The 72,089-nt window shown below is 39.0% G+C and overlaps 2 protein-coding genes across 4 annotated transcripts in view; both read left to right on the top strand.

The window, feature by feature from the left end:
• LOC126583025 (uncharacterized) overlaps positions 1 to 1,383 on the top strand; it is a 1,927-nt gene extending 544 nt beyond the window's left edge. The window contains exon 1 of the mRNA XM_050247357.1: positions 1 to 1,383. This exon is cut by the window's left edge and continues 544 nt beyond it. Coding sequence (XP_050103314.1) covers positions 1 to 1,054 — 1,054 coding nt within the window. The 3' untranslated portion in view covers positions 1,055 to 1,383.
• A 34,232-nt stretch (positions 1,384 to 35,615) lies between these two features.
• LOC126583120 (uncharacterized) lies at positions 35,616 to 55,435 on the top strand. Of its 3 annotated transcripts, none has more exons than XM_050247528.1 (4): positions 35,616 to 35,808; positions 50,638 to 51,664; positions 52,147 to 53,032; positions 53,958 to 54,126. In XM_050247528.1, exons 2-4 carry the CDS (start codon positions 50,696 to 50,698, stop codon positions 53,999 to 54,001), a joined length of 1,899 nt encoding a protein of 632 aa, XP_050103485.1. In that variant the 5' UTR covers positions 35,616 to 35,808; positions 50,638 to 50,695; the 3' UTR covers positions 54,002 to 54,126. The 3 variants fall into 3 exon arrangements, with proteins under 3 accessions (XP_050103485.1, XP_050103552.1, XP_050103408.1); XM_050247595.1 differs by lacking the exon at positions 53,958 to 54,126 and adding an exon at positions 55,006 to 55,435 and having other exon boundaries at positions 35,617 to 35,808; XM_050247451.1 differs by lacking the exon at positions 53,958 to 54,126 and adding an exon at positions 54,980 to 55,435 and having other exon boundaries at positions 35,618 to 35,808.
• Positions 55,436 to 72,089: the final 16,654 nt, after the last annotated feature.

A 72,089-nucleotide genomic window follows, 5' to 3' on the forward strand; every position in this document is an offset into this window, starting at 1 on the left:
TCTATCCTCCTCCAAGAACCAAACCAGACTCCTCGAACCCAATCTATCCTCCCCCAAGAACCAAACCAAGATTTTGAAATCCACCAAGTCCAACTCCACCAAGAATGGCGAGTTGAAGAAGCTCAATCCCACATCAAAACCCTCAAATTCCACCACACCCACATCAAATTCCTCGAAGAAAACCTCAGATCTAACTAAAATAAGCTTACCCAAGAACCAAACCACCAAACCCACCACCCCGAAACAATCCCAAAACCTGGTCGACAAGAAAAAAACCACCGACGCTAAAAAACCCGCCCAACAAAAACCCAAAAAACCAGTCGAACCCAGCTGGATCGACCAAGAAGACGACACCGATTTCGTCTCCGACTTCACCGACTTACCCGGCAAATTCCAGCAAACCCTAATCCCAGATTTGGAGAGAATTCGGACCACCTCGAAGATTTACCTCACCAAAGCCAACAAACAAATGACGAACCAGTTCAAGCCCATTGTCGGTAAGAAGTACGCCGCCACCATCGCCTCCACGGTGTCGTGCGTCTTCCTGATTATCCCTCTGCTGTTAGTATCTCTCCTCTTCAACCGCATCAAAGCCTACTTCTCTCTCCAAAAGCTCTTGATCTTCATTCAAGTCTACCTCTCCATCTACTTCTCCATCCTCTGCCTCTCAGCTCTTGTCACCGGCCTCGAACCTCTCAAGTTTTTCTACGCCACTTCGGACTCCACCTACGTCTGCCTGCAGGTGCTGCAGACGCTCGGCTACGTGCTGTACCTCCTGCTGCTGCTCATGTACTTGATTCTGGTTTTCTCGACCGATTCTGGGTTGGGCTCGAAGGTGTTGGGCTTGGCCCAGACCTTCGTGGGCTTCTCCGTGGGGCTCCATTACTACATGTCGGTGTTTCACAGAGCGGTGCTGAGGCAGCCACCCAAGACCAACTGGAAGGTGCATGGACTTTACGCCACGTGTTTCCTTGTGATTTGTCTGTTTGCCACCGCCGAGAGGAGGAAGAAGGCTTACTTGGAAGAGGGCGGTGAAGAGGGCAAGGAGAGTTAATATTTTTGGTGCTGATTTCTGTGGGGTCCAAAATGGTTAAAACAACCAATCAAATTCTTCGTAAACAAAATCAAAATAATAAACCAATTAAATTGGTTCAAGATATTGTAGTTTGTAACTTTTGTAATTTTATTTTATTTTGTTTTTAGATTTGCTTGTGGTTAGGGAGAATTTATTATTTATTCAAACATAATCTCAAATGGCATGAAATGATAGAATATGCAAGTGGGATAAATTGTTATATATTTGTTATATTGCTGTCTTTTAATCTGTATCTAATTCATGCATGTATTAAAATTATTCTAAAGGTCACTTACTACTCTGATTAAGCAGTGTTTTCTTTCGCATGTAATTAAGAGGTTTTACATGGAATTAAATTGTTGTAACTGAGTTATTGTGACTTGGTTTTAATTTTACTTGTTAATCTTTCTAAATCTGTCACTTGGTATAAATAATAATAGCATATGCCTACACATTTTATGTGTATGAACATTTTTTATTTATGTTTTTCAATTGGGAAGAGAGGTGAAGAGAGAGAACGTGGGAGTGGGAGTGAGGAGAGAGACTTTTATTTTTATTTATAGAATAGATATATGTTAAAGTTGCCTACAAGTGAAGCTTAAATAAAAAACAAAAGAATTTAGTTTCGTGAAATTTTATTACTGTCCATAATTTTGTTGTTTTTCTTTATGCAAAGAAAAAATTCATTCATTAAAGCAAGAAATTCCTTGGAGTCCATAATTCATTCATTAAAGCAAGAAATTCCTTGGAATCCATAATTTTCTTCTTCGAGCTTCTTGAAGATGTCCTAAAGCTTCCTGGCAGCTTAAAATCTCCTAAAAACTTCACTTTTACGATTGCATGAACAGTAACCCAAAACTGGGTTCTTGGGTTCTCGGGAAAATAAGGTCTTCATGTCCAACCAAGGGTATAGGTGAGCTCCTGAGCTCACAAGGATCACAAAGACTACCTTCACAACCTTGATCCGTGACTGGAAGGGAGGGTTTGAAGTTTGTCTGTATGCTTGTACGGAGAATGGAAGAAATCTGAGAGAGAGGGAGGAGAGAGAGTCAACGGGATGGGTTGGTGTGTGTGTGTGGTCCAGTTTGCAGCCAATCACAACAAATAACAACTACAAATTTTCAGTTCCAAAAACTTAGGAACTAATTAGATTAGTCTAAAACCCAAACTCAAACCATAACATCACTCAATGTACTCAACATCCAAGGGTATTCTAGACAAATCACACTATCGAAAAAATTTATTTCGGGACGGGCTGTGACATACATTCTCAAATCAAAGAAAAAAGAATGTACCCATATAAGTTTAAAAATGGATTAGAAAAAAATTGAATAGATTTTATATAAAAAAAGGGTACATTTTACATATAACAAATTTGTATATTTAAGAATGAGTACATTTTAAGATTAAAAATTTGAAAAAATTACATGAATGGGTACATATATTAGCATGGGTACATTTAGCAAAATTAAAAATGGGTACAAATACAAATAAAACTTTCAAAAATATGGGCACAAAAAGAAATTAATATATGGGTACAAATTAAAACTGAAAAGAAAATTGGTACAAATTAAAAAAAGGTTGCAAATTACAAATGGGTACAAACTAAAAAGAAAAAATATATGATAAAAAATTTAACCATAAATATAAATATACTAGTTGTAACATTTTTAACATTAAATGAATATATTTAGAAATAAAAAAATATTTTATTATTGAAATAATTAATGATGTTATTAATACCAAGGACCTTGATTAAAAATTGAAAAGGAATCAGATTTTAATCAATGAAATAACAAAAGGAAGGATACAAACCTAATTTATCAAAAGATTAAATACTAATGTCACCGTCTTTTAATTGATAAAGAGAATTTTGTTAATAAATAACTAGCATTTGCCTACACATTTTGTGTATATGAACACATTTTTTTAGAAAATGAGAAGGAGAGAGGGAGAGAGAAAGAGAGAGAGAACGTAGGGGAAGTGAGAGGTTTTTTTTTAAATATTGAAGGTATTTTAACATCATCTGTAGATGAGGTTTCAATAAAAAATAGTAAAATTTGGACCTATGAAATTACATTATTGCTCATCATTTTTTGTGTGTGATAGAATACTAAGTAGTCTTTTCACCATCTTTTGTTGATAAAGAATGTTTCATTAGTTAATAGAGTTTTAAATTATTATATACAAACAATAAAAATTACAAAGTAAACTAGATGCATGTCCACATGAACGACCCTATAAAATAATTACTAACCAAATATTTTATTTAGTCAACTTTCTGAATCAATGTGAGGCAATAAAATAAAATAAGGAGTGTAAACGGCAGGAGCAGAGGTGGATGTTACGGCACGGACCGGTTTAAGGAGGGTGTGTCGGTGGCTGCATGGCCTAATAATCTACAACCGACATTCTTGCTGCATTCATCTCTTATATAGTTGAGTCTCCGTTTTATCCCTTTACGAGGGACAAGACTAGTTGGGACTATACTTCCGTGGAGCGACAAAGTATTAACTTAAATGAGAATCGTCTTGATTGGCAATCCTTCCGCACCTCACTAAAGGGTGTTATCTAATCTCAAGTAGAGCCTTGGTATTAAGCGGTACTAACAAGAAACAGTCTTCAATACGTCTTCTCCACTTTCTCCCACTTTCTACGCGGTTTAAGCATCAGAGTTGCTACTCTCTGCTCAAATTACTAATTTATTTGCATCATCGGCAATTCCGACTGACTTATTCCGGAAATCAACCTTCTCAATAACTTCAACGGCCTTGCTTGTGTCGTCTACAGAGTTTGGTGGCATCTTTTTTCCGCTCTTCCTCGCATATCATATGCGAAGCTTTTTAATTTCTGGGTCAGTTCAATTTGCACAGCTTTTCAATTTGAGAGTTGTTGATTCAACTTGAATTCTTGAGCCCACATGTAGAAATATTGGCATGTTAGTGGAGGTCTTGGTGAAGCTACCATCGCTGGAGTCACCTCCGAGAAGTGAATCGAGAGGTTGGCTTTTTGAAAATCAGAGAAGTTCTCAGGAGGCTTAGGTCTTGGAATTGAGAGGGTTGAGATTTTTTTTTTATTTGATTTGGGGATTTTGTAAATTAGAGGGCTTAGACCTCCAAACCAAGAACTGACCCCATCTCCTGGTGCTTAATCAAAGAAGAAAATTAAGAGATTGATGCAAGATTTGAGGCTAGAAATTTCAATTCAACAAAGAGAAAATCATGGACAAGAGAAAAAGGTAGAGTAAAAAAGGAAAAGGAAAAGAAAATGTGGTTCAAATCCAGTCAACTCTAGACTTGGATGGTATTGCCCCTTTTATTATTAATTTTTATTTAATTTTAAGGCAAAAGTGAACTAAAAATGGCAAAATATATATATATATATATATATATATATATATATATATATATATAGTCCGTAATTTAGTCCGACATTGTACCAAATAATTCACTAAGTCAGTCCAGCTTAGTCTAGTCGAAGCCAATCCAACTTAGTCCTTGAAACTAATCCATTCCAAAATAGTCCAATACAACAAATGCACCCTTCAAGGTTTGAGTTGATCGAAGATTTGATAGACTTTGGAGTAATAACACATTGTCGGTGACTGCCAAGTTGCCAACTACTATGGTCTATGCCCCACCAAATAATAACATGAACTTGTTTGCTATCTCTGTTGATGGCGTTGCAAAAATGGCTACCTTTGATTGTAGGTGTTTACGCATGAAACTTAAATCGTGTGGTGTCGTGATATATTTTTTTGGGATGTTGTTTCAAGTTATAGGTGTTGACTTTAAGAAAAATTACACAAGCTAGGTGGTACACAAGCCAAGTAACTTCATGAGTTAACTACATTATTTGGTGGTTTATTGCTGATGCAAGCATGCTAATTTGTTACCGAGCTCGGAAAGGCGAATACATCTGGGAGTAATGGTGTGATGAAATGCTCTTTGGACTTTTGAATCATGCGACCTCGCCCAAGGAAGGAACACTCTCGGCTTGGGTTCTAAAACTTGAAGACAACTTATATAGATCACTGTGAAGTTCTGGATCATCTACACTAGATTCAACAGCCTCACTTGTATTGGTGAAAATATAATTGCGCCAACTCGGTTTCAGACTATATGGACACATATACTAAAAGAGATGAGTGTATTTATGGTGAAAGTGATTTGGCCATATAAATGTTGAACTATGAATGTCACTTCGGAATATCTATCATAGAACACTTCACTTTGCCAAGACAATTAATGAATTGACCTCGTTCGGCAAACGAATTGAGGATTCTTCGCCGATAGAGACTTAAAATAGATAATCAATCAATTAAGAGAACTAATTGTTTAACCAAATTGTCAAGACTCCTAAACCAAGCTAATTATACAACTCTGGTGTTGTTTAACCAAATTATCACCTTTGCTGGTTGCTTATGGAAAACTTTGTTTAACCAAACTGTAATAGTGCCTCGGCTATCAACCCAAATTTGTTTAACCAAATTCAATTTGCGTTGACAATTAGTAGAGCAATTAATATTTTACTCAAAGGTGTGAGAGGGTTTCGCGTAAAGTGTTGATTTGTGTGTTGAGTTGAAGATCATCTCTACGTTGCAAATCCTCTTATATTTATAGGGATGAAATACTTAACACCCAAGTCTGCCGAGTGATAAAATCCTACCAGGATTGCAATTCTTCAGCATGCATCCATTTCCTTTGAAGTTATCCTGATAACTCCCTCTTCAACCGAAACCTCATTGCCATCAAGTCTCAGCCTCTTCGACTTGAACTAAGACTCTGAATCTAGTCCCTTTGTGTGATCAATTCATTCTTTATCAAATCGGCCACTAGTTTTTATCCTTAGAATAATTTGATTCGAACTTTATCAAAACCCATCATAATCCTCCAATAGTTTTATCTCATCAGGACTTGACCAACTAGTAACTTAATCATGATCTTCATACAATGTTATTTCTTGTGACAAAATTAAAAAAAAATATATAACTAAGAGTATATATACTAGCCACATAGTACAAGGGTCTAATAGTATTCCTCTTCAGTTGTAAGTGAAAGGTCTTAGGTTCGATTCTTGCCAAAGGTGAATTTGAACCACATTAGTGCTAGCCCATTATGAGCCTAAGCCCACCCCTCCCCCTTAGCGTAAATGATATCATTTATTAAAAAAAAAACAATATATATAATAGAATAATGAAGACATTGTTGTAGTCCTAATTTACTGAATTGTATTAAGGTCAGGGAGATAGTGGGCCAGTGGCATAGAGAAAGAAGAGAGAGAAGAGAGAGATATGTATTTGTGAGGTGTGTATTATATCACCTCATTGTGCCTTTATTTATAGTAGTATGGAAGGTGAATTCCTTATCCTAATAGGATAATATCTAACCCTAGAGAATCTTCTAGGATATCCCAAATACTTTAGGATTTACACAATCACATTCCTAATCTAATAGGACTGCAACATTCCCCCTTAAGTGTGTAAATGCTCAAACAAAACATCGCATTAGGTCTTCAACAAATGAAATTGATCAGTTGATGAAGTCGTCGTCACAACAGGTGAATGGGAGTCTCAAATTAAAGAAAGCATGCATTGGAAGTAAAACTCACAAAACATCACTATGGTTAAACCTAAGATAGGTACAAACCCCACAGACTAAAGAAAAAAGTAAGAAGTATGCATAATGTCTAAAACAAACATCATACGAGCGAAAGTAGTGAACTTAACGGAGTATGATCATCCCAAGATGGGTGCCTCATTAAAATCTCGCTGGTAGCAAAAACCTAGTGGGAAAAATTATCTTAATCATAGGAAAAAAAGTACATTAAGATCAAGTGAGTATGCTTCGAGATACTGCCTCTGAGTTAGACATAACTTCCAAATAAAAAAACTAACAACAATTCAACTCAAATAATTTATGTATACCGATTCCTTGGACGAGCTTCTGAAAAATAGACTTGGGCAATGACTTGGTGAAGAGATCGGCTAGGTTTTCCTGGGAATGGATTTGTTAGACTTCAATGTTCTGATGCTGTTGTTGTTGGTGAGAGTAAAAGAACTTCGGCACAATGTGCTTGGTGTTGTCTCTCTTGATGTATCCATTCTTCAGCTGCTTGATAGATGCTGCATTGTCTTCAAGATCGTCGTAGGAAGGTCAATGACGGTAGTAAGACTGATAGGAGCATATTTATGCGCCTTAGTTAGTTAGTTCTTATGCATTTATGTTGTGTTTTCTTAGTTAAGTTAGTCTTTTAAGCTATTTTCATGTGTTTTCAGGTTTTAGAGACAAAGTGAGCAAAAGGAAGCAATTTGGAGCAAAATTGGGCTAGAATGGAGTTCATGCATATGTAGCACAAGGGATGGACGAATTTGAAGGATTGATGAAGCTAGGAATGTGTTTTGAAGTTGAAGAATTGAAGATACAAAGTTTCCTAGTTGAAGTAGGAAAGGGCTTAAATGAAGGATTCCTAAATAAAGAAGGATTCCTAATCAATGTAGGAGTCCTAATTGAAGATGGATTCCTAGACACATGAAGTTTCCTACTCAAGCAAGGTTTCCTATGTGAAGAAGAAGAGTTAAAGTCAAAGAATCAGCTCAAGAGAAGGAATCTTATCCAAAACCTCATCCATAACCTTATCTTAGCTTATCTTATCCAAACAAACCTTATCCTATCCTATCTTATCCTAATCCTAAACTATCCACATTTCAGCCACTTAGGAGGGTTTCTAACTAGATTAGGACACATTAAAATTGGTTTTTAGAAGCCCTTATCCACTCCTACAAAGGTGCCATACCTTATCCCTTGTTTTTCTAGAAATCAGCCACAAAACAACCTTTCTAGAAGACCTTATCCCTTGTCCTACAAAAGTGACGCCCCAAACCTTTCTAGAACTTCTAGAAACCTGATTATTCCTTTCCCCCTTGGTCTCTAAAAGCCTTAGCCTTTTCCTTCAAGGATTGTGTGTTATTATCCTATACAAATTAGGCCTTTAAATCATTTTCCTTTGCTACATAGGGGCTGCGAATTTCAGCCTATAAATACCATCTTTTGCTGCACCATTTAGTCACCATCCTCTACCATATTTTCACTACACCATTCACCCAAATATACCTCTTGTGCCGTGAGTTTGCAAAGGAGAAGAAGGAAGAACTCTTGGAGCCGTGCATGCCATTCAAGGAGCTTGGATTGTGGAGCGTTTCTAGGTGTTTTCTATCTTTGTTTTAATGTTTAAATTTATTTATCTTTGTTTATTTGCGAGTATGAGGAACTAAACCCCCTTGGCTAGGGGGGGATTCGAAACCATGTTTATGCTTGCTATATGATTTGATTACTTCTAATTGCGTTTCATAAGTTGTGAGTTCAATTTGCTTATCTATGTGAATTAAAACTTATTCTTGTATGTTGATTGAGGGTCGACACTTAGTTTGCATGCATGCATGAATTTGATGCTAGGATATAAGGGAATTTCACCTAATCGTTATGAACTTATATTCACAAGTAGTAAAGGTTGTTGATCACAATCGTGTTAAGTAAATTCTTGGCATAAGTTTCATGCAATCATAGTAACAAGTGCTTCGTCAATGCTTATGGTTTTCATAGAACTTAATGATTCTTGCTTGTATCTCTATTATGCAATCATGTAAGGGACTTGTGGGGAATGCTTTGGGTTGTCGTATGCAATTCATCCAATTCAATAACTTAAGGAAAATCTGAGGGTTAATTTAAGCGGACCTAATTAACTTGGGGCGTTGAGAATTCATGGTTTATTGAAAAGCAATTGGAAATCGTTTTATATGCAAGTGTGACATGTATGGAGATGAACCCCTTAGCTAGCCTTCCATCCATTCAAATCATCCAAATTCGTTTTAAAATCTGTTTTAGTTTACAAAGTTTTGTTTTGTTTTTAAATTCGTCCAAAATCAATCCCCCTTTTCTTTGTTGAGTCATACTAGTTAGAAATCAATTTAGTTTGTGTTTTTAAGTGTCTTGAGTCAAGTTATAATCAATTTTCGTCCAAATTCTTCCTGAGTGTCAGAAACTGCCCAGAAAGTGTTTTAAGGCAGTTTTGAGTGTTTGTTTGCTGTTTTGAGTCTTTTTGTTTGTTTTGGTGTTTTAAAGTTTAGTTTTGCATTCTTTGAGTCTAGTTTAGTGTTTTAAACTTGTTTTTACGTATTTGAGTCAGTTTTCAAGTGATTTAGCAATCCCTCCTAATCCCCGGCCTAGAACGATCCCTACTTACATACTTACTACAATCGATAAAAAGAGGGTTAATTTGTGTGTCAACATAATTTTCACATCAAAGACCACTAGTGCTTCGAATGTGTTTCATGGCTGCTCTCAACCAAAAGTATTCACGCGAGGCTTCATGTAATGTGAGAATCTCAACATGGTTCGAAGAAGTCACAACTAGCATTTGCTTGGTAGACCCTCAGATATTGCAGTGTCTCCAACGGTAAAGACATGTCCTATCTGAGAACGTATCCTATGTGGGTTAGACAGATGCCCAACATTTGTGTAACCAACGAGGAGAGAATTAACCCAATGACCGAGGGGGCGGTGGCTCCTCTCGAGGATTCGTAGGTGTAGAACTAGCCCAAATATGTCTTACCTTTAATAGCGGAAAATGTCTTTAACGCCATTCCAGTGTCTACGTGTAGGTGCATTGTTGTATCTAGCCAAAATATTAACAGTGAAGGAGATGTCGGGTCTAGTGCATTAAGCCAAGTATAATAAAGCACCAATTGTACTTAGGTATGGAACTTCCTTATCCTCCTTGGGACGGAGGGGATCTCGTTTAGCATCTAGAGTCCGAACAACCATATGAGTACTCAAAGGCTTCGCTTTATCCTCATTAAAATGTTGCAGCACCTTTTGCGTGTAGTTCGATTAATGTACTAGTATTCCATCTGAATAATGCTCGATCTCAAGGCCAAGACAATATCGAGTTTTCCCAAGAACCTTTATCTCAAATTTCTATTTCAAGTGAATGATAATTTTCTTAAGCTCTGCGAGAGTTCCGATGAGGTTCATGTTGTCGACATAAATTGCAAAAATCGCAAATCCAGAATGTGACTTCTTGATGAACCTGCATGGGCATAGTTAGTCGTTCACATAACCCTGACTTGTCAAATATTCACTCAGACGGTTATACCACATCCACTCTGATTGTTTCAATCAGTAGAGTGATTTCCTCAATCTAATTGAGAGAGTATTTCATGGTCTAGAACTATTTGAACCAGTTAATGGAAGTCCTTCTGGAACTTTCATGTAGATTTTTGTATATAGATTCCTATAGATATGCGGTTACCATGTCCATAAGCTGCATATTTAGTTTTTCGAAAAATACTAAATTGATAAGGTAACAGAACGTTATGATGTCCATTACAAGGGAACATGTCTCCTTGTAATCAATCCCAGGGCGTTGAGAGAAGCCTTGCACTATGATGTGTGCTTTGCATCACACTATTTCATTCTTTTCATTAGGCTTCCTCAGAAAATTCACTTGTAGCCCATTGGCTTTACATGTGGTATAGTAGGAGCTACGAGCCCAAACACCTTACATTTTGCAAGCGAATTGAGTTTGACTTGGATTGCTTGTTTTCAGTTTAACCAATCGGTTCTACGTCGACATTCCTCAACGGAACATGGTTCAATGTTATCGCTAAGCATGATGTCAGTAGCTACTGTATATGCAAATGCATCGTCGACGATTATTTAATTCTGATTCCAAACATAATCCAATGCTACGTAATGGACCAAAATCTCACGATTCTAGGGAGGCTGATTTGTCTCGTCTAAGATATCACCGTAATCTAGAATAACCTCATGCGTTGGAACAAATGAGTAAGTGATGCGAAAATTAACTTAACACATAAATTTAACCCTCTTTTGACAACTGTAGTATAAGTATAAGTAGGGATCGTTCTGGACCGGGGATTAGGAGGGCTTGCTAATAGCCTCTAAACTGACTCAAAAACCTAAAACTAAACTTAAAAATACTTAACAAGACTCACATGACTCAAAGCAAACTTAAAATACTCAAAACAGCTTAAAACAACAAAATAAACTTAAACTAGACACTATGAATGACTTTGGATGAAAATTGACTTTTACTTGAATCAAAACATTTAAAAACACAAATTAAAACAGATTCTAACTAATTAGACACACTAAAGTAAAGGGGGATTGAGTTTTGGACGAAGTTGAAACAAACAAACAAGTATGAAAAGCTAGATAGATTGTAAAACAAATTTGAGAAATAAGATGATGGATGAGATAGTTAGAGGCTTTTTCTCCACACATGATATGTATGCAAACAACTTGATTTCCAGTTACTACTTCATTGAATTATGAACGACAATGCTCCAAATTAACCGTGACATCACTAGTTAACTCTCAGATTTTCCTTGTTTGATTGGATTGGATGACATCATTCGACAACCCAAAACATTCTTTAAAAACCCTACATGACATCATAATAGAGATACAATCAAAGATCATTACGTTTAATGAAAATCATAAGCATTGACAAAGCAGTTGCAACTATGACATCATGTCACTCATGCTAAGAATTGAACTTAACGCGATCGTTTATAAGCGACATTTACTACATGTGAATATAAGTTTGTAACGATTATGTGAAACTTCCTTATATTCTAGCAACGGATTTATGCATGCCAATTAAGTGTCGACCCTTAATTAACAAATACAAATAAGTTATCAATCAAATAGTTAAGCCAATTGCATTCACGATTCAAGAGTTCATAACTTAAATTTATCAAATTATATTGCACACATAATCATGGATTTGAAATCACCCATAGCCAAGAGGGGTTTAGCCACTCATATTTACAACAAAATGAAAGGAAATGAATTGAAACATTAGAAAAGAAAGAAAACACCTAAACGCTCCAACGATCCAAGTTGGACAACAAGCACGTCCAAGCATTTTCCTTCCCTTCCTTTGCTACGACACAAGGTGTTGGTGAGTGTTTGAAGGTTTGTTTGTATGGAGGAATGGATGTCTTTGGATGAAGGTTGTATTGAAATGGGGATGAATGATTCAACCAAGTATGAACTCAATTTATGTTACACACACTTCCTTTTATAGAGGAAGTGCATGGCAATGGAGGGGAACATAGAGTGGTGTAGCAATTGAGTGCAATGATGTATGAAATTTGAAATGATGGAGGGAACAAGGAATGGTGTAGCAATTGAGTGCAATGATTCAATGTAATGATGCATGAATCTGAAATGATGGAGGGAACAAGAAATCTGAAATGATGGAGGGAACAAGGAATGGTGTAGCAATTGAGTGCAATGATTCAATGTAATGATGCATGAATCTAAAATGATGGAGGGGAGGGAACAAGGAATGGTGTAGCAATTGAGTGCAATGATTCAATGTAATGATGCATGAAATCTGAAATAATGAAGGGGACAAGGGTGATGATGCACGGCATGGGTGGAAATTGGAGTGATTTATGGCAGAAAATAGGAAAGGGATGGCTTCCTTGCACGGCAAGGAAGAGAAATGGTGAAGGATGATATGGCTTGGACTTTTAAGGCATGTTTAAGACTTGTAGAATATGTAATGAAATGTCCCAAAGTATTTAGAAACCCTTCGTGTGACTGAATCTTTGGTAATTTAGATTAGAAAAGGTAAAGACAAGATAAGGCAAGTTTGACTAGTCTTTCCTCTTTCTTAATGGTTTCCTTGTCTTCCTTGGTCCTCTATTTATTTTCTTCCTCTCCCTGGCACATTCCTAGCTTCTTTAGATCTTTAATTTCGTCCAACCACTTTGCTCCATGCATGTACTATCCATTCCAAGCCCAAAACTGCTCCAAAATGCACCAAAATGCACCTTATTGCATACTTTGTCCTTAAAACCTGAAATTGCACGAAAATGACTTTAAACACTAAAACAACTAAGGAATAACAACATAAATGCATGAGAACAAGTTAACTCAGTCGCATTAATATGCTCCTATCAAATTCCCCCACACTTAGCTTTTGCTAGTCCTCGAGCAAAACAAAAGAAACAAAACGAAACAAAACAAACAAAACCAACAAAACACAACCTAGACCTTCCAACATTTGCCTCAGGGATTTTTAATGAAATATGACATGTTAAAAATCATCATTCCCACAGATTTTGGTCATCTTTACACTTGAGCACATACTTAATCACAGTCACCACTTACTAGTTCACAATTAACCAATTAAAACAATGTTTTGAATGTAGTAACATTCCTTAGAGAATTTGCTCAATTTCTTACAAGATACTCTCTATTTTCACACACATTTTCTGACTACACACCCTACACTAGTATATGTGAGAAGATTAATGTAAACACGAAAGACTAGGACTCACATATGTTATAACAAAGAAAGCAATTTTCTGGAGTTATTAAGCATGTTTAGATATGATCTCATGAATGGAATGCTACTACTTAGATGCAAGAACCAGTGACACCATATGCTCATACCAATTTCGAACTCCACAAATTGAAACACACAACACTCAAGATTGAAGTTAGGGGTTGTAACAGGGCTTGGGGGTAATGGCTAATAAAGAAAGGATAAGAATAATAAACGTTCTTAAAGCAATAGCAAGCAAAGCAATGAAATAGACACTTGGAATTCACTTTAGAATGCAGAATCAACTTTTAAATACAAAGGGAAGGTTCATGCAACACTTAGGGCCGAATTCAATGTTTTGGACCCTTTTTTAACAAACAACACTTTAGAGGTCTTTTTCATACTCTTTTCAATTCTTTTTTCTTTTCACTTTTTTTTTTCTACCCGTGCCTTATTAAGGACTTTGGCACACACACACACACAAGAATCACTTCCCCCACACTTGCTTTCTGTAATACATTGATAAAAAAGGAGTTCATTTTAAGTCATGCTTTACTATGCTTCAAGAACAAGGGTATGGATGGTCCTAAAACTAGGCTAGGTAAGGATAGTGTGGATTAACAAAGAACATAGGCTTAACAAGGCTCAACGGGGTTAAACTTAAACACATAATGAAATAGGGGTACGACAATTTGGCTTTGGTGGTCACTACACAACTTCATCTTGAATATGTGTTATGCAAATCAATAGCATGCTTTGAATGAAATAGGCATGAGTTCTAGCATTTGGAGTTAAATGATGAAACGCCTTCTAAGTAGCAACCAAGCAAAAAATAATGAGATCATGCAACGACTTTAGAAAACAATGATGTACAAATTATTAACTCTCCAAATAAACGTTTAGGCTCAAGTCTCACAAGGTTGTAGCGTTCATTTGAATTCCTTCCTTCAAACATGTTACAAAAACTAATTTTCCCTTTATGATTGCATGTGAATTCATAAATTATAACCACAACCAAGCATACACCAAAGAGTAAATCAAATTTTCATCCATGTTTATAACTCTCTTTAACAGTCATGTAATTAAAAACCAAATCCTCATTATTGTGTTGGAAGGTACCCTAAGACACAAATAAACACACAAAACAACTCTTTTTGGGTTTTTCAAAACAATTTTTCAAATTTTTATGAGATTTTCGGATTTTTATGTCAAAACACACTAAAACACTCCAAAACAGCTTAAAAACACTTAAAAACAGCAAGAAACAACACTAGAAGTAATGGGCGATAAACTCTTACGAATTTCATGCAAAACAACTTGGTTACCCCCCCCACACTTAAATCAAACATTGTCCTTAATGTTTCAAGCATAAACTCACACAAAAACAAGCAAACAAACAAACAACGAATAAACATGACAAGTATGGCAAAGTAAAAACCAGACAGAGTAGAGTTTAAGAACGCAAATCTGGTTTTGGAGATAGATGATCTTGTTGACTTTCCACAGCATTGATCTCGAACTGGTTTGGAATTCTGAGCGAGGAATATCAGAGTTCCTTGGTTTCAAATCAGACTCCTTCTGCTGGGTTGATTTGATTATGCAGTCTGCATTCTTCTCTGCTTGTTTCTTCTGCACGGCAGGCAAGCATGAGGTAAAGGTGATGGTCTGTTTCTTTCTTCAATCTTTCCAAGTGCCCACCATTTGCTTTCTTTCTCCTTGTCCCTAGCTGAAGATGAGGTATCATTTTCACTTCCCTTATCTGTTCCCTAGGTAGATGTGGTAGACGAAGAGGAAGCATAAGATGTTGAAGATGAGTACTCGAAAGCAAGGCTAGGTAAGCAATCAGGAAGGGGTTCCAGGTAGTCGGTTCCAGATCGGAAGATTGATACCAAGTGTTGGCTGATTGCTCTCTTTCTTTTTGTCCCACAGATGAAAACAACGACAAGGAGAAGGACAGGGAGAAAGCATGATATGAGATACTCTTGCTTTCAACCTTCATGATATGAAATACTTTTGCTTTGGATGAATTGTTTACAGAGGTACCCCAAGGAATAAGGAACACTGAGTGACTCGAGAGGCTTCGTTGGGAAAGCATTCTCGGAGATGAAGAAAGGTTATGTATGTCTGCCTTGCAATGGAGGGTGAAGGTTGACATTTATAGGAATTAATAACTGGTACTATTCTTTCATTCCTATCGGCAACCGTTGGATAATTTAACAGTAAACTTCACGTGCCTTCTACTTCACAAGAAATCTTCGACAGATTGCCCGTAATTTCCGCAAGGCTGAGTGTGCATGTGACAGGCACTGACACGTCTGGAAAAGCAAGTGCCTCTTCGATATCTGGAATCGGCACTTCGATAAACTGCCCGTGATTTCCGCAAAGCTGAGTATGCATGTGACAGATGCTGACATGTCTGGAAAAGCAGATGCGTCTCCGATTTCTGAGCTTGCCTCTTTGAGTTTTGAGCTCACCTCTTCGAGTTCTGAGCTCCGTCGAGTGCAGAGGTTGCATGTGACAAGTGCAGACAAATTTGGAAAAGAAGATTGGCTCGTGGTTTCTGAGCAAGCCTATCTTTTGAGAAAGCTAGCGCATTTTCAATTTTTGAATTGGCCTTTTCGAATTCTGAGCTCGCCTCTTCGATTTCTGAGCTTGCCTTTTCGATTTATGAAATCCCGTCAAGTGCTGATTTTTATAGAGGTGCGTAGTTCGTTTCAAAGCACACTTAAATTTCCGCCTGTAGAAACTCCCTTCATTGCACTTCTAAGATCTCGATTTGTCTGACCTCTTCTTTCTTCAACACCTTTTAAAATGTCTGGCCCCTCCGACCGTCGTTTTGACTTGAACCTTGGTGAAGAGGCATCCATGCCTTCTCCAGACAACATATGGCTCCCATCCTTCATATCCCCTACTGGTCCTCTTACCGTTAGGGATTCAATGATAAAAAATGATATGATCGCTGCGGTGGTGGCCCGGAACCTTGTCACTCCCAAAGATAACAGACTACTTTCCAAACGATCTAATGAGTTGGCTGTTAAGGATTCTCTGGCTCTCAGTGTGCAGTGTGCAGGTTCTGTGTCCAATATGGCCCAACATCTATTTGCTCGAACCCGTCAAGTTGAATCATTGGCGGCTGAAGTGATAAGTCTCAAACAGGAGATTAGAGGGCTCAAGCATGAGAATAAACAGTTGCACGAGCTTGCACACAACTATGCTACAAACATGAAGAGGAAGATTGACCAGATGCAGGAATCTGATGGTCAGATTTTACTTGATCATCAGAGGTTTGTGGGTTTGTTCCAACAACATTTTCCTTCGTCTTCTGGGGTTATACCGCGTAGTGAAGCTCCAAATGATCAACCTTCGATACCTCCTCATTCTGTGGCTCCGCCGACTACTGAGACTTCTCCTAAGCAGCCTTTGTGAAGGCTCTCTCTTGTATTTTTCTGCCTCCTATTCATTTTCCATGAATTTTAATGTAAAAGTACATTGCATATCTGTCAATGTTTCAAAAATAAACCCACACCAAAAACAATTAAACAAGCAACAAATAAAAATGACAATCATGGCAAAATAAAAATGCAGAAAAGGAAGGTTTTTAGGAACACAAAACTAATCATGGAGCAATTCAAAGATCTTCCTTATTTGAATACATGGGTTACCTTCAAAGAAGCGATTGCTTTAACGTCTTGCAGCCAGACGAAACTTCCTTCTAAGCTTGGATAGGGCCCATAGCAGAGAATTGATCCTTGAATGGAAGGTGATACTTGACGTGATCCGACAATGGTTTAAATTCTAGTGTAGGTGCTTGAATCATCAAAATCAACAAGTTAGTATAAAATAAAATCGAAGTTGGAAAAGATGGCTTACTTGCTTGCTCCGACACAAACTCAATTATGAACACCACATCTTTGAAGGTTGTAGGGATATGGGACTTGGCCAAATTTGGTGTTTTGAGAGTTATGACTTGTCTTGTGTCATAAAATCCAACTTCTTTGGGAATTTTCATCTCAAGTGTATCTTCTTTGATGAATTCTAGACATTCCCCATCCACTTCTTGCTCTTGATTCTTTGGAAAGGTTTCGAAGATGCCTTTCTCACCCTCTTCTTCCTTGGATTGCATGATCCTACAAGGAATAAGGACATTTAGTGAAACTGGGTCAGGACGAATTGAATTTAGGCTTACCTTGGTTGTAGTGGACGACATAGAGGGCATATGGGGTTGCGACAAGGGTGGTTCTTCCCTTGTTGTGGCCTTATTATTCTCTTCTTCTTTGAGCAGCAGCTGTTCCTCCATGTTTTGGCTTGGTTTGGACGTCTTGGGTTCACCTCCAACCTCCATAGCACTTCCCAAAGTGATAGCATCATGGATTTCAAAATCTTCCTTCAAATTTTCAATAGTTGAGTTGGAGAGTTCACTTTGCTCTTGAATTTGTGCCGTGAACTCCATAATCTTTCCAAGTTGATTTTTCAATTCGCTCATCTCCTTAGCTTGATTGAGAATTGTTTCATTTTGATTTTGCTGCCCTGTACCAAAGAGGTTAGTAATTGAAAAATTTGATCACTATCCGTGGGCATACTTGAATTTGATTGGAATTGTTGTAGGGGAAGCTGTGGTGGCTGCATAGGTGTTAAATAAAACTCTTTAGATTGTTGCCAATATCCATCTTGTTGAGCCTCCTTGGCTTGATTTTGTGAGCCCTGCACCAAAGAATTTATTTCATCAAAAATTCGATCATAATCTATTGACAAACCTGAGTTTGATTGAGCATATTGTATATGAGGTTGTGATGGTTGCATAGGTCTTGAATGAAACTTCTCTTCTTGCTGCCAATATCCATCTTGTTGGAATTGTTGAGGTTCTATATAATCTGAATAATCTCTCCAATCCGAATTGTAAGCGTTGGAAAACATGTTGTCCCATGATTGGCTATGGCCTTGATAACCCCAAGCATCTTCATTCGCAGCGAATTGAGAATATTGCTGAGTTGGATATCCTTGCCCATATGACACACCACATGTAGGGACACTTTGCATTGTGGTCCTTTCGGCATATTGTGACAATTGAGAAGTAAGTTCCGCCAATTGAACTTGAATGGTAGCAAAATCCATGTCTTACTTCTCTAGTACCTGAAATCAAGGAAACAAAACTAAATCAAATATCACAAGTAAAACAAAAAAAAACACAAACAGAAACAAAGTCAGTAGCTAAAAAAAAAAAGACACGAAAATAAACAAAAAGAAATAACAAGGGATTAGCAAAGTTGCTAATCCCCGGCAACAGCGCCAAAAACTTGATGCGAAAATTAACTTAACACACAAATTTAACCCCCTTTTGACAACTGTAGTATAAGTATAAGTAGGGATCGTTCTGGACCGAGGATTAGGAGGGCTTGCTAATAACCTCTAAACTGACTCAAAAACATAAAACGAAACTTAAAAATACTTAACAAGACTCACATGACTCAAATCAAACTTAAAATACTCAAACAACATAAAACAACTAAATAAACTTAAAATAGACACTAGGAATGACTTTGGACGAAAATTGACTTTTACTTGAATCAAAATATTTAAAAACACAAATTAAAACAAATTCTAACTAATTAGACACACTAAAGTAAAGGGGGATTGAGTTTTGGACGAAGTTGAAACAAACAAACAAGTATGAAAAGCTAGACAGATTGTAAAACAAATTTGAGAAATAAGATGATGGATGAGATAGCTAGAGGCTTTTTCTCCACACATGATATGTATGCAAACAACTTGATTTCCAGTTACTACTTCATTGAATTATGAACGACAACACTCCAAATTAACCGTGACGTCACTAGTTAACTCTCAGATTTTCCTTGTTTTATTGGATTGGATGACATCATTCGACAACCCAAAACATTCTTCAAAAGTTCTCTACATGACATCATAATAGAGATACAATCAAAGATCATTACGTTTAATGAAAATCATAAGCATTGACAAAGCAGTTGTAACTATGACATCATGTCACTCATGCAAGGAATTGAACTTAACGCGATCGTTTATAAGCGACCTTCACTACATGTGAAAATAAGTTTGTAATGATTATGTGAAACTTTCTTATATTCTAGCAACGGATTTATGCATGCCAATTAAGTGTCGACCCTTAATTAACAAATACAAATAAGTTATCAATCAAATAGTTAAGCCAATTGCATTCACGATTCAAGAGTTCATAACTGGAATTTATCAAATTAGATTGCACACATAATCATGGCTTTGAAATCACCCCTAGCCAAGAGGGGTTTAGCCACTCATATTTACAACAAAACGAAATGAAATGAATTTAAACATTAGAAACAAAATAAAGAAAACACCTAAACGCTCAAACGATCCAAGTTGGACAACAAGCACGTCCAAGCACTTTCCTTCCCTTCCTTTGCTACGGCACAAGGTGTTGGTGAGTGTTTGAAGGTTTGTTTGTATGGAGGAATGGATGTGTTTGGATGAATGTTGTATTCAAATGGGGATGAATGATTCAACCAAGTATGAACTCAATTTATGTTACACACACTTCCTTTTATAGAGGAAGTGCATGGCAATGGAAGGGAACATGGAGTGGTGTAGCAATTGAGTGCAATGATGCATGAAATCTGAAATGATGGAGGGAACAAGGAATGGTGTAGCAATTGAGTGCAATGATTCAATTTAATGATGCATGAAATTTGAAATAATGAAGGGGACAAGGGTGATGATGCACAGCATGGGTGGAAATTGGAGTGATTTATGGCAGAAAATAGGAAAGGGATGGCTCTCTTGCACGGCAAGGAAGAGAAATGGTGAAGGATGATATGGCTTGGACTTTTAAGGCAGGTTTAGGACTTGTAGAATATGTAATGAAATGTCCCAAAGTATTTAGAAACCTTTCGTGTGACTGAATCTTTGGTAATTTAGATTAGAAAAGGTAAAGACAAGATAAGGCAAGTTTGACTAGTCTTTCCTCTTTCTTGATGGTTTCCTTGTCTTCATTGGTCCTCTATTTATTTTCTTCCTCTCCCTGGCACATTCCTAGCTTCTTTAGATCTTTAATTTCGTCCAACCACTTTGCTCCATGCATGTGCTATCCATTCCAAGCCCAAAACTGCTCCAAAATGCACCTTATTGCATACTTTGTCCTTAGAACCTGAAATTGCACGAAAATGACTTTAAACACTAAAACAACTAAGGAATAACTACATAAATGTATGAGAACAAGCTAACTCAGTCGCATAAATATGCTTCTATTAGTAAGCGATGGTTGAATTCATACTAGGTTCACTAGTTTGTGCCGTTTTCCTCTTCCGAAGTTATGAATCATTTGAACATAACTGCATACAATCTTGCATGGCCTCAGGCAAATACCGGCAATTCAATTCGCATAACCAAAGTTCGAGCTTTCATTTGAAGGCGCTTTATGAAAGCTTCTACCAAACCATTTTGGGTGTGAACATGGGATACGAGATGTTCTTCAATCCCAACTGACATGCAATAATCCTTAAAAGTTTGTGACGTAAACTCTCATGCATTATCCAATCGAATCGACTTGATCGGATAATCAGGGTGGTAAGTCCTAAGCTTAATGGTTTAAGCTAAGAGTTTTACAAATGCATCATTGCATGTGGATAATAAGCATACATGTGACCAACGCGCCAACTTGAATCTTATGAAAAAACTTAGAAGGGTCGTTAATAATCTTTGTAGTTGAGGGTTGAGTATTTAACTTCCCCAAGGAGCATGCTTTGCAAAGCGGATGGGCGAGATCAGATGTTAGGAGATGAACATGTGATACTTTAAGGATACGGCTCATCATATCTCATTTGGGACGTCTCATCCGATCATGCCAAAGCAACAGAATGCTCTGGAACCTGGGCACATGGCCGGCCACATGGTGGGTCTCCACAAATCTAATGGTTGTTGTACAACCCACTTGGGAGATGTTCCAGCTTCTCGTGAATATGCTTCTGGCCATTTGTAAGAAATGATACAAAGAAATGTAGAACCATTTTTTTCAGTTGTTTCAATATGATATTGATTATCTCGAATATCTCTAAAACTCAACAACGTTCTTTCGGAACAGGGAGAATGGAGGGCCTCTTTAATGGTTAATTCGATACCATTAGACAACATTATACGGGCATTTTCGTATCCTTCAATCAGGTTGGATGAGCTTGAGAGGGTTGTCAGAGGTGCACTTTTAGGTACAAAGTTAGTAAAATAGTGTCACTCATGGTATGCATGGTAGCACTAATTTATTGAACTGTATTAAGGACATGGAGAGAGGGGGCCGGCGGCATAAAGAGAGAAGAGAGATATATGTATTTGTGAGGTGTGTGTTATATCACCCATTGTGCCTTTATTTATAGTAACAGGGAAAGTGAATTCCTTAACCTAATAGGATTACAATGCTAATAGGATAATATCTAACCCTAGATAATCTTCTAGGATATCCCAAATACTTTAGGATTGCAACAGAAATAATAAAATTGTTTGTTATATAGAACGTCCCTTATTTTAGAAGTTCCCATGTATGCAAAGTGAAAGTCAAAGTGGTCTGCTTGATTCTTCTTAGTGTTTGCTAGATCTAGTCTTTTAACTTGATTTGGGTGACATTCACCTTTTTCAGATATGTGTTTGTTTTCTATTTTTTGAATTTGATAGTAGTTCTCACAATTCCACTTGTGGTCCTTGTAGTCCGAGTAGTTCTCCAATTTCATCCTTATTAGTAAATTCATGATACAATGTTTAAGCCTCGAAGGAAATTGACATCCTATCATGTGGCCTAAGTTCTTGTAGAAAATTTTGACCCTACAGTTTGTACCTTTGCGTCCGGCCAATGCTGCAGGAAACTTGAGAAAATGATAAAGAGAGCCAATTGCGGTTTTTAGTTAAGTAGATTAGATGGTACAAGAAAGCAAGACAAACCATAGTTCGACCTACTTTAAAGATTAGATTGTATTACATCCTCAGCTTCAGAGAAAAGAATGGATTTCTAACCAGCTAGTTGTTGTTGCATGTACATAACTAAAATTCAAAAGAACTGGCATTCGATAACTAATTAATAACATGAGGGGGTGATGCTAATTTATGCAAAACTTCCATATGGTTAAACATGATGTTGGTATTACTATACTAAGGTTATCCTTTAAGTTGTGGACGTTAGAAAGTAGAGTTTTCTCCCTTCTAATTCTCTTCCCTTCCTTCATCTCACAATTTCTTCTTTGTCTCTCTCTATAAAGAAGTCAACACAAGATGTTGACGTGGCTTAATCGTAACCTTAACGGTACATTACACTGTTAAGGTAGTACATTATTGTTGAACATTAACTTTTATTAAAGAGAGTTTTAACGAAAATGGCCTAACACTATTTATTCTTAACATTTTGTGCATGAAAAGTCCATGATGGATCAAGTTTTTTTCTTTATTTACTCTTATGCCATTATTTTATTATTGTAGCGGAGTCTACAAAGATGTTGATATTTTTGTCTGAAAATACATTATTTTACATGATGCTATTCAACTTATGCTAATTTGCTGCCAGCTCTTCATGCTTCCATCATATTGTCAATGCTATGCAGCTTTTCTTCTGTTAAATTGTTCCAGTACTGTTCATCGTTTTCTACTAGCTCTGCATCTCTTTCTCTATCTTCTTTCACCTTGTAGTACATTTATGCTATTTCTTCTTTGAAATTTTGAGGCTTCCAATAGGGCTAATGACTGATCTTTATCTTACTGTAAATGTACATTTCTTCTTCTTCTGCTATTAATACCATATCATACTTAAAATCTTCAAACTCATCCAAGGTTAACATTTGGATTCCTCGGAATTTTAGAATATTTTTATATGAAGGAATCCACCTACGTGAAAAGATAGGGGATAGTCTAAAGATCTCTTCATTAATCATGGGTATATACATAGCTTTCTCCTTATGCATATGTACATACCAATCTGGAGGACTACTAATAAAACTTATGCAAATTTCTTTCCTTGGGAAATATGGTTAATGAATATTTTATCAAGATAGCCAAACTCTAATAGTAAGGCAAGGGTAACTTCTACCACATTATGTTTTTTTTCTTCTGATGCTTATAACGAAAATGCCATGATCTAAAATCTCTCATGTTAATATTGGCCACAGCTATGCTAATCTCTGGTTTACAAATACAATTCTCTGTACTATCACAAAGACATGGTGGATACATCTTTGTAATAATATGCATCCCTGGATTTGGATCAAAGATGGACTGATACAAAGCACATTGTAATTGTAATTGTAACTCTTTCATGGATTGTGATGCTCTGCTCAGGATCTCATTTTGCCTATCTGGTGGCATTATTCTTCATTTTGCTTTTGAAATTTCTTCTAATAGGATATCATCTATTATTAAGTCTAAATATATATTCCTAAGAAAACTTTCATATCTTTTTTGTTTTTCTTTGTCACTTAGATGCTGATGCTGCTCATTATTTTGATGCTGCTCCATTTCAATTTCTTCTTCTAAGAGCTCAATCTTAATCTCTTCTATGGGCTCACCTCTTGTTCTATGGGTTCAATAGCCTCTTTTTCTTTATTCTTATGTTGATCAGTTTTCAAACTTATTTTCAATTCTATTTTTAGGATGTCACTTGCATTCTTCTGCATTCTAAGATATTGGAGTTCTTGGTTCATTTTGGTAAACTTACTAAGTAATGACTCATGGTCCCAAGAAATGACTTGAAGGTTATGCTCAAGAGAATGAATATGATGTTGGCTTTGATGGATACTAAAATTAAAACTATCAAACTCTTGTTCTAAGGCTCTAATTAATTTTTCATGACCTAACCTCTGCTTGGTTGTTTGATTTAGATATTCCAAAAATTATTTAGGATAACTTACTGCCTATCAGAAAGTCCTGGTACTCTTGACCTATACCTCAGAGTTGGATTTCTGATTCTTTCAACAATATTGCCATTAAAGTTGAAAGTGAGTACTGGTGGTGATGATGGTCTACTTATGCTATTTTGGAATTCATTGAATGGTGGAGATCAATGGTGCATCATTATACTATTAAAGGGTGCTCTTCTACCTTGTGGTTTTGTGTTATTTGATGATGATGGTCCACGATATTCCATTCTTGTTCAACAAATTAATCTTAATAAGATATCAGCTAATGTATTGTCATTACCTTTTATATGTTAAAAAATTGGTTTAAAACCATTTCTTGTAATTGAATCAATAAAATTAACCCATCTTCGGGCTACCTGTTTATTAGCATGTATTTTGTTATAATAAGAAACTATATTTTGATAGTATGTTCTAATAGTAAATACTTCATTATGTAAAAATAAAGAAAATGCCTCAAGTGAGTTAATTATCCTTAAAATTTCTAAATCCGTTAACGGTAATCTTGACTGTACATCATTAAATTTTCCTGATGAATATCTACAAACTTGTTCATCAGACTTTGGAGACTCCTATTCTTTTTCTGGTTTAGTATACCTGCCTATCCTAATGATGAAACATCTGTTTCAAGTATTTTGTAACTATCATCTAATGGTAATATTAATGACTTAAGTTTAGTAATTTCTTCCTTTAGATTTTGAACTAATTTAATATCTTCACTATTAAAATACTTTTGTCCAGTTTTGCTAGTTTTACTGTGTAATACTGCTATTTTTCTTCTTAAATTAGGGATAAAATTTCTTGCATAATTTAACAATCTTAAAAGTTCTTGTAACTGTTTTTTATCTTCTAACTTATCTGGAAATTCTAAAACCTTTTTAGCTATATGATCTTGTAATTGTATTGTACCTGACTTGATATACATTCCCAAAAATTCTATATCTTGCTTTTCTAATACTATTTTATTTTTGCTAATCACAATTCCATTATTGATAAATTCTTGTAAAACTATCTCTAAGTGCTTTCTATATTCATTTCTATTTTCACTATGTACCAAAATATCATTTATATAAACACTACAAAAATTATCATATTTCTTGAAAATTTGATCCATCTTTCTTTGAAAGATTGATGGAGTATGACATAACAAGCCACTCAAAATATCCTTCTGGACAAGTAAAAACTGTCCACTCAATTGATTCTTCTGCTAATCGTATTTGCTAAAATCCTGATTTACAATCAAATTTACTAAAATATTTACTTTCTTGAATTTTATTTATAAATTCATCCTTATTTGGCAGCTTATAGCTATCTTCATATGTATTATCATTTAATCTCTTGTAATTATAAACTATTCTAACTTTACCTCTCTTAAGCTCTGAATGTTTTCTCACAATAAATGCTGATGATCTATGTCTAGACTTAGAGGGTCTAATTACTTTTAAATTTAACAACTCTTTTATTTGTTGCTCAAACTCTTGTTTATCTAATAAACTACAAGGCATATCAGATGTTTTAATGATTAAATCTAGGTTAATTATATCTAATTTTGCTAATATTTTATTTTTACTCCAATGTAACTGTGTGTCTTCTCCTGTAATCTTAGTTTGTTCTGCTAATTGTAACAATTCTTCTAAACTTTTTGGTCTATCTAACTATAATATTTGTATACGGGTTTCCTCGTCTAAAATCGGATATTCATGTTCAAATATTTCTTCATCAAACTCTTCTATGTTATTATGTTCATCATTTTCTTTTGAGTTTTCCAAATAATAACTATCTTGACTACTAGATTCTTCTATACTTATGTTTTTTTATGTTTCTACAATATTACTTTAATCAGTTATTGTAATACCTCTTTTGAAAAATGTTATGTTAGGGTTTATAAATAAAAAACCTTGCAAACTTTTCTAAAAATTTAAACCTAAAATAAATGGGTGTGATCCTACTAGTGAAACAAATGTTAATGGTAAATTAAATTGTTGTTTTTCTACTTTAATAGACTCATTATTAATACAGTGTGTTAAATAAACTGGTCTTTCATCAAACTGTGTTATTCTCAATGGTTTTGCTAATTTTTGTCTATATTTTTCTGGTTCTAGTTCTTCTCTTATGACACTCTTTGTACTTCCTATATCTATCATAGCTGTTGTTTGTATCTTATGTTCTTTTGCTAATTCTATTTCACAATTTATGGTAATTAAAGAACTATTTTTTCACTTTTCTATACTATGAAAAGTATTTTCTAATATTTCAGTACTTTTTAGTGATTCTGCTGAATTAACTTCTAATAATCTATTACTATAATACTTTTCACATAATATTGAATATGTATTATAGTACTTATTTGCAACTAACTTGCTACACTTATGACATTTTTCTGGTCAACTTAAATTTATATATTTATACTTTTCTTCATGTTGTTCTTCTATGAATTCACACATATACTCTTCTAAATCACTATTTGTGCTACTTGAATTTTTCGAATCTGAATCTATCATATTAATACTCTCTATACTATAAATACTCTCATTATCACTTAAATCATCTAAACTATATATTGATTGTATATCCTCATCCTCTTCTTTATATTGATTGTATATCCTCATCCTCTTCTTTCTTAAACAACTCCATTAAATGTGTCTAACCTCTCCACATGAATAACATTTACAGCTACTCTTATCTTTTGGTACTTTATATTTTCTAATCCAAGGTTTACCACTTCTTTTTCTAAATTGTTTTGGAATATATTTTCTCTTCCTATATTTTCTTAAAGGTCTTGTGCTGAAATTCGTATGTTTTTTGTAGGGTTTATATGACTTATATTTCTTTTTGTATATTCTCTTATGCTTATTTTTCTTATGACAACCATACTGTTGTGGTAAATCTATATTTTTACAACTCATGTAAAATTGTTTCCTAATCTGTCTCTTAGCTTTTATTTGACTACACTCTTGTCTAAGTATATCATATACATGTTGAATTCTAGGTCCTATTGCAATATCATTTTTCTTTGGATGCTTTTGCCATTCATTCCAAATCTTTTCACCTATTGGTCTTTTTATTTTTGTCATATAAGTATCTAATAAATTAGTATAACTAATTCTACCTGTTCTTCCTAAATATTTAAATAAATTTGTAGTATACTTGGCTATATACTGTAAATCACAAATTTGTAATCGTTCTAAATTTCTAATTGCTCTTATTTGTTCTTGTTCACTTCTGTCATCTAACCTATTATGATCTAAAAATTCTTGTTGAATCAAAGTAACAAAACCATCAATATTAAAATGTGTTTTAGCTGCCTTATGATGTTCTGGATTTAGAACTTTCCATGACTGAAAATAATAAAAAACTAAACCATCCAAGGTATGTTTAAAATAGTCTAACATATTTTGTGAATTACGAAAATCTAACATTAATGTTGCATGTACGCAACCTTTTTCTCATCTCTCAATTGTTCTCTCCCAATCTTGTGGATCTACATCTAAATTTAATATATTTCGTGCTATATTAATTTGTTCTAATCTTCTCAAATATGGAATCCTATTTTTTCTAGGTGGTTTCATCATACTTTCATCAATATAATCTACTCTAGCTTGTTCTTTATATTGTTCATTTGTTGGTCTAAAAAATTGTTGATCAATTCTACCCGTGTGCCCTGGATTTTCTACTCTTAATGTACTATTTTCTTCTGCTGGATTACATTCTACTTTCAATTCTAATAAATTATTATATTTTTTTATCCTAATATATGTTCTACTCCTATTTCTAAAATTAAAATTTTCATATTTTCATCTGAAATTCTGTGTAGTCCTTAATCATATGTTTTATATTTTTCTAAATATTGTTCTTCATCTAAATGATCAATATCTTCTACAAGCTTATCTACAATATGATCAAAATTTTGCTCAACTAAATTAATATCTAAATTATCAAAAGCCATATGAATATTCTCATTTTCGATCTTACTTTCATCCTCTTCTATTTTTTTTAGTTGCTTGTAATTACTAAACCTAATTGTTACTTGACCTGTACTAATTTCATATATTTGTACATTATCTGGTTGTCTATTTCTTGCTGCTTGTAAATTAGGTAATGTCCACTGAGTTCCTTTTAAAAAGTTATTATCTACGGGTTTTTCTTTTATTATATTTACATGTTTAATACCGAATGTTTGAACTAAAATTTGAAAATCTAAATTAAACTTATGATTATATCTATCAGACATTTTACTAATATACATTAAGCTAATACAAAAAATTTTATACCCTCCTTTCATATTATAATTTTTTTGTTCATATGCTTACTTTAATATATTTACTAAATTCATTAATTGTCATAACATAATTTGGAATACATCCTATGATTGATAAGTTTGAACTTAAGTCTACTTCAGATGTTGCTATTACTGTTTGTTGGTGATTATCCCATCTATCATCATATATGTATGCTAAAGCTTTTTTGCTTACTTGTGCTCTGGTTAATCCTGCTATTCCAATTAATATTGTTCCTATATGAATCTAACTGAAATGTGATTTTCTCAAATGAGTAACAGTTTCTTTACTAATTAAATTAAGTGTAACTTCTTTATCAATACAACTAACTTCATGTTGACTGATGCTGCTTACAATTCTGCTTCTATTTTCAAATAAACCTAATTGATATAAATTATATTTATTTTTCTGTGTTCTATCAAATCCTCTTCTAATAAATTCTTGTGCTTTTTCTTCATTTGGATAAATATATTCAGCTCTAACTACTTCTTTTCTTTTTCTCCTAATAAGTTCCATTCTTTGTTATCAAAATGATTTATTTTAGGTCTTCTAATATGATTATTTGTACTTAAAGTTAATTTTCTAATTTTTCTAATAAAGATTGTGGAAGTGATGAAGATGCTTTATGTAAAACTTAGTTTATTTTTGCTATTTGTTCAACTTGATTTAATTTTTTAGCCAAATTTAAAACTAATTGAATAATTAAATTATTTTGCCTAATGGGAATATTACTACTGGCTACTTGTGTTGAAAAATCTGTTAAACCTACTGGTTTTTTATCTAGCTTACTAATTTCTTTCAAAGCTTGGATATATTTTCTGCTAGTTCTAAAATCGATCATTAAACTAATAATTTATCTATTACTTGTTCACTCAACTCTTTTGCACTAATTGAATTTTTTGAACTTCTAATTTTAACTGCTCAACTATTTCTAGTGATCTAAGTTCTACTTGCTTAGGCTTACTATCTATGAGGTCTGTTTGTACCATATTTAAGGCCTCCGTATTTAGACCTCGTATAAATACTCGGGGAACTCAAATGTAATTATGTAATAAATGAAGGGACAAATATGTAATAAGTGAGGAGCCCTTATTCTATAAAAGAACTCCTCACTCTCCTCATTAAGGGAGGTCAATGTTTAGGCCATGGGAAGAGAGAAAACATCTCAGAAAGGGCAAACACAGAAAATAGGCTAGAGAGCACACTGCCTCTAGCCTTCTTGTATATTCACCATTCAGAGTGAAACAATATCAACATCAATGTGGACGTAGTCCAAACATTAGGGTGAACCACGATACATCTTGTGTTCTTTACTTTCTTGTAGATTCATGGTCCGATTTAAGTTGTTCCAAGACCTTTCCGGTTTTGTGCATCAACATTTGGCGCCGTCTGTGGGAATCGATACGAAAAGCTATGTCGGTTCTCTTTCATTTTTTCATCTTACCACCGTAAGACCTCACCACACTCCACCGTGAATCTGCAGAAACCCAAGAACCAAACACCTGCACAGTCACTGCAAAACCCATGTCTTCTGCTTCAGCTCCCGGTCACGGCGGTATCGATGGAAACAGTCACATTCCTTCATTCTCTCTCCTCTTACTAACCCACACAGAAAAACAGTCACAACCTCTTTCTCTCTCTCTATCTCTCTCTCTCTCTCTACATTGGCACAATCACTCACACAACCACCCAAAAAGCAAAAACAAAAAATGACCTGTCTTCTGCTACTACTTGGAGCTTTCATATTTCTGGAAAATTTGCGATCTTCGTCAAAGCGTCGAGCATGTGCAAGATCGAGCTCGAGAGGCAGATCTCAGTGGTCCTGGAGCACGTGATCGTCGGCAACCTCCGAGTCCTGTCGTTCACCTATAACGACGAAATGCTCTTCGACTTGGAGAGCATGAGGAGGATTCTCTCCGGGTCGTGAAGAAGGGGAAAGGTATAGCAGCTGAGCAAGGAAACAACTGCGAGTTTAGTATGCGGGGACAGAAGTCTCGGTCTGGACCCTGCGTCTACCCCGGATTTGAAGGTGGTCAGATGTCACTTTACCGTCGACTCCGGTTTACCGTCTCTGATCTCTATTGAACTCAGGTTTTTGAGCTCCGATTCTGATCCTCTTCCATGACTCCAGGAAGACCAGACTACTTTTTGTCCTTTTTCAGAAGCCATAGATTCTCTGCAACCCAGATCTCGAAGATGGTCAGGTCATGCTCAAGACTTTTCCAATTGTATCTTGAGATGACCATTTTGCCAAAGCTTGAGTTTTTCACTTCTCTTGGAGTTCAAATGAAGACCTTGCAAAAACTCTGGAGTATCAACCGAAGCTTTTGACTGCGAACTTGAACAACCGAATTCTACCCACTTATGATTTCCTTCGGAGTTTGATTTCTAAGAAAAATGTCTCTTCTGTTTTCAAGCATGGCTAGCGGATTTTCAAGGAAGCTAGTTCTTTAAAAAAAATCATATAAAATGAAGCCCTTGGTGGACCTGAGCTCTCTGTAGACAGAGGCAGAGAGGGAAGGAAATGGCATTTTTCATCGAAGTTGGTGTAGCAGGAAGAAGCAGTGGTCACATGCGTATATTTGATGCTATGGTGGACCCCACCTATTATTCTATAGAGGATTTCAATTTCTTTGGGATCTCTGTGGTTGTCCCCAAGACTGGCTGGCCATCTGCCAAAAGAAAAAGAAAAACAGAAGAGAGGGATCCACTAGTCCACTCCCTGAAAAACCCACGTTCTGATATCATCCTACTGACTTGACAAAAAGATAAGATGCTCTCCTTTAATATCCTATCATGTTACCTGCCACTTAAATGAAAGACCAGCAAAGTATGAGAGACTGCCTGCTAACCAAACCTGCTTCCATTTGAAGGTTTCCTTCAACAGCTGGAGAGCTGAGGTTGATGTGAAGGGAGAAATCTCGTTGTTGCCAAGTCCCAGCTGTTTTTTTGAATGATGTGATTTACTTTTCTTATTTTTTGAAGACATCTGTATAACCCCACTAGAAGGTAATCATAAATAAAGAAAGAAGGCAGCATGCCAAAAAAAAAAGAAAAAAAAGGGCAAAATGTCGGCAAGCCCAAAATAGTGGGCTAGAATGTTATGTGGAAGGTAAAGACCCATATGCCCAAAAGAGCCAGGCTCTATGGCTTTAAACTCCAACCTCCATTCCTCCACTTAAGGTCACCCTCTATTATCACCAACCAGGTGATCAAAAGTACGTCAAGTACTCCAAAATTATTCGACAGCCTGCCGCTATTATCACCAACTAGGTGATCAAAAGTACGTCCAGTACTATAAAATTATTTAGCAGCCTGCCGTTATTATCACCAACCAGGTGATCAAAAGTACAACCCGTCCTAAAAAAAATCATACATGACCATCACTCATGACAATCACCATTATACATAAGCATCACTCATGTCAATCATACATAAACATTCATGAGCATTACTCATGTCAACATTCATGAGCATCACTCATGTCAACATCCATGAGCATCACTCATGTCAATCAACATAAACATTCATAAGCATCACTTATGTCAATCAGCTTCGAAAGCTTCATTTATAGAGCTCCAGCTTCGAAAGCTTCATTTATAGAGCTCCAACTTCGAAAGCTTCATTTACAGAGCTTCAGCTTCGAAAGCTTCATTTACAAAAGCTCAAGCTTCGAAAGCTTCATTTACAAAGCTCCGACTTCGAAAGCTTCATTTACAAAGCTCCGACTTCAAAGTTTCATTTACAAAAGCTCAAACTTCAAAGCTTCACTTTCAAAGTCTCACCTATAAAACTTCACTTTCAAAGCTTCATCTACAAAGCTTTAGTGCATGGTATACAAAGACCGCCTCCGAACAACCGCCACTTCGGCCCATACATGGATTGAATTTAAAGTCTCTAGCCAACATACTCTGTTGACTGAAGACTTGGGGGACTACACTATATACCATATATTGGGCTTTCGCAACTGGGTCTCATGAAAAATACTTAGGGGACTTAGCCCATTATTTATGTACTGAGGAGCGAACCCTTATTCTATAAAAGGAACTCCCTTGCTTTCATTAGAGAGTACTCATTATTCATGTATTGAGGCGCGAACCCTTATTTTATAAAAAGGGACTCCTTCACCTTCATTAGAGAGAGACTCTTAGCCTATCACTTATGTATTGAGGAGCGAACCCTTATTCTATAAAAGGAACTTTCTCACCTTCATTAGAGAGCATCGTCCCCAGTTGAGCAACAGCCTCACCGCGAGCATAACTCCTAACCCATCACTTATGTATTGAGGAGCGAGCACTTATTCTATAAAAGGGACTCCCTCACCATCATTAGAGAGTATCGCCGCCTGCTGAGCAACTGCCTCACCGCGAGCATCAACTCTAGCCCATCATTTATGTATTGAGAAGCAAGCCCTTATTCTATAAAAGGGACTCCCTCACCTTCAACGCCACAAGCCGAGCCAACCAAGGCAACATAAGCCACAAGCCAAGCAGCCTCGCAACATGTGCTACTTCTAGTTGACCATCATTTCACATTGAGCACCGCCTCATATCAAGTATCAGTTCTAGACGACATCTGGTTACTTCCGCCCACACATGGACTGAATTTCAAGTCTCCAGCCAAAAGACTCTCTTGACTGAAGACTTGGGGGCTTACTGTTTGTACCATATTTAAGGCCTCCGTATTTAGACCTCGTATAAATACTCGAGGGACTCAAATGTAATTATGTAATAAATAAAGGGGTAAATATGTACTAAGTGAGGAGCCCTTATTCTATGAAAGGACTCCTCACTCTTTTCATTAAGGGAGGTCAAGGTTTAGGCCACGGGAAGAGAGAAAACATCTCAGAGATGGCAAACACAGAAAATAGGCTAGAGAGCACATTGCCTCTAGCCTTCTTGTATATTCACCATTCAGAGTGAAACAATATCAACATCAGTGTGGACGTAGCCCAAACATTGGGGTGAACCACGATACATTTTGTGTTCTTTACTTTCTTGTAGATTCATGGTTGAATTTACGTTGTTCCAAGACCCTTTCGGTTTTGTGCATCAACAAGGTCAATAAGCTATTTTATCTCTTTTTTGCTAGGAAACCTTTGAATATTTTTATTATTATCTTCTAACTGAGATGTAATATAATTTTATTTTTTCTGCTTGATTAATAATAAGATATACAATACTATTGGCTTGTGGATTTTCTTCACTATGCAAAATACGATTATGCTTTCTCAATGGAAAATATCAAATTAAACTATTTTGGTCTAAGGTTATTTTTCTTTTTTGAGGTTCACTAATTTCTAAATTAAGATAATCTATTATAAACTATAGTTTACCTTTATCTAGAGTTACAGCTAACATGTTTCTTAGAAACTTTCTTTCTTCTCTCAAGGTTTCTAAAATTTGATCTATTGCTCTTTTTGCTTCTAAAACTTTATGCTGCACTTCTGTGTTATAATATTTACAAATAAATGAAGGATGTTCAAGATAACCAAGATAAAACTTCTGCTTCTTCAAAGTCCTGCTAATTTTTTGGATATATATATTAATTTTCTCTTTATGCTAATTATAGTTAGGTGTTTGAGATAATAAATACCTGGTGGTTGTGGTTGACAAGGTCTACAAAGACAATAATATCTGTTGTTCATACAAAATAAACAAGTGTGATATTAGTTGTGTTAATGACTTCCGTTTTCAATGTACTTTACTATTATAATTATACTATTAAAATGCTAAACTTGACTCTGATACCAGATTCACACAACATGCCTGATTAAATAGTCGGATGACCATTATAACAACTAGACATAAAGCCTTGCACATAGAACTTGACATGTTTCAGCATGACGGCCACTCACAGTTCAAGTATAAGGCTTTAATGGCTAAACTCAGAGGTACGAAGAACTCAGAGGTACCCTGATTAATGTCCAGTTATTTTTATGGCAAGCATTCAACTATACACAGAGTTACTCGAATAAAGTATGATCGTCAGTTTAACAGGTTAATAATATAACTACAATAGTGTTTCCCTGTTTTAGACTAGAAGTCTAATTAAACAAACACACTAAAGAAAGAAAAGAAAATTTACTTAAGACTTGAAGATTGCTTGAATATGTACACTTGAACTTTGATTGATATATAGAATGTTTACAAAGAGAAGTGTTTACAAAGAAATGTTTACAAAGGATGCTATGAAGACTACGGATGCTTGAGAGTATGAAGATAATGTGAGTATATGGTGAGAGTAGAGGGTTTAGGTATGTTTTACAATGAATGGAACTCCACTTATATAGACTGAATGAGGATACAATGATATTAAAATTATTTATAAAAAAAATGGTGTGCACATCTTCTTGGTACTTGTCATTTGTCACTTTGCTTCTACTATTGCTGAAATTGTCAGCACTGTTTATGAAACGTGGTCTGGCTTTTGCTTTGCATGTGAACTTGCTTATCTCATTTTGCATGTGAATTTGCCGCATAGTTTGTCTCCTGAGACCTATAACTTTGTCATTTTTTTTTTATTTGTTTTCATGTGAACTTTGCTGAATGTTGGAAGTCAGAATACTTTATCTTTTTCTATCAAGGGTAATCTTGGTATTTTTGAAATTATTTGTTTTTATGGTTAAATACAAAATTTTCAAAAACTTTTGGTTAGTTTCCATTTATTAAACTACTGCAGAGGGACAAAAAACACTCAAAAACATAAAAGTAAAAGGACAAGCGTGGAAGAAATGGGACCAGCGTAACGCCGTTACCCCACAAACCATTGTTACTCTTTCCGTATTTGTCTCTTGAATGTTTGCCGCAATAACAATCGACAAAAATAGGTTTGTCAACCTCACGCGCTTGTTTGTTATGCATGTCACGGTCCAACGGAAGCCCAGCGCAACACTCCAAGCACGCGCGTGGCGGAAGAGCGTAATCTGGGGAAGTGAGCTTGGAATTAAGACGTTTGAAACAGTGCAATCTTCTCGGCTGTCCGAATCGAAACCCCTTAAACAGAGTCGTTTTCGTTTCACAGCGGAACTTCTCCACACACACACTCTCTCTCTCTCATTCTCCGGAAGCAGAAGCAGGAATCTAAAGAAAAGCACTTTTCGTTTCTTCTCTCTCTTCCCATTTTTCAGTTTCTCTAAAGATTGCTACTTGCTAGTTTTGTAGTGCTAAATCATCTCTACTGAGCAGGGGTTTCCGAGGTATTTATCTGTTTATTTCTTCCATTTTTTGTTTTTGCTGCCAAATTAATGTTGTTTTGAATGCGATTTTTGGCGTTTTGAGAGTTTGGATCTCATTGAACAAGTTGAATTGCCTTTTGTTTTTCGTTTTTTAGATGTAATTATTTGTAAAAACTGCTGTATCTTTACTGATTGTTTGTGTTGGAATGCTTACTCTGAACTTGGACTTGGAAATTCCTTTACTTTGATAAAGGGTAGGGTGTTTCGACTGCCGACAAGCGAAGGGTTTAGAGTTTTAAAGTTGATAGTTTAGGATTTGGTGGATTACTAGTTTTGAGAGGGGCCTATGAGTCTTAAGGGGGGTTTAGATTTAGTAGGTTCAAGACTGAGTATTAGTCCAATATTCAAATGCCAGTTTACCAACGTAGAGAAAAAAGTGACGAGGAATTTAAAAGCTGTTAAAGAGTGAAGTGATGGCTTTTTCCATCTCGGGTTAGTGTCGGTTTTTTTGTTTCGGCCAGATATTGTTAGAATACCTTAAAGTTGAAGTGAGAGTCTTATGGCTATGTTTTAGGGTTTTGGATTAACTGTTGGCTGGTTTAAAAATCACTGGTCTGCATAAGTGTATTACCAAGATGCAAATTGAGAAAAATATATAGACTTAGGGCATGTTTACTTTGGAACGAATGGGAGAACTTAGAAATAGGCAAAGTAAGAAACGGGAATCGGATCAACTAGCTCCCCCTCCCCCCTCCACCACTCCTCAAAGTTGATTTAATTCCTGACTTTTAGGTATTTGATTACGGACTTTAGGGAATCTAACACTTTCCGACTCCTTGTGTGTTAATAAATACAGGAAGGTTTAGAAGCAAAATGATTTACATACCTATATCTTAGTAAACATAGGAACTTGAGAATCAAAAAGTGATTCCAGTTCTCATTCCTTGTAAGTAAACATGCCCTATATCGGACTAGGAATTGGCATATTATGGATTTAGGATGTGTGTGGAATTGAAGTGAGATGAACAAAAGTTGTTTGAGATAGTTTGGTCATGTATAACAAAGATCTGAAATGCACCAACATGAAAAAGTGAAACTGGGGAACAAAGTTTCTGGTATCTTTTTATGAAATCAGGTTTGGTTGATTTGGTTTCTTTTTCTGTTTGTTCTCGTTCCAACACAATTGATCAACTTCTTAGTTGTTCTGACCCATTTTGAATTTGACTTGGGAGAAAAGGGAGGGAGTAATTTTGGGAGTACATCTAACCCGCTATTTTTTGGGGGGCTAATAAGGGTAAACTTGTAAATGAATGAGATTACATCCTAGGGGTATATATACTAGTGACACACCACGGGCTAATAAGGGTAAACTTGTAAATGAATGAGATTACATCCTAGGGGTATATACACTAGTGACACACCACTTGTGCTGCTAACTAATTACATCATCAATTTACCAATCACAACAGTAACTAACTAAACATTATCTAATTATAAGGGCTGTTTTAACCACCTTATAACAAACTCATTCATTTACAAGTTTACCCTTATTATGTGATCGAAGAAATTGAGGAATTAGGGCCGGAATTCATGATGTGAGGAGAATGAATTTGAGAATCGGACTCAGATGAGGGAGAAGCAGAGGTCGCCATTGATGCGAGCTAGGGTTTGCAGAGAGATTGACAAACACCAGAGAATCTTCATCGCGAGGAAGACCAAGATTCAAAGAGGAAGGAGGGAAGCGTTTTTTGGATTGGGTCGTGAGACAAAAGCGGGTGATACCATATTGAGAAAATATCTTTTCATATATCTTAAATAATAAGCTTACACTTGGTATTTATACAATGGCATAGCACACACACACTTGTGCCGCCAACTCATCCTAACTACCATAACAAACTTAGCCTAACTAATCACACCACTATCAACATATTACAACAGAATTAATCAAGACTAAGTTTTATCTTTTACTAGAGAATTGGGCAAGAACAAAATGATCTCGAACTAATTTTTAAAATTTCGTAGAAGGCATTGTTTTCTCAAAATCATAGAAGTTGTTGATGCACAAAATCAGCGTGGACTTTGGTACAACAGAAAGTGTCAGGTTTGTGACCTTCGCTTGGTTGCTTCGATCACTAGTGAAGATAAGTACGTAAATGAACAAAGACAGAGAAGCAAACACAGGATGTACGTGGTTCACCCAGATCGGCTACGTCCACGGAGTAGAGGAGTTCTCATTAATTGTGAAGGGTTTACACAAATACATAGGTTCAAGCTCTGGTTTAGTGAGTTCTAGTGAATAGTTTAGTACAAAATGACATTAGAGATTATTATGGGAGAATGATCCCTATTTATAGATGAGAGTTTCTAGTTTTGTTCTAACATCGACACGTGTCGTGTTGTGATTGGCTTCTGATGTTGACACGTGTCGAGCTGTGATTGGCTTCTGATGGCGACATGTGTCGCTTTGTGATTGGCCTCCTGGTTGAAGGGAAGCTCTTCTAGGTCCTTGACGGTATAACGTTGACCGGTGCTCAGTAGTTTCGGGATTGGTCAAGTATGGTACAAACAGTGCTCCCCTAAGTTCCCGAGTGAGGGAAGCTCCTCGATTGGGGACTTGCAAGATCCAAGCCATTGAGTAATCACGAAACTTCTAAGTACTGAAGTGTGGTATCATTTTCACGTGCCTTATCTGTCTCATAAGTAGATGTAGCATCTTCTCTGGAAGTACTTTTCCTCCATCCATGGGTGGTATCTTTAACCGATGAAGATGCACAAGGTAATGTATCAATTTCATTTGAAGCTTACTTGTAGTTTCGGGCTTGGTCAAGTGCGATACAAATCCTATAGTAGGAGTCCCCCAAGTCGCTGAGCTAGGAGATCTGCCGAAAGAGGTGACAGACAAGGTAAACAGTCAAACTTCCAAGCAAGCAACCCAGGATCGGAGGTTCGACTTCGGCTTCCGGTTGATTGTTCTCCTTCCCTTTGTCTCTCATTCAGCTGCCAGGATAAGGAGAAGCAAATGGAGAAGAGATGATATGAGATACTTTTGCTTTTGAAGAAGTAACTTTCCACAGGCTTATTCTTGAACTGTGCTGGAGGGTTTTCTGGTTCCCTTCAGAGTATAAGGCCGACTCAAGAATTTGAGGGTCAAAACAAGTCCATCAAATCTAGAGTACGTTCGACCTTGATGATATGGGATACTTTTGCTGTTGACGGAATAATGAATGTGGTATGGAAAGGTGTCGTGCTGTAGTGATCTGTTTCAGCTCACCGTTGAACCTTCTGCTTCAATCTTTTGCATGGCAGAAGTGGTGTGTACCCTTTGCATTTAAATGGTCCTTCAGAACATTCCTTCCTAATGACTCATCCACGCTTGGCAGCTTCAGTGTAAAGAACCAATATCTGATCAACTGTCATGAGGTATTTGTTGGTGGAATTTGTGACCTTGACAGCAGTTGAGGATGAGTACTCGAGAGCAATGTTGAGTAAGCAACCAGGCAAAGGTCTCAGGCAGTCAGTTCCAGATTGGAGGCTTGATTTCAGGTTCCGACTGACTGCTCTCTTTCTCCTTGTCCTGCAGGTGTGGACAAGGACAAAGACAAAGACAGGGAGAAAGCATGATATGGGATACTCTTGCTTTCGACCCTGATGATATGAGATACTCTTGTTCTTGGTGTGGCTTATTTGCTGAGGTATTATCGGGGGGAAATAAAGCTGAGTATTTCGAGAGGTTATGTTGAGGGTGCCTTCTTGAATGTGAGAAAGGGTTGAGCATTTTTGCAGGTTTGCCTGTCCGTTGAGGAGGGAGGTCGATGTATATAGGGATTTCCCAATAACAAGTAGTAGTGCTATTCCTTTACCCTTGTGGGTAATAGCAATGTAGTGGGAGCTGCCAGCTTCACGTGTTTTAACTTTGTCAGAGCACTTTGAAAAAGTGGAATGTGGTATCTGGAAAGCTGATGTTACGTGTGAAGATTACAGACAAGCTTTATCTAAGGAAATCTGGCTCTCGAAGTTCTGAGAGTTGTGCCTCTTCGGTTTTCGAACAAGCAATCCCGTCGAGGATCTGACTCTCGAGATTCGAAAAGCGGTGCTACTTCGGTTTTTGAGAAAGTAATTATGTTGGGAGTCTTTTCTCGAATGTGAGTAAAGGTTGGACGTTCTTGCCAACCTGTCTTGCCGCAAAACACGGAGGTCGACACACATAGGGACTTTCCAGTTGTCAAGCAGTGGTGCTGTTCCTTTACCCTTGTGGGTAATAGTAGGGTAGCTGGAACTTCGAAATTCTCGTGCCTAAACTTTGTCAGAGATCTTTGACAAAGTTATATGTGGTACCCGAGGAGTTGATGGTGCATGTGGAGAGCGGTGATTGAACAGTAAGATTCACGTGCTTTCTACTTCACCAGAAATCTTCGACAGATTGCCCGTAATTTTCGCAAAGCTGAGTGTGCATGTGACAGGTGCTGACGAGGCTGAAAAAGCAGGTGCTTCTTCGATTTCTGAGATCGGCCCTCGTGGTCTCTGAGCAGCCCAGCTTTTGAGAAAGCAAATGCCTCTTCGATTTCTGAAGCTCCGTCGAGTGCAGATTTTTATAGAGGCTGGCATTAAGTTCCACAGCATACTTGAATCTCCACCAGTAGAAGCTCTCTACTTGCACTTCTAAGATCTTGATTTGTCCAACCTCTTCTCTCTTCAACACCTTTGAAAATGTCTGGCCCCTCTGACCGTCGTTTTGATTTGAACCTTGCTGAAGAGGCAGACACGCCTTCTCCAGACAACATATGGCGCCCATCCTTTATATCCCCTACTGGTCCTCTTACCGTTGGGGATTCTGTGATGAAGAATGATATAACCGCTGCGGTGGTGGCCAGGAACCTTCTCACTCCCAAAGATAACAGACTACTTTCCAAACGGTCTGATGAGTTGGCTGTTAAGGACTCTCTGGCTCTTAGTGTGCAGTGTGCAGGTTCTGTGTCTAATATGGCTCAACGCCTATTTGCTAGAACCCGCCAAGTTGAATCATTGGCTGCTGAAGTGATGAGTCTCAAACAGGAGATTAGAGGGCTCAAGCATGAGAATAAACAGTTGCACCGGCTCGCCCATGACTATGCTACAAACATGAAGAGGAAGCTTGACCAGATGAAGGAATCTGATGGTAAGGTTTTACTTGATCATCAGCGGTTTGTGGGTTTGTTCCAAAGGCATTTATTGCCTTCGTCTTCTGGGGCTGTACCTGGTAATGAAGTTTCAAATGATGAACCTCCAATGCCTCCTCCTTCTGGGGTTTTGTCAAGTACTGAGGCTCCGGATAACCACCCTCCGGTGCTTTCTCTTTCTGGGGCTCTATCGACTGCTGAGACTTTCCCTAAGCAACCTTTGTGAAGGCTCCCTTTTGTTTGTTTATTTTGACTCATGTATATGTACATATTTGTGGCTTCATCGAAAATATTAATAAATAAGCTTTGCTCCATTTCAACATATTGTGTTAAATACACCAAAGCCTTCTTCAGAAAGTTCTCTGAATTTTTTCTTTTGTCGAAACTTGTATTGTTGAAGCTTTGTGAGTGAAGCATGTAGTTTGAGGTAGTGTTCCCTTAATTTCCTGAGTGAGGAAAACTTCTCGGTTGGAGACTTGAAAAATCCAAGTCACTGAGTGGTTGTGAGACTTCCGAGTATCAAGGTGCAGTAGCATATGGTGGGAGTCCCCCAAGTCTTCAGGCGAGGAGAGTTGCCGAATGAGGTGTCTTGCTTGCTACTAATATGTCAAAGTAACGAAGCCTTGTTTTGATGTCACACCTTCATATATGCTTTATCTAAAAATATTTCCAACTTTTGTGTGTTTGATGCTGCATGCTATTGACTAGACAAGATCAAGTGCAATTAGTAGTTTCTCTCTGTTTCATCTTTGCTGTGGTGGAATGGCTTTTCGTTTTCACTAATCAGCCTGAGTGGATGCAAGATAACACCATTCTCTATAGCTCAGATTGCAAAGTCGTCTTCATGAAAGTTGTTCCTTATCTTGTGAACTACAACATATCCAAATTTGAGATCCATCGGAGTAGTACAACTTCAGAAATTCAAGTATGATGAGTAACTGTTCATCAATTTTCTGTTAACCCGTCAGACTTGTTGTGAGCTTCGAAACTCCATTTTCTCTTGTTCAGATCAACATACTTTCTTCATCGAAGTTGTTCCTCATCATCTCTTCCATAACATATCAAAAATTCAGAACAAACTAACGGTTGAATATTTCCAGATCTTCGAAACACCGCAGCAGCTGTGAAGCTTGCAGAAATCTGACCGTCATGTTTGGAGCTTCAACACTCTAACTTCCGTCGCTCAAATAGAAAAATTTCCTTCGTGAAAGTTGTTCATCTGCTCAAGAACTATAAGATGTCCAAAATTCAGCTCCACTGGAATTAGCTTCGCACTATCTTGATGAAGAGTGTGTGAAGCTTTTATGTGTTTTGGTGATGAAATTTGGTAGGTGAAGCTTTGTGTTTGAAGCTTTATAGGTGAAGCTTTGGTGTTGAAGCTTTATAGGTGAAGCTTTGTGTTGAAGCTTTATAGGTGAAGCTTATGTTGGCACCATAAATTGATTGTGCTTCGCACTATCTTGATGAACATAGTGCGAAGCTTTGGAGATTGATACTTGTCCTCCATTGATGAAGCTTTGGTTGGCACCCTAAATTGATTATGCTTCGCACTATCTTGATGAACATAGTGCGAAGCTTTGGAGATTGATACTTGTCCTCCATTGATGAAGCTTTTGTTGGCACCATAAATTGATTATGCTTCGAACAGTCTTGATCAAGAGCGTTTGAAGCTTTCTATGAGTTGTAGTGTTTGCATTGTTACAGAGGAGAAATGTCTGAAGCAGATGCAAGAGGGCTGAAGAGCTTGATCTTCGTATACCATGCATTGAAGCCATTGTTGGCTTGCAATAAGACTTTGTTGGTGACTATAGCTCTTGTTAGGCATAAGTGCTCCCCTAGTTGAGTTGTAAAGCTTGATGGTTTTTGATTATTTGTGAATGCTAGGAGTTCACATGTACAAGTTGTACCACTCGTCTTCTGGTTAATGGAATGAATGGTAGGTTGCTTTCATCACTTGGTTGGTGGTACGAATGTGAATTCCTTAATCACCTTTCATCACATTTCATCACCTGGTTGGTGACATGAAGGAGAGTACGCGTTGTACATTTCATCACCTGGTTGGTGGCATGAAGGAAAGTACGCGTTGTACATTTCATCATCTGGTTGGTGGCATGAAGATGAGTTCCTTCTTCACCTGATTGGTGATAAGGGTGGCAAGTTTCCAAATAATATTAGAGTACGGGTTGTACATTTCATCGCCTAGTTGGTGGTACGAAGGTGAGTTCCTTCATCACCTAGTTGGTGAGAATAAGGGCAAGGTGTCGAGGCACATTGTGGCAAATGTCAAATGACACAAAGTGTGTTGAACCCTTTCGAAGCACAGTTGGCTTATGTATGGATGTGTTGGAATGTATGATGTTTATGCATGAATGTGTTGGAATGTATGATGTTTATGTATGAATATTGGAATGTATGATGTTTATGTATGAATGTATTGGAATGTATGATGTTTATGTATGAATGTGTTGGAATGTGTGATGTAGATCCTTTGTATAGTCTTGTTGACACATACTTAGATTTTGTTTTGTATTGGAAACATTTGCGTTGAAGGTTCAACACTTGAGTGTTTCATTGCTCAGAATGGAAAAGAGTTTATGGCCGAGTTGGCTAAATCACCTCTTTATTGAATTCATACCAAATGGTCTTTGTTACATAGGATGCCGAACGGCTGTAGCTTAACACTTGTACAATGTGAGTCTATTTGTAATAGTACTTCAAGTGGTCAGCATTCCATGGATGGCCAAGGGTCTTGCCGTCGGAGTTTCTGAGCTTGTAGGAGCCAGGGCGGCTGATGCCGACGATCTCGAATGGTCCGTCCCAGTTAGGACTGAGTGTTCCTTCACTCGGGACTCTATCACAGAGTAATCTTTTCTTCAGTACCCAGTCTCCCACTTTGAAAGAGCGAGGTTTGACCCTTGAGTCGTAGTAATTGGAGATGCGCTGCTTGTAGGCGACATTCCTCAGGTGAGCCTGATTTCTGTGTTCCTCGACTAGATCCAGGTTGAGGGTGAGTTGCTTGTCGTTCTCACTCTGTATGTAGTTCTGGATTCGGTATGTTGCTTGCTCAAGCTCAACCGGGGCAACTGCTTCTGTACCAAAAGCAAGTGAGAATGGAGTTTCTCCTGTGGAAGTCCGATATGAAGTGCGATATGACCAAAGAACTTGGGGTACGAATTCTGGCCAACAACCTTTAGCTTTGTCCAAGCTAGTTTTCAGAGTGCGCTTTATTATTTTGTTAACGGCCTCGACTTGTCCGTTAGACTGGGGATGGGCTGGAGAGGCAAAACATAAGTTGATGTTGAACTTAGAGCAGAACATCTTGAACTTCTTGTTATCGAACTGCCGCCCATTGTCAGTGACTATCGCATTGGGAATGCCGAATCTGCAGATGATGTTATTCCATACGAAGTCTTCTATTTTTCCCTCAGTAATGGTTGCCAAGGGTTCTACTTCAGCCCACTTTGTGAAGTAGTCAACTGCAACGATTGCATAGCGGACCTTGCCTTTCCCTGCAGGCATTGGGCCGATCAAATCAAGTCCCCATTGGGCGAAGGGCCAAGGGCTGATCATAGGAGTGAGCGGCTCGGGAGGGGAGTGAGGGATAGTTGCGTAGCGTTGACACTTATCACATGAGCGAGATATTCTGATGGCATCTTGGTGGAGTGTTGGCCAATAGTATCCTTGGCGAAAAGTCTTGTGTGCTAGGGATCGAGACCCAGCATGATCTCCGCAGACTCCTTCATGTATTTCCCGAAGGACAATTTCCGCCTCCGCAGGTGTAAGGCATCTTAGGTATGGCAGGGTAAAACCGCGCTTGTAGAGTTGGTCATTAATGATCAGGTATCGGGCAGACTTGTATCGAATCTGCTTAGCTTGGACTTTGTCAATTGGGAGGCTGCCATGAGCAAGGAATTTATAAATTGGGGTGATCCAACTATCTCCTTGCTGTAAATTGCACACTTCCATGACCATGGTGCTTGGTGCTGCCAACAATTCGACATGAATTTTTCTCCCAATCTTGTCTTCCACTGCCGAGGCGAGGTGAGCCAAAGCGTCTGCATGACTGTTTGCCGCTCGAGGAACTTGGGTGATCTGGTAGTGGAAGTGCTTGAGCAAAAGTCGCGTTTGCTCAAGATATGCTGCCATGGAGCTATCCTTAGCATCAAAGTTGTTCGTGACTTGGTTGACCACTAATTGGGAGTCACTGAAGATATCAATTCGTTTAACCCCGAGGTGCTTGGCCAAACGTAAGCCTGCTAGAAGGGCTTCGTATTCGGCCTCATTGTTCGATGCCTTGAATTTGAAACGAAGAGCGTATTCCATCGCCACTTTGTCGGGGGTAGTGAGGACTAATCCTGCTCCGCAGCCTTGTTGGTTGGATGAGCCATCAACATACAGACTCCATGCTGGGGTCGTTGATTCTACTTTCTGAGCTTCCGATGGTAATGAAGCTACTGCTTCAGGTGTAGAAGCAATGTCAACAGGATATGTGAAGTCGGCGATGAAATCTGCTACTGCTTGACCTTTTTCGGCTGGTTTTGGTTGGTAGGAGATGTCAAACTCACCCAATGCTATCGCCCATTTGATCATTCGTCCAGACGTGTCAGGACTCTGGAGTATCTGTCGAAGAGGGTGATTGGTAAGCACGATGATGGCGTGTGCTTGGAAATAAGGGCGAAGTTTCCGAGCAGACATGACCAATGCTAGAGCTAATTTCTCAATGTTAGAGTATCGTGTCTCCGCATCTTGTAGGGCCTTGCTAGCGTAGTAGACGGGCCTTTCGACCCCACTGTCCTTTCGAATAAGAACATAACTAACTGCTGAAGCCGAAACCGATAGATAGATAATGAGAGTGTCACCAACTTCTGGTTTGGAGAGCAGAGGGGCTTTACTCATGTACTCTTTGAGGTTCCTGAATGCCTTGGCACATTCCTCCGTCCATGTAATGTACTTCTTATTTCCCTTGAGTGCTTTGAAGAAAGGAGCACATCTGTCTGTGGCCTTAGAGATGAATCTGGTTAAGGCTGCCACCTTGCCAGTAAGGCTTTGGATGTCTTTTGAAGTTACTGGCTCTTTCATGTCGAGGATTGCTTTGATCTTTTCGGGGTTAGCTTCAATGCCTCGTTGGCTAATCATGAAGCCTAAGAATTTGCCAGAGCCCACGCCGAAGGCACATTTGTTGGGGTTCAACCTCATTCGATACCTCTTTAGAATGGTGAAAGTTTCAGATAGGTTGGTGATGTGTTGGTCAGCATGTTTGCTCTTGACTAACATATCATCAACGTAAACTTCCATGCTCTTCCCAATCTGTTCGGCGAACATTGAATTGACTAGTCTCTGATAAGTTGCTCCTGCATTCTTTAGACCGAAGGGCATGACTTTGTAGCAATATAATCCCCTATCAGTAGTGAAGGCTGTGTGTTCTTGGTCTGAGGGGTTCATGAGGATTTGGTTGTATCCTGAATAAGCGTCCATGAAGCTCAAGAGCTCACACCCTGCCGTAGAGTCTATAAGTCTATCAATGAGAGGAAGGGGGAAACTATCCTTCGGGCATCCTTTGTTTAGGTCGGTGTAGTCGACACACATTCTCCATAAGACCTTTTGAAGCAGGAGACTTTCCTTGGTCGGATTTTTCTTAACAAGGACAACATTTGCTACCCATGTTGGGTAATTGACTTCACGGACGAAGCCTATGTCCTTGAGTTTTTCAACTTCTGCTTTCATCGCCTCGTATCGCTCAACATCATAAGATCTTCGCTTCTGTTTTACTGGTTTGGTATTGGGATCAATACTCAAGTGGTGACAGATGATATCAGGAGAGATGCCCGGCATATCCTTATATGACCAAGCGAAGACCTCGGCGTTCTCTTGTAAAAATGAGATCAGCGACAACCGAAGGGGTGGTGACAAAGTGGTGCCAATCTTCACCATGCGATCTGGATGGTCTTTGGAGATAGAGACATTCTCTAACTCTTCAGCGGGTTGTGCTTGCTGGGTGAAGGAGTCATCTCGAGGGTCGTCGGGTTGACTGTTGCCATCCTGAAGACCCGAGTTGGATTCATCTGGACTGGTCTTTATGACCTGGTTATGTACAGAGAGGGTCTCCTTGGGGACATGCAGGTGTTGTTGCTTAACTGAAGTGTTGTAACATGATCGAGCACTAAGTTGATCTCCCCTGATGTATCCATTGCCGAAAGGGGTTGGAAACTTCATCAACAACATATGTGTGGATACCATGGCCTTGAGATCATTGATGCCTGTGCGCCCAAAGATGACATTGTATGCCGTCGGGCAATTGACCACTAGGAAGTTAGTGGTAATAGTAGCTGTGTAGGGGCCTATACCAATGGTGAGGGGTAAGTGTATACTCCCCAAAGGTTGTACGATATCGCCAGAGAAGCTTATCAGAGGAGAAATCGAGCGATCGAGCAAATGTTCAGCTACATTGAGTGCCTTGAAAGCTTCAGCAAACATGATATTGACTGAAGCACCTGTGTCTATCAGGATTCGTTTCACATCAAAATTTGCTATGTGAGCTTCCACGATCAACGGGTCATTGTGAGGGTAGATGATACCTCTTTCTTCCTCAGGGTAGAAACATATTGGATCCCAGTTAGGCTTTTGATACTTGCCTCCTCTGATGTCTTCCACGTGAAACACTTGATGGCCAGGTCTCAAGGTTCGTTCACTGCTTTTCATGGCCCTATTGGAAGATTCAGACATGGGTGTGCCGCCGCTTATGGAATATATCACATTCACCTGGCGTTGGTTACGGTTATCCCTTGGAGGGTGAAGGAGGAACTGATCAATTTTTCCTTCACGTGCCAAAGCTTCAATATGGTCACGGAGGATAATGCACTTCTCACTATCATGGCCATTATACTCGTGGTAGCAGCAAAACATTCCCGTGTTCTTCGTGGACTTGTAATCTGGCTGTCTTGGCTTTGGCTTTGGTATCAGGTGAGCTATACTGGGGTAGATGGCAGCACATGTAGCATTCAAAGAGGTGTATGTCTCATACCTCGGGGTAGGGCCTGTCTTGACACGTGATTGGCCCACTGCGTTGACTGCCTGAGGGCGGGCATTATTGTGACGATATCCTGAGTTATCGTGATAGTGCCCCTTATTCTTTTTATTAAAATGAGATTGGTGAGGATGGAAGTCTTTCCTTTTTCCCTGAGATTGATATGTCTGCTGACTTGGCGAAGCATTAAATGAGGCAGGGGGGTGTGCTGCTACCATTTGGAAGGTTGAGGTCTTTTCATTCGGTTGGATCTGGCCTTCACTCCCTACTTGCTGATAAGGGGTGACTGTAGGGGGTTTCCCTTGATATGTCCTTGCCTCGGCGGAGGCATGGTTGTAAGCTTGTGTCATCACCTCAGAGTAAGTCTTCCAAGTGTTGGCATTGATCATGTACTTGAAGAAACAGTCACGTAAGCCTGCCGTGAAAGCCTTGAGGGCGGTCTTGTCATCTGCCTCAGCGCAGCGAGAATACTCATGGCTGAAGCGGCCAGCGTACTTTCGTAATGACTCATCCGGCTTCTGGCGAATAGTGTACAAGTCATCTGCGGAATGCAAGCGATCGGTCTGGAAGATGTGTTGAGAGACAAACAGCTTCCTCAACTCTTCAAATGAGTCTACTGTCTCAGGTGGAAGACGGCAATACCAGTTTAACGCTCCGCCAGAGAGGGTGGAGGGGAAGAGAAGGCACCGTTCTTCGTCGGTCTGTCCCCGGTATACCATGGTAGACTCAAAGAGGTTAAGGTGTTCAATCGGGTCTTCCCTTCCAGTATAGAGCTGTAAGTCAAGCTTCTGCTTTGTCTTCGCTTGGAGGGGAGTGTTGAGGATCCTTCTTGTGAGAGGGCCAGGCTTGGGTTGGTTCCAGTCAGGTATCTCGGCTTGACGTTCAGCCTTCAGCTTGTTTACTTCCTCAAGGAGCTGCAGGACAAGGGGGTCCTGAGCGGAGTCGTGCACCACCAAAGTCTTCTTCTTTAAGTCCCCATCGCCTCTTGGAAGTAGGAAAGTTTGATCAAGATAGCGTGATCTTTCTCTGGACTCGCCACACTGACTTCTAGAGTGAGTATGTCGGAATGTTTCCGAGTCCCCAGTACCTTCATACTCTTCTGGGACTTGTTGCCCATTCCCTAGATTGGCGGCTGGCCTGGGTCGTGGAAGAGGACCGAGTCTTTCAGAAACCCTTGGGTCATTGATCTTCGAGCTTATGTGGATGGGATTCTCTCGACGTTGCTTTAGGAAGTCTCGACAATCGCGATAGACAGCTTTTGATCCTTCCACTCCCTCTGCGAGGAGGTGTTTTCCTCTACTTCTCCTGCTTCGGGTTGAAGCAGCTGGGTTGAGAGAAGTCTCATGTTGATTATCACATTGATGTGTAGCTCGATCCCTATCAGGGATGTCCGTGTCGGATATCGGCGACCCTCCGTGTTGGGGGGCATTCAGTTGATTGTTGACCTCAACAGGGGCGACGAGCTTATGTGTTTGAGCCTGCCTAGCCTCGTGAAGCATCTCGAAAAGTTTTTCATATTGTTCCTGGAGGACTTCATTCTTCATCGCTATCTTGTTGTTCTGAACTTCTAGCTCATCGACTTTAGCTTGAAGAGTAACTCTATTTCCTTCCTGCTTTCGTTGCTTCGTACTCGGTACAGCGGGGGTGTCATTCTGTGTGCTGTGGCTTCTTTCGCTCCCCATGTTGGAGAAAGATGCTTGGCCAAAAGAGAGTGTACGAGCGGTGGAAACCAGCTTGACAAAGCTGAAGAGAGTGAGAATAAGTGTCGTTTCCCACAGACGGCGCCAAATGTTGATGCACAAAATCAGCGTGGACTTTGGTACAACAGAAAGTGTCAGGTTTGTGACCTTCGCTTGGTTGCTTCGATCACTAGTGAAGATAAGTACGTAAATGAACAAAGACAGAGAAGCAAACACAGGATGTACGTGGTTCATCCAGATCGGCTACGTCCACGGAGTAGAGGAGTTCTCATTAATTGTGAAGGGTTTACACAAATACATAGGTTCAAGCTCTGGTTTAGTGAGTTCTAGTGAATAGTTTAGTACAAAATGACATTAGAGATTATTATGGGAGAATGATCCCTATTTATAGAGGAGAGTTTCTAGTTTTGTTCTAACATCGACACGTGTCGTGTTGTGATTGGCTTCTGATGTTGACACGTGTCGAGCTGTGATTGGCTTCTGATGGCGACATGTGTCGCTTTGTGATTGGCCTCCTGGTTGAAGGGAAGCTCTTCTAGGTCCTTGACGGTATAACGTTGACCGGTGCTCAGTAGTTTCGGGATTGGTCAAGTATGGTACAAACAGAAGTCATTGTAAGCAATGTGATCTTGGAACTAAAGAGGACAATTCTAGAAAGAAATTAGGTGGAATAAAATTTGTGTATTAAATTCTTTGATTGGGATATTATTGGATACATATAACTCAAGTATTTTCTTATTTTAGTGAAATCCACTTCTAGGTCTTTTTTTAATACTCAGAATCAATTATTTTCAGTTTAAAGATTTTAAACCTGTGGACCTTTGTGCTGAACTAGTAGTTAAGGATCGAGTGGTTACTTGCTGCTGCAGTATTTCTTTTATGTTATTATGTTTACCTTTTTTTTTTCCTGATAAATGCCAACCTAACGTGTTAATAAATTGTCTATTGGTCTTGCTATTTGATTCAGCCAAGAGATGAAGAGGTGACCCGCCCTGCTTTGTATAATATTAAGTTGTAATCTGAACATGGATAAAGTGTCTTCTGACTGTCCATACCCAGGATGCTTCTTTTGTGTCATGAAGGAAGGGAACCCAAGTAAGCGAAGAGCCAGCATCCTGAAGTTCTTTAGAGAGCTTCCTTCACAGGATGACGATGGCCAGGTTCTCCCTATCAGTGGCCTTTGGAACACTGCCATGGCACATCCGAATGACCCTGAGTTCATCGAGCTTGGTATCTTTGAATGTATGGCTGCATTGATATGGAAGGGTCTAAAGAATCGTCGCTGGCTTTCTCATGACCAGAATATATACATTCCTTATTATGCTGCTCATATTATTGGATCATACACTATGAACATGGAAGAATTTGCAGCAAGTGCTGTTCATGCTGGGGTAATCCCTCCCTTAGTTGAACTTTTGAGAGGAAGGTTAACATGGGTTGAACAGAGAGTGGCAGTTCGAGCTTTAGGGCACTTGGCTACCTATGCCAGCACTTTTCCTGCCGTAGCAAGTCATGGTGAAATTCTTGAGCTTTCGATTCAACTAGCAATGAGCTCACTAGAAATAGTCTATTCTCATTTTTACCAGTATGTTGACAGAAGGTTAAGCTATCACTGCGATCTGCTCACCCGCGGCATGGGAGGTGTTGAAATGGAGTCCAGAAAGGCAGAAGAGTGGGCTAGTCAGTTGCAATGCTGGTCCCTCCAGCTCATTAACTGCTTTGCCTTTAAACCAGAGTTTCTTCCAACGATATGTAAACCTGAATTCTTAATGAAACTACCTGGCATGTGGGGTGGACTTGTTAATGAAAATTCACCAGCGGGTATTGGTTTATTAAGAACAGTTTGCCATCATAAGCTGGGTAGAGGACCAGTTGCTGGCTGTCCCAGTATTGTCGAATCATTGTGTAATATTTCTCGGTCATCAGATGATTGGCAGTATATGACTATTGATTGCCTTCTTTGGTTACTCCAAGACCCGAGTACATGTCATAAGGTATTTTCCTCGTTAGCGATTTTTCGTCTGGTCCTAGATAGTGGATATTAGCCTGTTTCGTTTAGTTTTCTTATTACATGTTAAAGTTACGATCACTAGTATTCCACTAAGGATGTTTATGGAAACTTGAACTTCTCTGCCTCATATTCATTACCATTATCCAGTGACTCAATTTATTTGTCACAGCAAGTGGTTTTTTTATGTTTCCTGAATGAATGTTTTAATGCCTCATACATATTAACAACTGTTTGGATCAGAAATTTTGAACCTCTGCATGTGAGTTAAAGTTTTTGGATGAAGATACGTTCTAAGATTGTCCTCCTAATTTAACAATTATGAATGAAAAATACTGTATTACTTTTTGTATGCACAATTTCAGACTACCGCACTTCATAAGTTAACCCATCTGTTTTGGTATATATGGAATGAGATCATAGATTATAAATTATAACATTATTAATGCTACTGAAACCATTATATAGGTGGTTGATAAGGCTGTACCTGCACTTGTTGACCTTGCGGAGATTACATCTCTGGGTGATCACAAGAAGCTAGGAGATTCCATTGTTAATGTTCTTGAGGAATGTGTCCAGTCACAAGGGACAGGAAGAAACTCTTTTAGTAACCGAACGAAAGAATTGATAGAGGAACTGTTGAGTTCCAGACAGAGATTGAAATGGGAAAAGAATATGCCTAAAGAGGATCTCCATATTAAACAGGCTGCAGCGCTAGTGGTCAAGCTTGAAGGAAATTCCCTATTCTCATCAGGAAATATATCTGGTGCCGCATCTAAATACTCAGAAGCTCTGGCATTGTGTCCAATGAGATCCAAAAAGGAGAGAGTTGTTCTGTACAGTAACCGAGCTCAGTGTCATCTTCTGTTGCAGCAGCCCTTGGCAGCTATTAGTGATGCTACTCGTGCACTTTGTCTTCACAACCCACTGAACCGTCATGCCAAAAGTCTTTGGAGAAGAGCGCAGGCTTATGACATGCTTGGCTTTGCAAAAGAGAGTTTGCTAGATGCCATTCTGTTCATAAACGAGTGCTCTCAGTCAAATGATCCTGATCTCTCATTGAGGCAAAATAAGGTTCCAGATTATGCTGAACGATTGGTTAAAAAGCAGATGCGTGCAGCGTGGTTATTTAGAGAGGCAGCTATCAAACATGGGGGCGTCCATTGTGAGGGTGATGCTGGTGATATCTATGGCCGAGAGACTGATGATTCTGAATGGGAGACGGCAAGTGAGAGCGATATTGGAAATGATGGTAGAGATGAAATGGGAAATGATGATGACGATGACGATGATGATAGTGAATGGAAGAATGATGATGAGAGGAAAGAGAAATATGATAAATCTTCAATTAAAGGTACCATTTAACATATTCATTCCCGGCATGTTTATTGTTCTTACATTTAAAGCACTTCAATTGTTTTTGTATAGTATTGCTGGAAAATAAACAAGTCAGAGTTAATATTACACCACGAAACACCTTTATGTCATTACTTCCTTTCCTTCATTGTCCCTGATTTTGCTAAGATATGAGTTATATGCTTGCTTCATCCTTCCCAGTGTCTGGCACATCTTTTCATGTGTCTTCCTTTGGCCATAAAGTAACTTTTGTATGGCTAATGTGATTGACCCACTTGAATGGTTATTCTATGTGTGTGTGTGCTCGTGTGTATTAAGTATGAACATTCAGATCCAACTCGTACGTCACAATTTATTTTACCATGAATCCCCTCTTTTAAAACCAAGAAGAAAAAAGATACACACACACATATGGTACACCCAAAGTTGGTCTGTATACCTGATTTTACATGGTTTCCTCTTTCTCTTATTCTCTCTCCTGTCCCATCTCTCTTGCTGATCCTGTGAAATAATAGCCAGGTCGTCTTTCTTTTCTGTCTATGATCTCCTATAAATTGCCCCTCTCTACTTTTTGGCCATGTGGGAACCACATAATATTTGAAAAAGTAAAAACTTGAGTGAACGAAAATAAAATAATAGGGAGTGAACCAATGTCCGATTTTAAATTATGACCTCTAACTGGCTCTCAATTATGAGGCATGCTACAGTAAGAGCTTTAAAAGTTGTGTGGACGGGCATTGTTAATCTTAGAACTAGTTCTCTCACTTATATTTTCAAAATAAGTAAGAATTTTGAACCTCAATGTTCAAGCTTTAAGAATAATAAATTGATTGGCCTGATGTTTACCATCTGATCTACTGATTGATTCATTTTGCATACTCTTCCAAAAATTGACGACGAATATCTTGTAACCTTGTTTGTAGGTGAAAGGGAACTGCCCGGAATGTCAAAGTTCACTTTGAAATAGATTTTTTTTCTTTTTTTTACACATCTTTGTAGGACTTGATAGATATTTGATAAAGTTTAATCTTTGATATTATATTGTGATATAATTTAATACCATTAGATATCAATAGTTGTAAACTTATCCAATTCATATCCGCCCACATGGAGAATACAAAACAAAGTTTGGGGGCTCCACCCCTCCTTGGTGGTGAGCTTCTCCCTGACTTGTTGCCAACCCTCTTAATCAACAATCATATTTTTGTGCAGTTGGTACATCCATAATATAAGGCTACCCAAGTTCATCTTATGTCTTACAGACTTCTAATATGTAATCATCAAAAGTGGGATCCCAAAATTGCCATACTGCATGACCATAATCTAACTTATTCTTGTGTTCTAATTAGAAGAAAATTTGTATTATAAATTTATAAAATAATCATCACCTTTGGAAATACCATGCATATATAGCAATGATATAGATTATGACTTGCTGCATGCTATAACTTACATATTAGAGTAGGTTTGATGTAGATTACATTGTTTGTTTGCACGCAGTTTTCTCCGTATACTAGTAGTTTTTTATTCGGGGCCAGGCAAAGTTAAACTTGTTATTTAGAATTTTAGCTCATATAAAGTTGTTTTACATCAATTAAATTTATGTTTGGCTGCATGTTCACATTTTTCTCTGTTAATTGGCCCATTAAGTGGCCAAGCTTAAATCTGTAACTTAGTATTATATGGTGTTAAAGCGTTCACCTAGCAGTCATATAGAGCTACCTGTTCATGATGTTAGTGAGGTTTTTCAACTTTGAAGTTGTTGCCATCGTATCTTTATTGCCTGTCGTGTCTATCATGTATTCTCTCCCGTCAACCTTTTGTCTTTTCTTTCTTAATTTTAGCCAAGTGTACCAATGTTCGACCCAATCCTTGCATGTTAGCGAGGAAACATTAGATCATTTTACATCTAAACATTCCACATTGGAACCTTGATTTGTTACAGACCTAAAGCATGGATACAATGTGCAGCTTGCGGACGATGAGCCATGAATTTGGATGCAGTGACCACCATTCATACCAGAGCACGATGCAAGGACAATGACATAATGGAGCCATAAATGAAGCTTTGATCCAAGTGATTTTATTTTCAGCACCACCTAGCCTTCCAAAAATTTCAACCGTAACTTTCGTGAAGGATTTGTCTTGCAAGATGTTGAAGGAAACATGTTTTGGTCAATTTGTGTCAAATATTTAAGGTTGTTTATGTGTTTATTTTATTGTTACACACAAATTTTTGTGTAAAATTTCCAAGTGTAGAAAATGTACTATTTTTGAGTCTAGAGAGGAGGTGAGATTAGCTACTGTGGAGCTTTGAGCAATTTAAGAGGTTTTTGTATATACAACTTTTGGGGTTTTTGCAATTGACTTTGAATGGCAATTGTGGTTTTCTTGTTCGTTATCCTATCTCTACTGTTTAAGGCCAGGCACTGAGTTTGGTGAAACAACACGACAACGAATGAGAGGTTGTTTGATTGATCAGTATTACGTACTTATGGCTCATGCAAATTACAGAAATATTATGAAGATGTTAGGGTTTTCTTAAGAGTTTTATTTAGGGAAAGTTGTGATTTTAAATTTTGCGCTTGTTTTCTGTCAATAGGAACCCCTTCCGATGCTCATGAGTTTTATTTTCCTTCAAAATTGCTCACCAAGTGTGTTGATGAAATGCCTAACTGGGCAAGCTTGCTGTGCTGTGCGCTTTGTGCATATTAAAATGGCTAAGAGTTGGTAGGTGGCTCGGTGTCCATGTCAAATTCCAATCACTTAATTTGTTTTATCGAGGAAATTTTTTGACAATCACTATAATTGTGTTTGGTTTTGGTAAAGACATTTTGTTGACCTAAAATTACAAAACCAACTTGGCGCATAGGCTGAGTAACTTAATGAGCTAACTATATCATTCGGTGGTTGATTGCTAATGCGGGCGTGCCAACTCATTATTGAACTTGGTGCAGCGAATGCTTAAATATGGTAGTGGTGTGATGAAATGGTTTGCTGACTCCTGGACGAGCGACTTTGGTCGAGAAAGGAATACTCTCGGCCTTGGGTTCTTGTTTGGGCCCAAAATAATATTATTGGGTCGAGCTTAGGTTTGTTTTCGGTCCAATGCTCTTCCGAAAGTACTATAGGCCGTCCAAGCTATCATAAGCCGCCAATCAGGTCTGCCGAGTCCTGTTGCAGGAAGGATTGATTTGGATAAGAGCGAAGAAGTCGAGTCTTGGTACAACAAGGGGGTTTCAGAATTGAAGGTGTAGGGAATTTGGGAGTGAATCTGATTCATTATAGAGCTTTGTTAAAAAACCTATTAGAACTAGGATTGGCCAAATCCTAATTAGATTAGATTTGGGAGTTTTAGTCCGGGTATATCTCTGGTTCGGCCAGGAGTAGGTTCGCTGCTATATATATAGAAGGGAGTGTATCATTCAAGGCCCCTCCAATTCAACACAAAAAACTGCTCTGCGTAAACTATCGCTCTACGCTAATCCTCTCAACAACCTTGAGATTTTTATTTTCTTTTTTCGCCAACACATCTTCAGTTTGGATAAACAGCATTGTTGTCATAGAATCAGTCGACCACGGAGCACCTTCAGTTTGGATAAACAGAACTGCGTCGAGGCCGACGGTTATTTATCAAAGTCTCGATCGAGAAAGGTTTTCGAATCCTTATTGGCAGAGGTCATCTCACTAGCCTTTTCGACGAAGTGAGGTGTTACAGATTACTGGGCTCAGCGCATTGAACGCCGAGTTGTTTTATGATTGGATATTCACAAATAAGTTTTAGAGTTCAGCATTTTGACGGCTGAACCACATTCACCATCAAGACATACATCTCTTTTGAGTACTTGTGCCCATATAGTTTGGTGCCAGTCCAGCGTGCTTATACTCTTACGAATATAATCACCGTGACCAAACTCGGTGCCTACGATCCGTGAACTTCGCAAGATTAGCAGCCTTATCTTCAGGTTCTAGAACTTGAAGTCAGAGACGTGTTCCTTCCTCGGTCGTAGTCCCAAGATCGAGAAGTCAGCAGCGCGCCCAACGCGACATCAACACATTTTACTACCTGGCCGAGCTCGACCGACGAGTTGGCATGCCCCGCACACAACCGAATGACGTAGTTAGCTTATTAATTACTCGGCCTGCGTGCCACGTAGGCTTTGTAGTTTTTAGGGTCAACATTTTGGCATGCCTAGTGGGACACGGTGCTAAAACAACGAAGTTCATGCCAATTGAGACATAGTCATGGAAAATCAACGACTGACTTGCCGGTCTAGAGTCCAGAACAAAATTTGCCGCAGGCATAAAATCCTCTTGCTACCATGACACCTGAGGCTATAAGTACAACGCGCCGGGAAAAGGAAGTTTGTGTCGACGGTTAGCCTCGCAATGCAGAATTCCCTAAAAAAACCACAAGCATTTTCATTGAAGGGATAATGGAGGACTGCGATGAAGATGATGGTGAAGGCTCTGATCCACCGACCTAGTCGTTTCTTCGGAGATAACTTGACGAGCAGTCTCGGCAGGTTGAATAGACAGTCAGCCGAGGAGTAGCCAGTTTACTTGAGGTGATACGCAGTAATGGTGATATACACACCAAATTGCTCGAACTATTGGTTAGTCAAGCCTACGAAGGTGGACCCGTCGATCATTCCCGACAATTTCCATCGAGGAATAACCCTTTACCAACAGTACAGGCCGAGCCAGGATCTGCTTGGCCAAAAATGATTGACTTGGAGAAAAGAGGGGGATCAAGCAATAAATCAGATGGATCGAACCAGAGTACTGAAACAACATCCGTCGATATGATCGAGGTCCAAAGAATGATCGATTCGGCCTTAAAAAAGGGGCCGAAGGTCCCAAAATTCATCCATCCATACCCAGCTTATGTAGAAACGTTTGAATATCCTAAGGGTTTAAAATTCCAGACTTCAGCATTTTTGCTGAAGAATCATCCCTGTCTTCATTAGAATATGTAGCTCGTTTCACTGTGCAATGCGAAGATGTTAATAGTGACTTCTATAAACTGCAACTGTTTAACTTCTTGTTGATGAGTTCAGCATTCACATGCTACATCAACGTCCCATCCAACTCTATCCAGAGTTGGGATGAACTAGTCGAAAAGTTCCATGAGCAATTCTATCGGCCGAGAATGCAAATATCAGTTTCTTCATTGGCCAGGATGGCTCAAGCATCTGACGAGTCGCTAATGGATTATCCTACAAGGCTTAAATTGGCCAGAAACTGGTGCCGAGTACCTCTCCCTGAAGTCAAATTTGTCCGGCTCGCCTTGAATGGGCTAGACATGGAATACAGAAAGAAATTCCTAGGGGCAAACTTTTGAGATATGTATGAGTTGGCTTAACACGTCGAACAATATGATTATCTGCTCCGAGAAGAAAAGATCTCGAAGTCCTCATTCCGAGGAACAATTTACAAAAACCCCACAGTCAGTTATGCGTAGGTTGAAGTTGAAGAATATGCCAGTATAGACGTGGCCAAGATAGTAATCGACAAACCATACATATGCAAGGCGTTAGCTCACGCCAATCCCAAAGTGCCAAAACTCGCTTGGCCTCTAAAGAGTCTACCGTCAAAACATCAAAAGTTTATACTTTCTACATTACTAAGGTTGACGCCATTTTCGATCAATTGCTACTTGCCAAAGTTATCAAACTTCAGATGGGGCATGATATCCTCAAGGCCGAAGAACTGAAGGGAAAACTGTATTGCAAGTACCATAACTCAAACAAACATACGACAAACAACTGCGTCGTATTTTGAGATGCCATCCAAAGCTGGATTGATAACAGTAAACTCAAGTTTCCAGAAAAGAAAATGGGTGTCAACACTGATCCATTTCCTCCAGCGACAGTGAGCATGGTAGATGCTCATTTACCTAAGGATAAAGGAAAAGGGAAAGCCGAATTCGTTCCAATGCGACATGTCCCAAAATAGAACTGTCGGCCACAATTATAAATTGATTTGTTCTCAAACGAGCCACCTAAAGATTTAATCGAACCGGCCGTTGTCTAATCAATGTCAAGCTCCAGTGTCGAGAAAGCTAACGAGCCGACAATCTTGTGTAGTTGTTGCAAAGCATACATCATTTTAGCTGAGCCAAAAGAAGAGACATGTTAGATGGTAGTCCCACAAACGCCCACAACCGTGATGACATCCCAAAAAATGCTTGGAACAGGCCAACGTCATAAGGTCTTTAATAGGCTTAGTCTTCAAATGCAAGATACCAAGTCATCTTCGGCTAGACGACGCCTTGATTTCGATACGCTGTTCTATAATGAAGATTATTATGCGCGCAGCTCTGGTAGTTCAAGTTCACCCATGAACCAGCGTACCTTAAGGCCCCCCTAAGCCACGTGACCAACGTTGGTATACCTATCATTCTCTTAATGGTGTATACACCACACTGTTTAAGTCGCAGAAATGTCGACGTCAATAAATGGATTGCATGGCCCGTCGACAAGCAGCCTAGGAAACTTCAGCTCTTAAGTGGCAGCCGAAGGAAACAGCCAGCAATGATTATGAACGACATCCACCGACTATTATGATAGAGTTGCTTCAAGGAAAACAGGTGATCACTCATGATTTTGAAACCACAATTGAGGAATCCAGAAAGCGGATCAAACACCTTCTTTGGCTTGGGAAGATGAAAGCTCGCCTCGAGTATTTCCAAAAGGAAGCCGAGAACAAACTTCTTCCACCACCTATACCGAAATCGTTGATCAAAGTCAGATGAAATCTACATCCACCGTTCCTCGGGGAGGCTTTAGAGTAAATGCGAGAGTTTCATATAAAGCATTCGGCTAATGACCTATACTATCGATCTCGTTCTAACTTGTCCAAATGCTGAATGAATCATCCAACAAACTTCAGACCTGGGGTTAAAAGCTAGGTTCCAACATATACATGAAGCCCGAGTCCTCGGCTTTGATGTCAATCCATATACTGATATTGACGCAGCCGAGCTTCCATTCTCTCTCGAGGACCTTGGATATTTGTCGTACCATTTCGAAGTCCTTTTAGTCGTCCCCCTTTTCGGCCTTACAACCGATGAAATAGAATGTGTCGCCTGATTAGATGCTTACCTTGACACCAGAGATGCCCGGATCATGTATCAGGAACAAGGTCGTGTCACGACACAAATCTCGGACCCGGTTTCGATTTTAGAAGAACCCGAGATCGATGAATGGAACGAGAAAACTCCTGTAGACATATCATAGGAACATACTTCAGCGACAACTGAGAAAGGAGAAACTGATACTCCTCATGCAAATCCAGAAGAAGAGGATCCAAAAGAAGAAGAAGAAGATCACGATCAGATGGGCCATTCCGTCATTGACAACATAGAAATCAGTATGGTCCATGTTTTATCTGTCGATTTTCATCCAACTGCGTCCTAACCGGATTCCTTGGACTGCGATGTAGATGTCGAGGAAGCCACACAAGTCAACTTTGTGGCTGTTGAGGAAATCGAGCTTGCAACGAAGGAAGATAAGATCAAAGCAGCTCTCGTCGAATTATTTCCTCGCTCGTCTTCGGTTAATCTCCATCATTTGAAGTCGTTGTATGTTACAGCTCACATCGAGGGGTATCCAGTTTCCAAAATCTTCGTCAAGTATGGCGTGACGGTCAATATCATACCCGTCTCTATCATGAAGGCACTACGTCGCTCTAATGACGAACTTATTCCATTAGGTATCACCATGAGTAGTTTCATCGGTGACAAATCCCAAACCAAGGGGGTACTTATGTTAGAAGTAAATATTGTAGGTCGCAATCACATAACCGCGTTCTTCATAGTCGATTCAAAGACTGAATATAACGTATTGCTCGGTCGGGATTGGATACATCAAACATGTTGTATTCCATCATCTTTATGTCAAGTCCTCAGTTTTTGGGACGACAAATTGGTCGTGGTTCATCCGGCCGACAATCAGCCGTTTGAAGCTAACATGATCCAGGCACGTTACTATAACTACCATGTAGGCTACATCAACTTGCACGATTTTAACGATGAAGGACGACCGATGCAGATTTCAATTCAGAAAGCCATCAAGGTTAGTGTCGAGACTGTGCACCAGGATTCAGTGAGACTTGGGTTGGCTGACCTTATCACTGAGGCCAATGTCTAGCACCAAACAGGCCAAGCAACGGGCTGTGGTTTCATTTACCATGGAATGACTGCTGGCCCACTGGTATACTATTTCCAAACAACTGAATTCAGGCGTAAACCTCATGGAGTTTCTCGTCGAAAGAGAAAATGGTCCTGTCATTTCCTTTGACAAAGTCTAAGTTGCCCTAACTGAGCTTGAAGACAGTCGACCCCAAGTCAAAGACCTACTAGAGCAAATAAATGTTGGAACGGCCGATAACTGTTGACCATTATTTATTAGTGCTTTGTTACCCCAACCCAACAAAATCGACCTTTGTAAGTTACTACACAAATTTAAAGATTGTTTTGCTTGGAGTTACCATGAGATGCCTGGTTTAGATCAAACTCTCATCGAGCATGAATTACACATCAAAGCTGGCTATAAGCCTTTTCACCAATCCCCTCAGCGATTCTCGACCGAAGTATAACTCGGCATAAAAGATGAACTAGTTTAACTTTTAAAAGCCGGGTTTATTAGGATCGCTCGATACATCGAATGGTTGGTGAATATCGTACCTGTGTTAAAGAAAAGCAGCGCTCTACGCATTTGCATCGATTTTCGTAATCTGAATTTGGCAACTCCCAAAGCTGAATACCCAATGCCAATTTTAGATTTATTAATTGATGTTACAACTAATCATGAAATGTTGTCTTTCATGGACGGCCATGCTGGTTACAACCATATTTTTAACGCCGAAGCTGATTTTCACAAAATTGCTTTTCGTTGCCTGGGGGCACTCGGAACCTACAAATGGGTAGTCATGCCATTCGGCTTGAAAAATGCTGGTGCCACATACTAATGTGCTATGAATGCCATCTTTCATGACCTAATTGGCATGGTCATATAAGTGTATATCGATGATGTGGTAGTTAAATCATAGTGCCGCCGAACGCATCTAGATGATCTTTGGCAAGCTTTCCTTAGTATGCGTCAACACAATCTCCGAATGAACCTGGCCAAATGTACTTTTGGCATATCGGTCGACAATTTCTTGGGTTTTTTGGTACACCATCGTGGCATCAAGGTGGAAGAAAATAATGCTCACGCGATCATTAATGCTCCACCTCCAGTGACCAAGAAGCAACTCCAGTCTTTACTCGGCAAGATAAATTTTCTCCGCCGTTTCATAGCTAATTTGGCAGGGAAAATGAAGGCATTCTCTATGCTTTTGAAACTCAAGGATTTGGACAAGTTCGAGTGGCGGGAAGACCATAAAGTGGCTTTTACACAAATCAAGGTTTCCCTTACAATTCTACCCTCCTTGTACAGCCCCGGCACGGTAAACCTTTTAAGCTGTACATTTTGGCGGCCGAGGAGTCCATCAGTTGCCGCCTTGCATAAGACAACGATGCCGGGCGTGAGCAGGCCATTTTTTATCTTAGTCAAAACTTAACTCACCTGAAATCAATTATTCAGCTATAGAAAAATTATGCTTGGCTTTGTTTTCTGCCGCATCTAAACTTCGGCATTACATGCTCCATTCTGTCACTCAGGTCATCGTCTAAACCGATGTTATTCGGTATATGCTCACTTGAACAATGGTCAAAGGTCGAATTGGAAAAGGGACAATGGCACTATCCAAATTCAGTTTGCAATACGTGCCCTAGAAAGCCATCAAAGGGCAAGCATTAGCCAATTTCTTGGCTCAACATCCTTCTCCATATGGTTTCGGGGGCACTGACGTCGAAATCGACATGGTGGAAACATGTGATAATTATTAGACGATGTATTTTGATGGCTCCAGTACTTCAGCTTCAATAAGCGTTGGGATCATCATTCAATCCCCAGATAGACATTGATGGTATTTTTCTCTCAAGCTCGATTTTGATTGTACAAATAATCAGGCCGAATATGAAGCCCTTATTATCGTTCTTAATGTCCATCACGATTTGAGGGCAACCTGCGTACTTGTTTTCGTCGATTCGAAACTTGTGGTTAACCAACTCTATGGAACTTTTTGTTGCATGAGTTGTACTCTGGTGCCCTATCACATGGTTGCCAGCTATTTGGCCGAGTCGTTCGTTGGTATTGCATTCAAACACATCCCCCATGGTTGAAACACCAACGCAGATAAACTGGCTTAAATAGCCTCTAGAGCACAACTCTTAGGAGGCACGCTAGGTCGAGTGATACCTATAATATGACAATCGCACCCGACCTTGGTTAATCAACAAGTTCTCCAACACGACCACGTGATCCATACACGAGTGATGTCCTTACCTTCATTGTTAGAACAATGAAATCTTGTAAACGTGTGCGCTGTCGAGACATTACTAGATGACTGGAGAAGGAAAATCATGCGATATCTCGATAACCCCAGTGACAAACACGGCAGCAGGACAAGGGTTCATGCCATAAATTATGTGTTGTATCATAACGAGTTGCACCAGAAAGGTGAGGATGGTTTATTGTTATTATGCCTCAGCCCGCGGGAGGCTACTTAAACAATTGTAGAAGCACATAAAGGAATTTGTGGGGCTCATCAATTTGGACGCAAGATGCGTTGGCTGCTTCGATGACACGACTATTTATGGCTGAGTATATTGAGTACGCATAATGATGTGTAGAAAGTCAAATTCATGGGCCTATACAAAGAGACTCGGTCGAATTACTTCCCTCGGTCACCAAACCTTGGCCGTTAAGAGAATGGGCCATGGACGTAATCGGCAAAATTACGCCGTCTTCCGAAACAACTAAGCATGCATGGATACTTGTTGCAACAGACTACTTCACTAAATGGGTCGAAGCAAAGTCATACGCCAAGTTAACGTCTACAGAAGTTTGTAATTTTGTGGAAGAAAATATCGTAACCAGATTCAGCGTACCAGAAACAATCATAACGGACGGCGGTACAATCTTTACATCCGACAGATTCAAAGAGTACACGGTGAGTTTAAAAATCCAGCTTGAATAGTCCACGCCGTATTACCTACAAGCAAATGGACGGGCCAAAGCAAGTAATAAAGTGTTGATCGGCATTCTTGAAAAAATGATAAAAGAGAGGCTTGGCATGTGGCATCTAAAGTTAAGCGAGGTTTTATGGGCATATCGGACCTCGCTCCAATCGGCAACAGGGATGACCCCGTATGCGTTAACTTATGGACACGGCGCGATGTTACCAATCGAGTTAAGTATAAATTCATTGCGAGTAATTGAACAAAGTAGTCTATTCAGTGCCGAATATAATCAGTCCATGAGACAAGAATTAGAAGACTTTGAGGAAGCTCGACTCGATGCTTATAACTTATTGGTGGCATATAAAAAGATTGTATCGTGAGCCTATAATCAACGAGTCAGACAAAAAACATTTGGCGAGGGAGAGTTGGTTTGGAAAACCGTGTTGCCTGTAGGAATCAAAGATCCTAGATTCGACAAATGGTCATCAAATTTAGAAGGACTGTTCATCATCCATAAATTCCTTGGCAAGGGGGCATACCACCTTAAAGATCAAACCGGTCTAATTCATAAACTGCCAATCAATGGGAAATTTAAAAAAAATATCACCTAGTCACTTGGGAAATGCGAGAATAAAAGTTCATTTCATTAAGTTCGTGAAAAGGGTGTACAAATAGAGCTGGCCGACCATTTTATGGCTAAATAGTTCTAAGGTGATGAAGGAAGAAAGGCTTCAAGGGCAGCCTTCAACTCTAACCACCTCACTTCGCCCATTGTGACCTCAACTTGCCGATTTCTCTTATATATCTTCAACTGCTCGATCCGCTTCACGCTAGCCGTGTATTCGGTCAAGCAAGATTTGCTCAACTCGAAATCCTTTGCAAGCTCAAAGGCAACTGCCAACTTTCGATTTTGGAGTTCGGCAATTTGACAATCAAGGTCGGCCAGTTGCTTTTTCTTCGCCTTTAGTACCTCGACCTTTGGACGAAGAGCTTCTTGGTCGACTATTGTAACCTTCAAGTTGTCTTCGGTCCTAAGAGCTCTCTCGAAGATACTAAAATATTCTCGGGTTCGTTCTAGGATAGAAGACACTCAGGTGACAGCTTCATTGCTTAGACGGTCATCGGCTGCAAGGTCGATCAAACATTCTTCTACAGAATCAAAGCCTTTGCGTTTAAGGATTTGAGAGGCCGAGAGGGATAAGAGCTCCTGTAGCTTGGCAATGGCATTTGTCTAGGTCGAACCTATAGTAGCGACGGAAGGATTGGCTATCCTTAAGGAGTTGGTAAGGAGGGCGTCAAGTTCAACTTCCCACGAAGGCTGCATTAAGGATATATGTATGTTTAGAAAAATCAAGCCAGATGAATGACGAAAAAGGGAAAGTTTGCTCTAAGACCTGCCGAGAGGACACTTCGGCGGTGTTTGCCGGTTCATTGCTCGAACCTAGAGAACTTAGTGGCCGAGCCCAGTGCTTAAGGGAGCCTCTTAATTCATGCGGTCGATAGAGGCTATCCACATTCGATGGTCACTGAGGTGGCCAAGAAATATAGATAACACCCTTCGACGCATAGAATTTTTAGTGAAATGAATAATCGGGCACCTGACATTTAATGTTTTTCTCGGTTTAGATTTGTTGTAGTAAAATTAACAAGAGAAACTGATCGAGCCTTACAAAAGCTGAAGTAACTTCTTAAGGAAGAATGCCAAGATTTTGATCCTGAGGATGAACCGGAGTCTTTGATGTTGCTTCTAGTTTAACCAACGGTACCCCCGCAAGATCGGGACCATCTTCGATCGAGGAAGGCTTGACTAGACTGGCCTCTTCAGCCATCGGTTGGGGATTAAGAGTGGTTTTCTCGGCTGACTGAGGCCTCCTCACCAGCTGGAGACTTTCACTCTCATTATCCTAGATAAATAAAAGGGTCGATCATTAGACAAGGAGTTTTAGATAGAAGAACATTATAAATTTTATACCTCTTCTTCCAGGATAATCGCTACAATTTTCGACCGAGGGAGTCACCTTATCCGGGGTGGTAGCCACTGGGCTGGCTTTGGCAAGCAGTTACCAGTGCTGAAATTACAAGCCGCTCGACAACTAGATTGATGGTCGGCTCAATCGACGAGTCTAGCTGTACCAGGCCAAAGCCTAGACGACAGGAGGAAGAGAAAAACTAGGAGCAGTTGCCCTTGTAGTTTGACTGAAGATAACGTAAATCTCCTGCTCCCCTTTCTTAGCCAATTTCTTAACACATTTTTGGGCCGAGGAGCGTCTCCTGCAGTTTCGGCTTCCGGGCAGGGACATTGAAGGAAATTTTATGAAAAACATGTTCATTTGAGCAACATCTATTGCATGCAATTAACATTTAAAGGCGGAATCATGCTTGTATGCACTCAAAACAAAACATTACCCATGAAATTCAAAGCCTAGTAGAAAGGTGAACCAAGACTCAACTCAAGAACAAAGTGAGTTGAGATATTTTATACCTTTGTTGATTCCTCTTTGCATAAGCAAAGATTAATCACCCAAGGAGAGGGCCTTCATTCCTTGCTTCTTAGTTCCATCGATTTCTTGGAGGAGGATGGTAGAAAGGATTCTCCGAGTTCCTAAAATTGAGAACCTCTAATTTTTCCACACTAAGGAGGGACTTGAAGAAGAGATGAGTGACCTTGGAGGATGAGAGATTGCTAGCTAATCTCCTCTAAGGGGGCCGGCCTCTTAGAGAGAAAGGGAGAGACATTATGTTCACATCTTTTCTCTAAAAGAAACCCCTAATAAAGAAAAGGCTATAAAGTCATATTTATACCTACCTTCATTGGAGAGAAAGGGAGAGCATTGTGTTCTCATCCTTTCCCAAAAAGAAAACCCTAAGGATGAAATGGCTATAAAGTTGCCTTTATGCCACCTCACAATGGAGTGGCAAACTTGCAATTAAAGCAAGTTCACAACCCTCCTCTATTTGGCCTGCCTTAAGGGTTTATTGGGCTTTCAAGCCCTTTGTTTATTCAAGTTGTCATACAACTTGAGTTAATGGGCTTGACATTCAAATCCCATTGGGCCTTGCGGCCCAAAACTAACCCGAAGTCTTTAACGAACTTTATTCGTTTGATTAATTAACATATTAATTAATCCTTGCCATAAATAATTAAACCATTTAATTATCCTTACTCATCTCTGTTATTTCTTCAATCTCTACCTTACACGGTGTACGATCCATTAGGTTCCTTTTAGCGAGGCAGTGGGCGATTAGAACTCTTTCAAATCGATTGTGAATTGAAACTTACTTTTAATTCTCCCTTTAGTGATTATACACGTTTAGGGCTTCCACAAACCATGAGTGACACCTAGCAGTATGTCATGGTTACCCAAGCTAATCAGAAGAGGTGGAGAACCTATTCAATTTAGGATTACAATGCAATACGGTCTTTCTTTAATACAATACTCTTGACCACATTGTTTGGTTTGATAGTTTATTCATGTCTTCTATCCAATGTGATTCTCTTACTTATATGATTACCTTGAATGTGATTTGGAAAGACTTCCTAAATCTCATTCATACTCTGGCCAGAGATTCTTAATCATATCATATAGTATTCTCCTTCAAACGGTTTGAAGGTTAGAGATCCCTTGTTGCGCATTTACTTGCCTCCATGGCTAAGTGGCTTAACCCCAACTATGTCGTGGACACCCTCTGATGGAGTGACTTTGACATAGTCAAAGATCAAGGACCTAACCACAAGACAACTATAATGCCTCAGGTCAAATGACTACTTTGCATTATCCCAACCATGAGTTCTCATGTGACATGAGTATGAGAACTCATCGTTGATCGTGTTCAGTGGACTCATTCTCTATTGAGCACCTACATGCTTGTCTTGGTGTCAATCACACCAATGACTCGAGACTAATCACTCTCCCTAAGAGAAGACATAGCACGTACTGATCTTAACAGACTGTCAATGCCCAATTGGCAATCATATGATCAGGAACGTTTAGGATATGTATACGAGAGAATGGTCTCATGAATCTAACTTCTTTAAATTACATTCTCCTAATTACATATTCCTTGGACTTATCGTTTAAGCATATAACATTTATATGAGATAGCTTCAAACAATAATCTTCGCCCTTGATATTAAACTAGATTAGTTTAACATGTGAAATGTCCGTAAAGTATCATCATATGATTGGTTTCAAGGCACATTTCCAATAGACATTTGCTCGGCAGAGTCGGAACAGCAACTGCCACTTTTTTTGGATGAAGGGCAAGTTTCTTATTAGTTGCGACCATCGCCACCACCTCGACCCTCTTGATGGTACAACTACCTGGAAACATTGAACTCGAGTTAAATTAAAGCTCGAAGGAAAATAAATGAATGAGGAAAGTAGAAGGTATATACCTTTGGCCGTTTCTTTGGATTTTAGAGCAAGGACTTTTTTCGGGCGACCGTCAAAAAGTTTTTTTTTAAGATTTCTTCACCCGCCTATGAAAGAATTCTTTGGTGTAAGCATCCCACCACTCGACGAAGGTGCTAGCACACCGGGATTCTAGGTTTCTCGACCGAAGGACAAATTTGGTGCACCGATCAGCAAACTCCTTCTCAACTGTTTCACATTCCTTTTTCGAGAAGCCAGAAAAGCTTTCTCGGCTTAAAAGGGACCGAGATGAAAGGAATGGCAGGGGGCACCCTTGGAGATAGCCCAGTTGGCGAGCCAGAAAATTGGGGTGATAAACCTCCCAACTACCTCGCCGAGCTTCGTAGCCATAAAGTAGGTCGGGAGTCATGATGAATGGCCCTCAAGACTCCAGAAGATCAACATCATCGGTCGTTTCTCATGCTGATTATGGAAGAATGATGGAAGATGGGTCCTAGAGTGGGCTATGTTGATGGGGGTCGATTTTCCCTAAAGTTGCTTTGGCCAAACACCGGATAAGGTTGGCAAGGACAGCTGGGCTGTGAGCCAGGATGTGACCGCTAGCCAGGGCATCAGTGACATGCAAGTTCTCGGCCAAACACTTATTCAACTTGGCACAAAAGAAATATTTGTTGTACCAGTAGAATAAGAAAGCGACGACACGTTCCTCAAAGATCGTCTTCAAGTTTGAGTCAAATTTATACCCATCGAGAGAAGTGTCGATCGAGAGGCCGGTTGGAGAGGTCCCAAGTATGGCGATCATGTCTAAAACCGTTGGGCCAAGAAGGTCAAAGGGGATAACCATCGTGTTGCTGGCCGAGCACCAAAAGCTTAACAAAGCTATCACGAGCTCTCGATCTAAGCTCATCTCGATGATTCTCCATCCAGGTAACCCAGGGGACCCAGGTCGCAGTGGTCAGGGCTAAACGCCCTGGGGTCTGGCTGATTCCCATTTCGACCAGTCCTAAGAATAAGGATTTTAGGCAGTGCTCTTTAAACATTTCGATGATCGCTTCTGGAACATTATCCTTGAACAATGGGCCTAGGGTCTGGGGGGAGGTGTTTGGCTCATCTTCAAACCGGATGGTTTTGATCGTGTTTCGGTTGGTAATGATTTGACACTTGCTGCACTCCTCGATTAACTTGTTGATTAAAACATTGATTGCCATTGGAGAATAAGGTTTTCTGGGTATTGGAGGCTGGTTTTCTGGTTTTTCAAAAGAAAATGGCGAAGAGATTTGAAAGAAAATGGCAAAGGGATTTGAGGTTTCTGTAAGCGTAAAAGGTTGAATGAAAATAGGTGAGTATTTATAGGCATTTTGGGGGAAGATCCAACGGTTTAATGTTTAAAATGAGGGATAATATTAATAGGGGGATTTGGTAATCATGATGAATATTCAAAGGTTCTAGGTGAAGAGATCGAAAAACTCGCAGATCGAGACTGCACGATGGCATTGACGACAAGCTTAATGGTGAAGAGACGTTTGAGTATTTGCACATCTCAAAAAGATCGAAAATTCATGGATCAAGGTTATAATGATGGCGTGTGGTGGATAGTTTAGTTTTAAGGAGGCATTTCAGTGTTAAGTAAGGACAAACATGCCAGGGAGATGCCACGTGGCAAGGTGTGTCAAAATTAAGATCGTGCAATCGTGCTTTATAAATGCGCCTGGTGGATAGAATATTCGAGACTTTTCATCGTCTTTTAAAATACCTTAAAGGTTTGATTTCACTTCTTCAAGGTCGAAACTCGGCTAAGGAGTTTAAGGTCGAAGACCTCAGAAGTGAGAGGGCAATGTTTAGGCCCAAAATAATATTATTGGGCCGACCTTAGGTTTGTTTTCATTCCAATGCTCTTCCGAAAATACTATGGGTCGTCCAAGCTATCATAAGTCGCCAATCAGGTCGGTCGAGTCCTGTTGCAGGAATGATTGATTTGGATAAAAGCGAAGAAGTTGAGTCTTGGTACAACAAGGGGGTTTCAGAATTGAAGGCATTGGGAATTCGGGAGTGAATCTGATTCATTATAGAGGTTGGTTCAGAAACCTATTAGAACTAGGATTGGCTGAATCCTAATAAGATTAGATTTGGGAGTTTTAGTCCTGGTATATCTCTGGTTCGGCCAGGAGTAGGTTCACTACAATATATATATATGGGAGTGCATCATTCAGGGCCCCTCCAAATTAACACAAAAAACTGCTCTGCGCAAACTCTCTCTACACGAATCCTCTTAACAACCTTGAGATTTTTATTTTCTTTTTTCGCCAACACATTTTCAGTTTGGATAAACAGCACTATGAAGGCAACCGGCGAATATCTTAAGTTTGGATAAACAACACTATTACAGTAGAATCAGCCAACCACAGAGCACCTTCAGTTTGGATAAACAACACTGCGTCGAGGTCCACTGGTTATCTATCCAAGTCTCGGTCAAGAAGGGTTTTCAAATCCTTATTAGCAGAGGTCATCTCACTAGCCTTCTCGACGAAATGAGGTGTTACAGATTACTGGGCTCGGCGCATTGAACACCAAATTATTTTATGATTGGATATTCACAAGTAAGTTTTAGAGTTCGGCATTCTGATGGCCGAACCACGTTCACCATCAAGACATCTCTTTTGAGTACTTGTGCCCAAATGGTTTGGTGCTAGTTTGGCGTACTTATACTCTTACGAATATAATCACTATAACTAAACCCAGCACCGATGATCTGTGAACTTCGCAAGACTAGCAGCCTTGTTTTCAGGCTCTAGAACCCGAAGGCTAAGACGTGTTCCTTCCTCGGCCGCAGTCGCAAGATCGAGAAGTCAGTAGCGCGCCCAACGCGACATCAACACATTTTACTCCCTAGCCGAGCTCGGGCGACGAGTTGGCACGCCCCGCACACAACTGAACGACGTAGTTAGCTTATTAATTACTCGGCTTGTGCGCCACGTAGGCTTGGTAGTTTTTAAGGTCAACAGGTCTATAACCTGAAGATAAGGTTATGCCTTCTGCTATGAAATTCGATCTTCTATAACCTGAAGACAAGGTTATGCCTTCTACTATGAAATTCAATCTTCTGCACCAAGTTTGACTGCTTCAATTATATTTGTGAAAATATAAGTGTGTTGAATCAATATCAAACTGTAAGGGTAATGATACTCAAAGGAGATGAGTGTCTTTATGGTGAAAGTGGTTCGGCCGTCGATATGCCGAACTTTGAATGTCACTTGGGAATATCCAATCATGGAACACTACACTTCGCCTAGAAATAAGGGTCGGCATAAAAACCGCCGTACCGGAAAATCTAATTGACCTGTGATAAAAAAACAAAAATTGCAAAAAATCCGCGTTGACCAAAAAGGTCAAAATCGGAACAAAAACCAAATCGAATTGTCTCAAACCGATTTCGATTCCGGTTTAGATGTACTAAGAAAAGGAGGAACCGGACCAAACCGTTTTTAATATAAATTATTGTTTTATTGTTATTTTCTATATTTATAAGCCATTTTTCCAAAAAGGCCGTGTGCATAAGCCTAATATTTTTCTTCACTTCTCTTCCCCTCTATTGTTTTATCACTTCTCTCCCC

This window comes from Malus sylvestris, chromosome 1, assembly GCF_916048215.2.
Source record: "Malus sylvestris chromosome 1, drMalSylv7.2, whole genome shotgun sequence".
Lineage (NCBI taxonomy): Eukaryota > Viridiplantae > Streptophyta > Magnoliopsida > Rosales > Rosaceae > Malus > Malus sylvestris.

Bases quoted from the DNA above. Each gene is read 5' to 3' on its own strand.
- LOC126583120 (XM_050247451.1), top strand. From the start codon at position 50,696: ATGGATAAAGTGTCTTCTGACTGTCCATACCCAGGATGCTTCTTTTGT. The intron at 51,665-52,146 runs GTATTTTCCTCG...ACCATTATATAG, and splicing joins ACCCGAGTACATGTCATAAG to GTGGTTGATAAGGCTGTACC. The intron at 53,033-54,979 runs GTACCATTTAAC...GATTTGTTACAG, and splicing joins TGATAAATCTTCAATTAAAG to ACCTAAAGCATGGATACAAT.